Genomic DNA, 72,089 nt, shown 5'->3' with positions numbered 1-72,089 from the left:
GCATATACTAATCTCCTTATCCAGCAACTCAAGGATTCCTATCTTTAACATCTTTTTAATGCGCACTGGACTTTTTATGAATCTCTGTCATGGAGTTATTTTTGGACATAGTGCTGCATGTCTCTATAATTCTTTTCTCAATATCTCACACGGTATATACATTTACGAGACCTTATGTGTCTTTACACTGTTTTATTTCTTCATTATTTATGTTTTAATTTTGCTTTAGGCTGATGATGACCTAATATTAGGTCGAAACTAGTCCCTAATCATTTATGTAATTTAAACTCTGTATATCTTGTATTGAAAATGTGGACCTTAATAATAGATTATTTAACTCTATAGTAATCGCAGTTCAATACAGATCTATCATAATGAAACTTATTTCACTCAATGCTCAACAACTGCACCCCTCCACTGCGCAACGCATAATTATAAAATTTCTTGCTCGTGAAGGAGTTACCGCAGTGGAAATGTGCCAGAGATTGACTGTGCATTTCAGTGATCAAACATTGTCAAGGACGTGTGTGTTAGGAGTGGCGGAGGAAAGAGGAGGCAGCACCAGTCAAAGCCAAGATTCGACTGTCAGCTGGCAAGGTTCTTGCAACAATATTTTTTGATCAGCGAGGCATTATGTTGACTGATATTTTGCATGAGTGACACACAATCAATGCTGCTACTACTGCGAGCTGTTGAACAAGACGAGGGTTGCATATCGCCGCAAAAGAAGAGACCAACTGATTCGACAATGCGCGGCCCCATACTGCAGCTCTAACCGTCTTCAAGCTAAAGGAAATGCATCGGACTACACCTGATCATCCTCCTTATAGGCCAGACTTATCGCCCTGCGATTTCCATTTGTTCAGACCACTTAAAGAAGCTGTAGGAGGGCAACAATTTGAAGATGACGAGAGTGTGGAAGACTTCGTACGCAAATGGCTAGTGACACGACCCTGTTCTTTTTACAATGAGGGCATCAAAAAGCTGCCCATACATTGGGACAAATGCATTTCCAAAGCAGGAAACTATGTGGAAAAATAAATTGTAATTGTCTTGTGTTTTTCTATAAATTAATTTAAATAAAAAATAAAATCCCATTTATATTTGATACCCCCTCGTATATGCACCCTCTAATTGTTTGGCACTATCTTAAGTAACCTTTTTGTTTCATCACTGCCTCAAAATTTAATAATTCATTTTTTAAACTACTCCTGAACAATTTTTTCAAGTGAAACCCATTTTTCTATCTACACTTCCAAAATATTTGCACTGTTCACTCATTCAGTCGTGAATTCTGTCACAGCCCTTGCAGAGGTCGTATTATCCTGTAGTTTAATAAAATGCATTTGGAACATTTCAATTCTTAACTCAATTTGAAATATCTAACGCAGTATATTCACCATTCAGTGTAATTCACTTACAATTGAGTTTAGGTTGCACCAACACAGATATGTCTCATGGCGACGAGGGGATAGGAAAGGCCTAGGAGTGGGAAGGAAGTGGCCGTGGCCTTAAGGTACAGTCCCAGCACATTTGTCTGGTGTGGAAATGGGAAAGCACGCAAAACCATCCTCAGGGGTGCCGACAGTGGGATTCGAGCCCACTATCTCCTGGATGCAAGCTCACAGCTATGCGCGCCTAACTGGACAGCCAACTTGCCCGGTTCAGCGTAATTCATCAACCACAAGTGGTGACTGGTACCATTTATCTATTTTTTCTGTATTTGTAACAAATCTCTGAAATCCTTTACAGTTGGTCTGATCAGAGCATACATTTAAGAAACAAACTTCAAAAACACTTAAGAGACTGCTAAATCTGGTGTTGAATATCATGTTTCTCCCTCCAACATGTCAAATGACTGTAAATCTACTCAAGTAAGTGAGGGAGAAGAAGATCCCTAGCCGTTCAGAATGGACTCCTAGAACATCACGCTGCTTGATTCTACAGGAAAGTCAGTGGAAGTAATTCACAACTCCAGCTCATGTATGAAATGGACTAGAAAGTAGAGATCAAGAAGGAACCTGTCTGGCTTGAAGGAACAGCAAGTACATCATTCGTACAGCAAACGTATGTTCATGATGACTAGGGTTGCAAGTTTGTGTCAATTTGCTGAAGAGCAATATCATACCAGTGCTTAACCTCACTCTTGCAATTTAATACTCAGAAATTGAGCTGGTAGCTTTGAATATACTACGTCATCTGACATAATAGTGTAGTGATACACAAGATTTTTTGTTAAGCCTTGTCATAGTGCAGTTTATAAACTTCATTGCTGAATCCATACTGACCTTCAATCATAGTGTTCTGGATGTTTGGGACATATTTTATTTAATCTATTACGGCAATAGCTGCCCCAAATGGTGTAAGGATAACGTGCCTGCCTCTTACCTGGAGGCCGACCGGGTCAGGGATTTTTACCTGGATCTGAGGGCTGATTTGACGTCCACTCAGCCTACAAGATTAGAATTGAGGAGCTACCTGACGGTGAGATAGCTGCCTCGGTCTAGAAAGCCAAGATTAACGGCAGAGAGGATTTGTCGTGCTGACCACACAACATCTCGTAATCTGCAGGCCTTCAGGCTGAGCAGTGGTTGCTTGGTAGGCCAAGGCCCTTCAGGGTTGTAGTGCCATGGGGTTAGGTTAGGTTATTATGGCAATGGGTATTGACTGTGTTGGGGATTGTTTCATGAACAAGGATGTCTTGGGGGTTTCCTTATGTAAAAGGTACTTGAAGGTAGTGAAGAATGGTACTTGTTGTACAGTCTGTAGTAATTCTTTTCATTTTAAACTGATCCTGCAATTGTAGACCTAACATTCTAAAGGGGCTAAGTGCCAATCTTTCAGATTTCATTTGAATGGACCTGTTGGTAGTACATCCATATGAGCACATCATACCAAAAGGGCTCTGTTGTAGGTCAAATGCAAGTGACTCATTCATATGCCGACAGATTGTGCTTAAGATATCTCCCCACACTCTATTGAGGCCATATGTTGACTGAAGGCTACGACCAGCCAGACATGTTCTCTGCTGCTCAGTTATGTGTAGGTTCAACTGCTTGATAATAATTTGGATATAATGGAGTATAATAGTGAAGGAAGAGCTGTCAGTGAACAGTCATCTGCTTTAGGTTGCACTGACCCAGTGGGATAGGAAATCCCTAGGACTAGGAGTGGGAAGTGGCTGTGGCCTCAATTAAGGTACAGCTACAGCATTTGCCTAGTGTGAAAATGAGAAACCATGGAAAACCATCTTCAGGGCTGCCGACAGTGGGGTTTGAACACACTATCTCCCGGATTCACGCTCAGAACTGTGCACCCCTAATTGCATGGCCAACTTGTCCAGTATACTAATTTGTAATACATATAAAAGTTGCTCTAATGTTGCATAACCTCTCCTCGTTCTCTGTATTTTCAGACTGTGCAGATGCAATGCCAAACAACTGAAATGCTGTTCGGTGTCAAATGAAGAACGTTTGATTCTCTTTAAAGACTTTTACACCCAAACTGCATAGGAACCTTTTTAATGCATGTATTACCTGTTGTCAGGCAACACTGTGACAGAAATGAACAAACTGAAGATAGAACAATTCAGCATGAACATCCCGACGGAAAGGGTGGAAATTTTAGTGTGTTGGAAAAGATTAATGGATATGCTTGGAGTATATAAGAAAAGATTGAACTATTGGTGAAGAAATTCGTAAGACTGCTTATTGTGATGAACATGGTGGAGCACAGAACAAAAAATATACTGATAATGCATTAATAAAACAACATATTTTATAAATTCCAAGAGATGTGAGCCAATACACTCATAAGAATACATCCAAAAAATATTGAAGTCCTGATCTAAACATCAATAGCTTGTACGAAACATCTAAATTAAAATACCGAGATGTGTTCAAGAAATGCAGTACAGATGAGTGTTTCTGACATATTTTCCGAAGTCGTCATTTCGACGACCTAGTGCAGACACGCGCAAAATGTGTGAAAAGTTAAACCTTGCAACCAAAGAGCAGTCACCTCACCACAAGATTGCAAAAACACAACTAGAATTGCATCATAGGAACGCACAATGTGCAATAGACAAAATGAAGAGAGACGTGATTTCATCAACAATGCTAGGCAATAGAGACATGTACAGTTGTAATAGACATGCAACAAGTGGTGTTTGTACCTACTCTTGCTCATGCCGAGAAGTTTTATTTACGTCAGATGTCAGGAGGCTATAACTTTTGTGTACATGTCCATGACACCAGCGAGTCAGTTGTGTGTTTATGGCAAGAAGGTGGCTGAGGGGCAAATCAAATAGCTTCATTTCTGTTTTGTACATTAAATTCCACATCAAATATTGCAGGAGATAATGGTGGTGATTACTGTTTTAAGAGGAAGTACAACTAGAAAACCATCCTCTATTAATACTAATCAGAGGGGAAAAAACTGCAAGGGATCTAACACTTCGAAAAATGAAGGTATTGGCCAAAGAAAGTCAAGGGCCATGAAGGGGATGAAAATGAATGACTCAATAGCCCTTAGAACCTAATAGCGTCGGGGTTGGACAAGAACAAGAGTTGACCAAGGGAGGTCTTATAGGATAGATGAAAGTGAGGAGCCTGGCACAAGTAAGTGGAAGCAATGTCAGGACACAGCTAAGGGCCCCGTGGTCGGCAACCCACTCCCAAGTTAAGAACCAATGGGGAAGCTTTTAGTCGCTTCTTATGATAGGCAGGGGATACTGTGGGTGTTATTCTACTGCCCCCACCCACAGGGGGATTGCAGGAGACAAGAAGAATCCAACAGTGTGGAGTGACAACTGCTGTGCGCCAAACAAGAACCACGATTTGTTTTCATGTACCTGTTTTTTGCACTTACCCCTTTAGAACGTTAGGTCTCCAATTAACAAAATCTTAGATGGTATGAGTCTTTTATGCTGTCGTGTTCTGATTTCACATGATGATAGTGCTATGGTCAATTAAAATGAATCATTGATTGAAAGCTTAAAATCTGAGAAATTGTCATTAAAAGAAGTTATCTGTTGCTTACATGAGAATGTTAAGAGATAGCAGGATGAATTCAGAAGCAAAATGACATATGCTGTGATATAGCAACCATGAGTTACCCCCCTAGGGAAGGTAGGTGAGGAGGACATTGTCAAATATACAGGTAAATGCTACTAAGTGTTTTCAGCTTCCTGTGGCTAATAGATTTGAAGCTCTTAGAGAAATTGGTCTTACAATACAAGTGAAGAAGTGATATCAAATAGTACAGAAGGCACCGAGCTCGATAGCTGCAGTCGCTTAAGTGCGGCCAGTATCCAGTATTCAGGAGATAGTAGGTTCGAACCCCACTGTCGGCAACCCTGAAAATGGTTTTCCGTGGTTTCCCATTTTCACACCAGGTAAATGCTGGGGCTGTACCTTAATTAAGGCCACGGCCACTTCCTTCCCACTCTTAGCCCTTCCCTGTCCCATCGTCGCCATAAGACCTATCTGTGTCGGTGCGACGTAAAGCAACTAGCAAAAAAAAAAAAAGTACGGAAGGCTCAGCACTGCCAAAAGAAGTAAATTGTCAGCCCATGGTAAGGAAGAATTTAAAATCAAAAGTGGTTATTTTCAGTCATAGTCAGGGTCATGAATTCTGAAATATTGTAGTTATAGTCTGATGTCAGTTTATTGGTTTATATATAATCAGGAGCTCCTATTGTTAAGGTAACAGTACTGATTTCCCAATGGCTGCGGAGGCAGAAGAGGATAAAGCCAAACGGACTGGCTATAAAAGCGCTACTCAACTATTTTAAGTCTGCGGCAGTCCATTGCAGTTTAGGAGCTTGCCACTGCTTGTCTCACACTACATGTGCAGCAATGAAAGGCTCTGAAATCATAGTGTGTGAGCCTCTTCCCTGCAAGTTGAGGTCCACCTTAAACAGTCATGCTTGTGGCATTTTCTTCTGCTACTCCTACCAAGTCCAACGGCGTTGGGATAAGGATGGTGGAAGCAGATTTAGGGTGAAATTGGGAGCTTCTAGTCTGGAATTGCACACTGGTGGCAGATGTGTGATTACAATAGAGTAAATTAATGTATTATTTGGGTCCACCTTTTCAATACAAAATTTAAATAGTTTAAATTACATAAATGATTATGGACTAGTTTCGACCTAGTACTAGGTCATCGTCAGGATCCGGTCCTGCATCTGTGTCTGGGCAGGCCTATTTAGGATCACTCCTGACCACACCGAATGGGGAAGGCCCAAGAAAATGTGGGCTAAACAGTGGTAGCCACACTCAGATCCCAGCCGGGAAACTGCACCCCGAGAGACAACCCAATTTTGTGATCGTAACCATGAGAGAACTTTGCTTATAGGATCGTGGAATATAAGAACTTTACTAGACAGTAATACCAGACCTGAAAGACAAACAGCACTTGTCACACGAGCTAGCAGGCCAAACATCGACGTTGCCGCATTAAGTGAAACTAGATTGCTGAATGAGGGAATACTTATTGAATCTAGTTTGGGCTATACCATCTTCTGTAAAGGGAAAAATGAAGGTGAACATCAAAGTCATGGTGTTGGATTTGCAGTGAAAACTAAACTGGTAAACATGCATAGGGTAATGATTCTTTCATTAACTGCAGTAGGACTTAACCACCCTATGGAGATAAATTCATCACTCTCATCTCTGCTTTGAACAGCTCTGAAAATTCTAAGAATCAATTCTACGATCAACTGAATATAATACTTTCCAAAGCGCCCACCATGGATAAATTATTACTACTCGGTGACTTCAACGCTAGAGTGGGTAGAGATAATTGGCTATGGGATAATGGGTGATGTGAATAAAAATGAGTAAGCGAGTGCTCGCTGAGGGACTCCCTGTCGATGAGATTCCACTCTGCATTTGCGGTGAATAAAAATATAGAGCGGAAGCACAGCGTACACTCGAGTGTCTGGAGCAGCCACTCAGTGTCACTGGTCAAGGTCGTGCACGTGCCATGTATATAACACCTTAAGTCTGTGATAACAGTTCGATGACTTCCGGGTAGTTCAATGCTTAACGTGGCAGACGACAGTGTAGAATTCCATTCCGCTTTTATCTCCATTTTAAAGGAACATACAATTATGTTTTCAAAGTCACAGTTACCAGATAAGAAGCACAAGTAAAAAAGTACAATAAATGCAGTTCAGTGTGAACTACTCACTAAATTTAACTTAAACATTTCCGTCCAACAACTGTCTGATTGGCTGAATGGTCAGCATTGAGGCCTTCGGTTCAGAGGGTCCCGGCTGGGTCGGGGATTTTAATCGCCTCTGATTAATTCTTCTGGCCCGGAGACTGGGTGTTTGCGTTTGTCCCAACACTTTCCTCTTCATATTCACACAACACACTACGCTACCAATCATCACAGAAACACGCAATAGTAATTACATCCCTCCATCTAGGGTTGGCATCAGGAAGAGCATCCAACACAATTCACACACAGGACCCCACAGAGGTAGGAAAAGCGGAAGGAGAAGAAGAATTTCCGTCCAACAACTGTTGATAAAAAATTACAAAACATCAAAACAAGACTGAAATATAAAGTAGAATTTACCGAGCTCGATAGCTGCAGTCGCTTAAGTGCGGCCAGTATCCAGTATTCGGGAGATAGTAGGTTCGAACCCCACTGTCGGCAGCCCTGAAGAGGGTTTTCCGTGGTTTCCCATTTTCACGCAGGGGGAGAATAACCCTACCATTGGCTGTCTGAAAGGTAGGAAAGCATAGCCTGAATATTACAACATTAATAAACTGTGGAAAATTGTAGGCCTAGAACGTAAATAACAAACATTAATTATGATGAAAATAATATATTGACAATTGAATGAAATTTTTAAGGAGCCAGATCTACAGGACCGGATGAGTTGGCCGTGCGGTTAAAGGCGCTCAGCTGTGAGCTTGCATCTGGGAGATAGTGGGTTGGATCCCCACTGTCAGCACACTTGAAGATGGTTTTCCGTGGTTTCCCATTTTCACACTAGCCAAATGCTGAGGTTGTACCTTAATTAAGGCCATGGCCACTCCCTTCCTACTCCTACGCCATTCCTATCCCATCGCCGCCGTGACGTAAGCAAGTTCTAAGATCTGCAGAAATTGTAACCCCTTTGACTTCCTACAGAGGTGTCATATCTCTGCAAACATCGGAGCTTCTCCAAATTCGGGAGTCATAGACAGAGTCAGGCCGTGATACATCTACACTGGTTGAATTCTTCCTTTTCATTGCAAGTGGCCTGTACATTCAAGCTAGGGACGCCTTTTCTGTAAATGTAGTCATTCCCATGAACATGTGGCTTCTGAATTTGTACACAAGTACAGTCTACAGTTCCAAAAGCATAAGGGAAGCTCAAACGTTCATGCCACACAGCCCGTGCTTCCTGCATCTAAGCAACATTTGTTGGAATTTTATCTAATAATCTGCTTTCATTCCTGTTCATGTTAAAACCTGCGAAAATGTTTTTGACACACTTCTCCGACATGTCTTCAACTCCACTTTGAAACCCACGGTCACCAACATAATGCAAGAAGATTTACATTTTGTCTTCATTTGTTAGTGCACCACCTCTTGTTTCTTTGGAGTGCCCAAGGAAATGCTCTGCTAACCATTCAGCATGCTCCTTGAAAATCCACAGCCTGTTTCCAGTCATCTGACCGGGTCAGGAATGGAATGAATGAAACGGTGAGGATAGGAATTGTGCCAGCTGCCAAAGCCTGTCGCACTCCTCTGGGGCAAAGATTAATGACTGACAGATGAAATATAATGATATTGGAGAGTGTTGATGGAATGAAAGATGACAGGAAAAACTGGAGTACCCAGAGGAAAACCTGTCCCGCCTCTGCTTTGTCCAGCACAAATCCCTCATGGAGTGGTCGAGATTTGAACAACGGAACCCAAAGGTGAAAGGCCGGCGCGCTGCCGTCTGAGCTACGGAGGCTCTTCAGCATGCTCCTTACTGGACCTTTATAAGACTCTGTAATCAAGTTGAGATGATTCTCTGTGAAGTTTATATAATTTTCTACTGAACTTGACACTATAATTTGGAGTCACGTACTGGGTTAGCTCAAGGAAACATGAGCAGGCGCTTACCGGAAAGAGTGCCTGCTTTATCTTTATTCACCAGAAATCCGGAGCGCCCACTCTGCTACTCGAGCGACTGGAGTGTGTACTCAAGGCCACAGGTCTGCTGTGACTGACTGCTTCCGACAGGTGGTTTTTATTCACCTCATTGTGAGTACCTGCTCTAAATTCGCAAGTAAAGAGTGCGTGCTCATTTTTATTCACACCATCCAATGTCAAGGGCAATCAAGGCATAGGAAACTGTAATGCAAATCGATTACTTCTTCTTGGCCTCCGTGCTGAGCACAAACTCTTCATCAGGTACACCAATTCCGTTTACCAACCAGATACAAGACTACATGGATGCACCCACGTTCAAAACATTGGCAACTCATTGATTATGTCATAACTTGACGTGACAAGAAAAACATCATCACAAAGACAGTTAGAAACATTAATGACTATTGGACGGATCATAGATTTCTTATTACCCAACTCAGAATTTTTGTGCGCCAGAAACCACATACTCGTTTCACAAACCCTTCAAGGAAGAAATTTAATACCTCCAAACTACAAATGAAACTGTTGCTAAATAATTCCAAAATGCCATAACAAAGCAACTGACCTCCAATTCAATCAATACCAAAGATGTAGAGTGGAATGGGCCACACTTCAAACCATCATCAAAGATTTGGCAGGAAAGAAAAACAACTGGCTATGAGAAAAAGGAAGAAAAATGACTGGATTGATGATGATAACTGAAACATTCTGAAACTAATTAGTAAAAAAAAGGAGGGAAGCCTACTTATCCCTTAAACAAGAACCCCCTCCCCTTCATCTAGTGAAGAAAGCACATTTCCAAGAGCTTAAGATGAAATGTCAGGCTGATATAAGACAGATGAAAAACGAATGGTGGCAGCAGAAAGCCAAGGAGCTCCAGAATTTGTCCGATATGGAGACCTTCGGAATTTCTGCGATAAACTAAAGGAACTTTTTGGGCTCTCTCACTCTTCATCAGGTGTGCTGAAAGCTGTTGATAATAACACCATCCTTACAGACAGTCAAGACATATTAAGATGCTGGAAAGAACACTTCAGCCTCTTTTAAATCGAAGCTCAACTGCTGCCAAAGACTTCCTCCAACATGTGCCACAACATCCTCTGCAACTGTGGATGGTAGTACAACCAACCTTCCATGAATTCACCAAAGCCCTCAAAAGTATGAAACCAAGAAAATCTCCCAGACCAGATAACATCCCACTGGAACTTATTCAAAGTGGACTATCTTTGAAGATCAGGATTTTATCCCTAATTCTTGTAATTTGGGAAACATAGAAGGTGCCTGCAGACATGAAAAATGCCACCATAGTTACCATTTTCAAGAAAAGTGATCGAGATATGTGGCAATTACAATGGCATTTCCCTACTATCCATAGCAGGAAAAGTTCTGGCAAGGATTTTGTTGAACCGTCTTCAGACTGTCTCTGAAATGGTACTGCCAGAGTCTCAATGTGGGTTTCATGCCTCAAGAGGTACCATTGACATGATCTTTTGCACTAGGTAAATCCAAAAAAGATGCAGAGAACAACAAATCCTGCTTCCTTTAGTATTTTACTATCTGGAAAAGGTCTTTGATTCTGTTCCTAGAGAAGCTATGTGGATGGTATTACGGCGCTTTGGCTGTCCTGACTGTTTTGTAGGCTTAATCCAGGCTCTTCATGATGGAATGATTGGACAAGTTCTTCACCTGAATGAGCTATCAGAAGAATTCCCATTCATAAATGGGCTTAAGCAAGGCTGTGTGCTTGCCCCCACCCTTTTCACTCTGTACTTGGCAGCCGCGCCTCACAAGACTTCTACTAACGACCATGTGGGTGTGGAAATTAAGTTTTGGTATGATGGCAGACTATTCAACCAAACCAGGCTCCGTTCTCAGAGTGACTTATAATACTCGGATAATGGAGCTTCAATATGCTGATGACAATGCAACACCTGCCATACATCTGAGGAGTTTGAAACATCCATTAACTGTGTTAAGGAACCTTATGAACGATTTGGTTTGACCATCAACACTCGTAAGACTAAAGTACTTGCACAGCCGGCACCAGATGGTACCATCCCTGAACTAAATATCACCATAGCAGAAACACCTCTTGAACAGATGGACCAATTCACCTACCTTCATAATATTATAACTACAACCTGCAACTCTGAAAAGGATGTGGAAAATAGAATATGCTCTGCCCATGCAGCTTCCGGCCACCTGTCCCACAGAGTTTTCTTGAATAAGGATCTCAAAATATATACCAAACTAATGGTGTACCGAGCTGTAGTCATAACATTACTATATGGATATGAAACCTGGACACTCTACCATCGTGACATAAAGAAACTGGAATGCTTCCATCAGCAGAACATCATGAACATCAATGGGATGACTACATAAGCAATGTGGCAGTTCTTGACAAGGGGCATATGAACAGCATAGAAGCCTTCACCACTCATTGGCTTAGTTGGGTTGGTCACATCCAGCGTATGAATGATAGCACACGGCCTAAACAACTTCTCTACGATGAGATTGGTTATGGCAAAAAGCCGCAAGGTGCCGCTTTGAAACGTTATAAAGACCAAAGACTATGAACAGCACCAACATAAATTCTAACATCTGGGCAACAACTGCATAAAACCGTGTTCTTTGGCGCAAAGCTACTGCAGAAGGTGTCTCGCTGTTTGAGCAGGCATGTCACAGACAAAAAATTGAAACCCATGAAAAGTGCAAAATATTGATATTTAGAAATTTCATGATCCGTATTGAAGTGGGATTACAATAATTGAAATTAATTAATAGGGGTTCTCCTATTCAATACACAAACATTTATTAATGTGAATCAATCACATGTCGTTCACATGAGGTACTAGTTTCGGCACTGAACTTGTGCCATTATCAGCCACCGAGTCAAATCAGGCAAACACAATAACTAGAAACAACTTTAAAATACACACTACCCACCTACATAGATTAATATTAAATAAAATATGGTATATGATAATATTGCACTTCAGTATAAAATCCTTTTAAAATGACGATGATGCCGTTGTTTTGTACATATGGTGGTTTGTCCAGCTTGTATATGTCTTTAGTTCTTTGATCTTGTTGAAATTACACTGCAGAGTTTAAAGTCCTATGAAGTTAACACTTTGTTTGATCTGTGGTTTGGTTCAGAAAATGAATGTGCATATGATGAACTTGGTTAGACCCAAAGAATTAATTCTCACTTCAATATGGGTTTTTTGGAACCTGGAGAAGAAATTAAAAGCCGAATTAGGCAAAAGATAGAAAGGAAAGACTAAAAAGAAAAATCTAGAAATGACAAGGCCACAGTGGACACAGGTGTCAGTTTGCAGAGGGTAAAAATAAAGTTTCGGTCCACAGAGAAAAATTACAAAATTACAACATGTTAATGAGGGCAGGGAAAAATTTGTACTTTGCACTGCATGCATTATGTACACAGTTTTATGTTAAGTACCCTGCCCACTTTGTAACTTCTAGCTGATGAGGATGCCACTAAGCTTCAAAACCGGTACTAGCAACAATAAATAACATGTCATAAACATCTTTTACGACAAACTTAGTATTGAATAGGTTGAAACTTTCCTCAATTCTAATTGTGTCACTTTTCTCGCGAAGGGACGATATGATTTATTATTACCTGTATATATGATGTATAATCCACTACAATATTGTGCAACATACCGTAATATCCTGAATGTACAACGAAAACTATGTAGAACCTTCCTTACATTGTAACTATGCTATCGGACACTCTAGAATTCACGAGAATATATGTTATGACATATCCTTCTAGAAGTCTGGTCAAACAACATATATAAGGAGGCAGTCTTGATGGTGGAGGGGAGTTAGTGTTTAACAGGAGTTGTTTTTGTGAACTCCTGTTGTTCTTACGTCGACATGCTTCAGTAGCAGCCAACTCTTTCAAGATGGCAGACTTCTTCTTCTGATTCTTCATGTAGTGTTTTGTTTAATAATGGCTGTGTATTAGTTTGTGTGTAGTACAGAATTTGTGAAAATAATTGTAAATAAAACAGTGTACACAAATGATAGCAATGTGTGTGCATCTTTGTGGATACATCAGAGTACTCGAGTTTCAAACTGTCTTCTTCTGCCATGTGTGGGCCAAACATATAACTTCTTGGCACCAATGAATTCTCTATGCTTCCTACATACAAATGACCTGCACAGCTTGCTAAAATAATGCCTTTTTGTATAGGTTATCTTAGAAAAAAAACAGAGAGCTGAATGAATGTAAACACATCATAGCAACATGGCTGCATATAGCGAGTTGAATGAAGACGATATTCGTGATGAATCGTATCAGTTTGTTGACAATTGCAGTGACAGTGAGTTTGAAATTTGTAGTGAGGATAGTGAAAGTGATACAGAAGCAGTTGGTGTGGAAAATGAACCTGAAGAATCTCAAAATGCATTGGATATGATGGCAGATGCTCATTCAGCTACTGTCTCTACTCAAACTATTAGGCCTACTTGGACAAACAATATTAGTTTCAATCCCCCAGCTAATTTTGTTTCGGACTATGGACCTGTACATAATCCTCCAACTGGTAGCACTGAATTTGAAAATTCTGAGGACATGATTGGTGGCAATTTTTTCTCAAAATTGGCTGAGACTACAAACTTACATGTGATCTATAAGAGAGAAAGTGGTTCATTAATAGAGAAATATTGAGAAAACACTATGCCTGAAGAAATGAAAGCTTTTATAGGTGTTCTTATTTATATGGGGATATACCAGCTGCCTGAAAAAAGAGATTATTTTTCTTCCCAACTCACTCAGTGTAATTTAGTTTGTAATTGTATGTCTGAGAGGCGGTATGACTTGCTCCATAAATATCTTCATCTGACGGACCCCAAAGATGAAAAGAAATTGGGAGATTTAGATTATGATTGTCTTCAGAAGGTAAGGCCTATTCTAGACAGGATATCTAGATTTAGAGAAAAGTTAAGACTAGGATGTGAACTCTCCGTTGATGAAGCTATGATTGGCTTCAAGGGGAGACATTTTTTGAAGCAGTATCTTCCTAAAAAGCACACTAAATGGGAGCTCAAAGTGTAGGTTTTAGCAACACTTGGGGGCTATGTCCTGGAGGATACCGTTTACTTGGGAAAGAAGGAAAATCGTTACAAGGACTTTTTACTTGGGGAGCAAGTTGTGCTAAATCTAATGAAAAACTATCTGCATAAGAATCATCATGTATACTTTGATAGCTATTTCACATCTGTTAGACTCATGAATGAACTTTATATCCTACGCACTTATGCATGTGGTACTGTAAATACCAACAGAAAGGACTGGCCAGTTGAATTCAAATACCCCCAAGAAACTGAAACAAGGGGAGAGTAGAAGTTTGCAGTGTGGAAATGTGTTTGAAACTGTTTGGAAAGATAAGCGAGACGTTACCGTGTTGGCAACAAATACTGACCCCATGGTACAGTTTGGGGTAGAGAGGAAAGTAGGAAAATCAAGGAAAGGGTACAAGTGAAGTGTCTTCTGTCTATACAGAAAAATACACAGTACATGGGAGTTGTTGATCGAGCAGACCAGAAGAGGAGCTACTACACAGTTGGTAGGCCTTGCAAGAAGTGGTGGAAGTATGTATTTAGTTTTGTAATCAATGTCTGCATCATAAATAGCTTTCTATTATTTGATGCAACTAACTCCATCTAGGACAAACCATGGGCATACACAGCTGGAATTCAGGAAGTGTCTCATACAGGATGATTGGAAATTTTCTTCACTGAAACGGCAGGGCAGAAAACAGTCCCTTCCCATATCATACATCCTTTACCAGCAAATAATCACACTCTTATCAAGATTGATGGGAGGGTGAAGTCCCGTGTTCTCGGTATGAACAAGAAAAGAAGAGCCCATCCAGTTAGAGGAATTCAGTCTGCCTTCAAGTGCAAGCAATGTGACATTACCTTGTGCAGTGTTGGATGCTTCTCGATGTTCCTCCTGTTTTTTTTTCTTTCTTACAATTTGTTTTACGTCGCACTGACACAGATAGGTCTTATGGAGACGATAGAATCGGAAAGGGCTGGGAAGGAAGGGGCTATGGCCTTAAGTTACAGCCCCAGCATTTGCATGGTATGAAAATGGGAAACCACGGAAAACCATTTTCAGGGCTACCGACAGTGAGGTTCGAACCCACTATCTCCCAGATGCAAGCTCACAGCTGCGCACCCATAACCGTACGGCCAACTCGCCCAGTTTATTGATGTTCCATACTGATCTGGGGGCTCCTCTGTGCAACTGGGCATCATTTTAGAATTAGTATAGTACATATATTACACTTGCAAAATTTCAAGGAGATAACTTAGCAGTTTTTACAAAATAAATTATTAAGTGAAGGTACCTCTGGTTACTCCTGGTTTCGCCAGATCGTGAGTCAAAGAATATCCATGGGAAAGATCTAATGTGGCTTATTATATTGCAAAGACGAATAAGCTACTTTTAGACTTTGAAGGTCTATTGGATTTAAATGCAAAATTGGGAGTTGAAACAAAGGAAGTACACCAATGAAGAAAGATGCAAAGTCTTAATTTCATACAGCAAAAGTGCTCCAGGTTGAGTTCATTTGTGAAATCAAGGATGTCCAATATGTCAGTTTAGTATTTGATGGATCCACAGACAAGGAAAGTGATGAAGAAGTGATTTCATGTGGCAAATATTTACAGGGCAGTGGAGTGCAAGAAGCATTTCTTTCACTTGTACCACTTGTTGGTTATTTAAATGCCATGAACAAAGAACTTGAAAATTGTGGACTTTCAGAAAGACTGTCATCTAATGTTAACTGGCATTTCTACTGATAGTGCAGCAAGTATGATTGGCAATGATTGTAGTCTTGTACAGAAAATAAGACAGAATGTGAATCATATCATAGCTGCAGATTGCGTACCACACGGATTTAAGTGAAGAGTTCTAAGTTCTCTGCTGAACAGGAAGTACATCGACGATCTTGATTCAGTTTTAACAAGTTCATATAAATTTTATCATCATTCTCCTAAAAGACTGCAAGAGCTGAAACAAGTAGTAGAGTCTTCATTGCAGTGTACGGAAGTTTCAGTACCTGAACACGGTAAGATGGGAAGCTACCAAAGTTTGCGCTGTTTCAGCTCTAGTGAAGGACTAGAAATGTACCATAGTGCATCTAGAAAGCACTGCTGCAGAAAAATGAAATGGTTCTGAGGCAAGGATTTTATTGAAACAGCTTACCAAATTTGAGTTTGTGCACTGTCATTTTCTGGACTACCTGAGCATCCGTAAAATCATGTCTCTTCTGTTTCAAAGAACTCTGTGCAATGCAATGTGAAAAGTTTCATTAAAATGATTAAGGAATGTTCCAGGAGAAAATGAAGCAAGATTCATTTCAATTACATCTTTAACCCGGGAACGCCGGAGTTTTCAATTTTCGTTTTTTTATTATTTTTGTTTAATATTCCCAGCATTCACATATCAGAGAACATTTAAAAGTCATTTTTCTAAAAATTGAATCGTTGGTTTTTAAATGAGGGCCTGGTACCATACGGTACCGCATGGCGCTTGACATAGCTTTTGGTTGGAACATAAAAATTGTTACCTCTTTAGAATACCATGGAACTGAATGCTTAATATTGTTACAGAATATCACTTACAAATTACTGAGCAATAAACAAAAGAAGAAACGGTGTTTATAGGTTTATTTGTGATATCCCTTTGGAATTCCAAAATATAACATTAGCTCAGACGTGACATATCTTTAGGAAATACGAGTAATATTACTTCAGCTTTTCTTATTTAGTCACCTATTTCCACTCTTCACTAGTTTAGAATGGCAAAATGCTGTTTACACAAACGCCCACACTACACGTGACGCATTCGTTCACCGCACAGCTCCTGCTTTGGTTTGTCGGAGCGATATAGTGATGTACGCCATTGAATCTCAAGGTGTCAGATACACTAAGAAGTGTAAACAACTGCATTTATTTACCTTAAAATACCACTCAAATATATATGTCGTAATAAATATTTTGCACCTACCCTTTTCTGATTGTGATACTTACACATAGCCACTTAGAAGGAAAATGCCGATGAAATTTTCATTTCTTCGGGGTTATTTTTCGTTTGTAAAAAGCATATATCGGTAGTTGTTGACTTCAGAGCACAAGAAATTCATAATTTCATCGTAAAGAAAACCCTCATATTTCGGTCGGCATCATATATCGAAAAGTGGAAAATTTCGCACTAGGGAATTGGAGTGAAATTGGGCCATACGCCATCCAGGTACCTGGTGGACGAGGTGATGATTTCGCTCTCTTCCCGGGCCATGAATCATTATCGGACATGGATTATCTGCTCCTGTGCGGAATTTGTTGCTGTAGCACTATTTCTGCTGGTACCCGTGATTGACCTCCCGTAAGGTTATCTGCGAGACCCCCTTCATCTTCCTCGGATAATACCTTAGATTCCAGTGGTTCAGTATGTCATGCCGTTTAATTTTTAAAAGTAAAATATACAATTATAGAGTTTTATGACACACATAAATCATTATTTGCAACTACAGTATGAATTGTTACCCTTAGAAGTGAGGAGGAGAAAGTAAACAGAGAGGCATGGTAAGTGCTGAGCGGTACCATACGGTACCAATGGAATAATTTGTTTCATAACAGCTGACACAGGAATGCTGACCAATTGCTTGTTATTTCAATTCATGGACTTATATTTCAAGACAATAAATCACATGATACAAAATCGTATTGTCAATATTTATAAACAAAGTAAAGCAACTTACTTTAGACAGGTAGTCATTTTTATTCCTCTCGACACGATCTCAAATTACAAGCAGTTGTTGCCGCAAACAAATACTCAAATAAAACCTTTGTTGATTTTAGGCATTGTAGAGAGTATCTCCTTGACAATGTAAAGCGAAGTTGCCAGATTATTGGCGCGAGTAAGGATCAGTATGAGAAAATCAGAAGTAAGGCGCACTGGTACTATACGGTACCGCACGGCGTTGCCGGGTTAAATGGCATTAGCTTATTTCAGGAAGTTGAACTGCATGGGCTCCATGCCACTGCAAGAGTTTCTGTTGAAAATGAAAAGGACCACCTTATCCATCATGCAGTGGAGTACAGTATTTAGAAATGAAATTTTTAAATCAGGAAGGCATTGAAAGGTTCACCCCAGTATTTGACACTTTTGCTTGGCCAACTGGAGGCACTCTAGAAGATTTTGGATTCAGTGAAGTAGCATCTCTAGCCCAACACTTCAAGAAACAAATTTGTCCCTTGAATGATTATGATGAATATAGACAGAATATTCTCAATGAGTGGTATACATTTAAAGTATTTGGAAAGGGGAAGAAACTCTGAGCTTCTTGGCTTAGCACTAGCAAACAAAGAAAAATTATCCGTATTAGGAACATCTGTCGTTCCAGTGTCAACTGTGTGTTGTGAAAGATAATCCAATGAAATGAACCCAGTGAAAAAATAATTTCAAGTCATCACTGAAAGTTGAAAATGTAAATAACTTAATGAATGCCCCATTGGTGAAGGAATTTGACCCTACGAAGACTGTGGACAGATGGTATTTCAGTGCAAAAGCTCCTAGGCATGTGCACGGACACGAAAGTCACAATAAGAATGTTTTGTAAAGTTTGTGTTGTTTCTTGTATCATAATTTTTTTAGGTAGGTAGATAAATAATGTTTAAGTTATTAATAGTTTAACAGGTCAGACTCGTATATACAATGTAATTGTACAATTTGGTGTTGCTGATAACACTATTCACTTTGCTACTTACATTTTACAATTTACAAGTTTCTTAGAAGAGAATCCCAATATAATTATGTAACAATTGGCTAGTTTCATAAATTTGTATACACAGTGGCCTGTTTTATTTTGTTCAGTGTTATCAGAATATAGTTCTTGGAATCACCTACCATGTCTTCTTATAGACATTCCATAAAAATTGTTGTAATATCCTTTGAAAGATTGGTAGACTGGGTTCTAACTGTACATTTTGTGGTAATCTATTTTAAGTAATGTACAGTATAAAGCTATAAAAGCACTATAACTACTGCCATTACTAACATTTTTTATTTTCAAAAGGTCAGATATGCCAGTAATGTTAACAACGCAAGTACTAGAAAAATAAATTTTTTTTTGCTATTTTGTTTTACGTCGCACCGACACAGATATGTCTTATGGCAACGATGCGAGAGGAAAGGCCTAGGAAGTGGAAGGAAGCAGCCGTGGCCTTAATTAAGGTACAGCCCCGGCATTTGCCTGGTGTGAAAATGGGAAACCACGGAAAACCATCTTCAGGGCTGCCGACAGTGGGGCTCGAACCCACTATCTCCCAGTTACTGGATACTGGCCGCACTTAAGCGACTGCAGCTATCGAGCTCGGTGAAAAATAACCTGGCTCCTAGGTTTATAAATCATCTGTCATGGCCTGCCTAAGGATATTTGCATAATTCAAGGTGCAGATTGCAATATGAAAAAAAAAAATCCTGTAGGTTATAATGTTAGGGCCTTGGTTCAAATATTTTAATGATACTGACTGGACTGGAGGGAAGCAGGATCACACATGTAACACCAGAAGCATATCACTGAAAAAATACTGAATAATAAATGAAAATTGAATTCTTCAAGCGCAAAGCAAAATGCTTTTGTACATGCTCCAGTTTCACAGTTTCCTCACTTTTGTTCATTTAAAGAATTAAAAATACTTATTAAGTTCCACCTTATGGCTTGACAAGCTCAATAATTAAACAAGTATTTTTTTAAATATTGAAGATCATAAGCAGTGATTATTGCAGTTGTACTCGTGCTCATTACAGCATGTTGCAATTCTCTAAATAATATCAGCAATGGAAAGGAACACAACAGGTGTCAAATCAAGTTTTTAAATCATAGCTAATCTGGGAAAAATCTTCAGTTAAAATTCGATGACTGAAAACGAAAGGGTTACAACTAAAAAAATGCATATTTGGGACTTCATCATCTACAACCTCCAAAAGTGTTACAGCACAAAATCTAATCTATTCATGCCAGGAAGCACTTCTAACGGTTTTCAATGTTCGACATTAGTTGCCTTTCTTAATTCAAAGGGGTTAGATTTTGAGTTGTAACTCTTCACCAGATTAACAATAAATGACGTAGTAAGTAAGTAACAAAGTTGGCAGCCCTGAAGATGGTTTCCCATTTTCACACCAGGCAAATGCTGGGGCTGTACCTTAAGACCACGGCCACTTCATTCCAACTTCTAGCTATTTCCTATAACATCGTCGCCATAAGACCTATCTGTGCCGGTGCGATATAAAGAAACGTATAAAAAGGTAAGTAAGTACGTAAGTACAGTCGAAACTGGTTAAGACGTCCCTCTCTAGCGTGTTTTCCTGTTATTACGTCATTATATCAAACTCCCAGTCCATGTCATATTAAATACATGTTAAAGAAACCTGGATAGCACATTTATGTCACTCTTTAGTAGTTTCTTATTATTCCCACCATAAATTTAAATCATCGTTCCCAGCCATATTGCACGTATGATGCGGCAGCGGGGACTGGCCTGGGTGAGGATTTGATAGAGAACTTAATTTCACAGCCCTAGCAGGTTGGCCTACAGCTGCAGGGAGCGTCAGTCTCAAGCCAGTCTTTGATGTGGGCATGTGTTTGTTTGGATCGCACAACAGGAGCTCGTGTGACATGTTGGTGCTTAATTTTACAATCGTAAGTGCATTGTGTAACAACGGACGTAAATTAGGCCTACTGTGCGTACATACACAGCTGACTTGTTGGTGCTTAATTTATGTCCTATTAAATACACGCGAAAGAAACCTGGATGGCACATTTATGTCGCTCTTTAGTATGTTCGTAATATTCCCACCATAAGAAATTTAAATTAGCGTTCCTGGCCACGTTGTGCGCACGATGCACCAGCGACAATTGGCCTGGGTGAGGATTTGGCAGACAACTTAATTTCAGGCCCTAGTGTTTCGGCCGACAACTGCAGCGAGCGTCAGTCACGAATGAAGAGGTGTTTTATGACACAAAAAGCGGCAGGATCATCTAATAGGCCATATACATAGACATGATGGGTTATTGAAGAAAATAATACGACGGTTCCATAGAGGAAAAAAATTATAGACGTCGATCGAGATTAGAGTGCATGACGCAAATATTAGATGACACGAGATGTGACTCCCACAACGAACTGAAACATGAAGAATGGAGAGCTGCTGCCAACCAGCCTCATAGCTGATGACTAAGAGAGAGAGAGAGAGAGAGAGAGAGAGAGAGAGAGAGAGAGAGAGAGAGAGAGAGAGAAGTTAATTGTGTAACAATGTACATAAATTAGGCATACTGTACTTCTGCATAGTGGTTTGCACCAGTGATGGGCGATATTTCACGAACTGTGATTTTTTCACTGATATCAATAAATCACGAGTAACGACTGTTACTTTCTACGCTATCACTGTGATCAGCCGTGATTTCAAGATTTCACTTCAAGTGATCACCGTACGCCCTCTTAACTCCATATACCGAACTAGAATGTTGCTACCTAAACTGTGACTGTGATCGATGTTGTGATCAGTCGTGATATCACGACATGTGCTGCCGCAACGGTATCCACGCGAAGCGATGCGTTCAAGGAAGCAGCATCGCCATGATTACCAACAGTATGGACATTTGTTGATTTCATTTTTTAAGGACGTCAACATATTGTTCAGTATATAATGTATTTGTAGGAATTGAGCACATTCCTCCCGAATATATTAACAACTGAAACACTTATAATCCTCGGCATCGCTTGCAATATCAGTTTTAGGAAATTGTCAGTTGACTCGCAGTGTGGTGGTATTTTTAAGCGCGCGTTCAAAAAAATCGTGGTATACTGTACTCTCCTAGAATAGTAACAAACATGTATTTCTCCTGTATTTTGGAATGCCCGGGGCATATTGTCACTGGAGCTCAGTATTAGGAGGCAAGCTGACTGAAATGGCGTTTTCTAGAAAAAGGAAGAACAGTGACCTGTAGCAGTCCTTTAAAGAAGTGGATGAAAACTTCACATTATGTAATATGTGCAAACAGAAATTGTCTTAAAAAGAAGTACTTCAAATCTGAATAAATATTTGGAATGCAAGCACCTCTCACTTGCTTTGCCAGAAAGCAGTAGTCAACAATTGGCATGTATCTGATGATACAGAATTGGGATTTTAGACTCTAAAAAAATGTTTTAGGCACTTAAAATGGCCTTTTATAGGTTTTTAAAAGAGAATATAGGCACTTCAAATATGCTTTAAAAATAGGCAGAAAATAGACTTTAAAATATGACAATATAGACCTACACTGTAATGTGATATACTTTTTTTTTTATGTTAAGTACAGTAATGTGGCTACCCTTTCTAAATAGGAATAGTTGCAAAATGAAGGCATAATTAAACAGGTGTTTATTACAAACAGCTATGGATTAGGAAACAAAAAATTTTCATCAGTACTGTAATAAAATTAAATTAAATGCGGAGTACTGGTATGCGTATTTATTTGTGAGGAACATTCCTACTGCACTTTTCAGTCATAGTTTGCTTTACAGTACATAACAATTATTTTCTCCTAATTTTCCACAGTCAGGCTGCGTCTTTTGTCTGTTAAAACAATTTTGAAAGCAGAAAAAATGTGCTCTACACCTACAGATGTTGGAGGGGCATAGAAAATTTACCTACATTTTTCAGTTCAATTTCACTAGGTAGGTCTACTTTTCCCCATCCATTACCTAATGTACCCTTTCCTGCACTGAATTACCTAGATTCTACTGCAATACACTAGCCCACCCGTCTTTTATATTATCCTTTACTTTACCCCTAGTACTTTGTATAATATTCTCAGCTTCCTCAATTACAAAATATATCTGTTTGAGACTCTACTTTTATTTTTATTTTTGTAATGATTGACTGGAAGAAATGAAAAATTTGCCTGAATATATGCAATGTCTCTCTGAACACTGGAATAATCCTTCAGCAGATCTTTGCACATACGACACACATGCAGAGTTGTCTGTTAAAGGCATATTGTCTATAACAGATGTTCCATATAATACAGGGCAGCTTCTATTGAGGAATCCCAACGGCTGATGATTGGCTGTGGTGGAAAAGAATAGAGGGGAATTTCTCTCAGAAGATGGCTATTCTTGATGGAAGCTTACAGAACACTCTCTTCATTGTTGAAATCAGATTATTTACTGCAGGCAACTTGGCCCTAACTATTTCTGTGAGTCTGTGCAAGGCATGGGCCATGCAAGTAACATGAACATTAAAGAAGGGTAGAAAGTTTTAACGAGAGGTAGAGTAGCAATCATGTAGGAAGCAGCATTGGAGACAAGGAGAAGGTCTTTATAATCATAAACACTCCCAGGATACAACTGGAACCCCTTGTTGATGATGTACACAATGTTTTGCTCTATTTTCTGAAGCTGCTTAGAACAAAGGAGAGCAGTAAATGCCAATTGGGTTCCAGTTTTCCTACTATAAGATTAGCAATGTACCTGCCCGCAGAGTTGCTGGTTTTGTCCACATGCAACCCTATGTAAGGACTCCCAAATATCCTCTGTGGCTGGCAAAATTACCTCCTATATCTAAGTAGTTTTTCTTTAATGTAGATGTTGAAAGTATGTGTTGTTGGTGTATTTCTGTAAACAAATCTCTGAAAACATGACTATGCACAGAATTCCAGGGGATATTTTCAGCAACTATAGGGCTCTAAACATATGAGCATAGAAACTACTGTGGATTGTGGGAGGTATACTTTGTGTGAGCAGAGTCTGTCCAATGTTACTTTTCATGGTTGATTTTGCTTTGTGACTCGTACTACCAGCATGCTCTTGTGAAATCTAAAACACAATAATGTGATGAAAATTACAGACTAAGATAAGGAATAGCTAATGAATAAATTTTGTAATTTCGAATTATTTCATTTAAACCACTATTACTCTAAAGTTAATTAAGAACAAGAACACTCCAGGCCTCGAAAGGTCTTGGCTTTCATTTACAGCTGCTGCGCAGCTCTAGGCTTGCAGATATTAGATAGCTGTGTGGTCAGCACATCACATCCCTCAAGTGTATTGCCGTGCCTCTGAGACCGCTGCTCATTGTAGCTTCCCAATTGCCCTCACACAGCTGGGTCAACGCCTTTCCATACCTTACATTTTTCTAAATTACTGCCGGTACTATTATCTAGGGAAAGGTGCACTGGTATCGTTAACCTTACATTAGGTGGCTGAGAATAGTCATTCATCATTATAATTTTCACTTGTGCCAGATAAATGTGTAGAATTTCATTTCCTAGCACATACCAAATAATCGGTTACAGTATAAAACACGACTGTTGCCAATATTGATCCTATTTTTTCCTTGACATATTGGTTGAACTTCGGCATGTCTACAAAAAAAAGAATGTAAATAATAAAATGATTATGTTTGTACGCCTAGAAGTAAATTGGCAACGACCGTGTCTGTAATGCAACCAAAATGTAGGCTGTTTATTAAATGCAAAACCTTAGGTGGCTGATTTTCTTATAAATGTTTACACAGAGATAGCCTAGTCACAATAACAAGGCATTCTCTTGATCACAAGCTGCAAATAACAAGCAGCACGGACGATGCGGTGATTGTGATCACGTCACGACTAAAAATCACTGATATCAGAAAATCACGATATCAAATCACGCTGTGACTCACAAATCACGGTATCGCTCATCACTAGTTTGCACGACATTCAGTTACGGAGAAGAAAGCTAGACATTTTACAAATGACGATTCTAATCCACACAAGAAACATGTGCAAACAGCCCAGATATTAGACATTCCTACGATAACTTTAATAATAATTGTAAGCAACATAGTATAGTTCACATCTCTAAAAACGCTCTTCCTTGAATTGCTATGTTGGTGTTCTTAAAATGTATTATTTCATTATTTATTTTATTAATTATAATTGTAAACGCTTGTTTATTTGTTTACATCGTAATTATTTTTACATTCAAACCTAACCTTGAATTAAACAGCGTAATTGTTTTTCACTTTGTAGCATGTTCCCTCTTTAGGACATTTTTTTCGGTCCCCACAAAAATGTCCTAACCAGTTCTGAGTGTAAGTAATGTTTATTTTAACTGGCCTTCTCTTCCATCTTACTAGGCACTGAGATATATGTATATTACCTTGTATTACATTACAATAATTAAATTAAATGAATAATAATACAAATAAGTGATATTTTTGAGAGGCAATAATGTAAACTGCTAAAACTTTTTAATCTCTTCTCCTGAAAAATAAGGGATTTTGAATCGCAACCCTTTCATTCTCAGCCATCGAATTATTTACACAATAGGGAACATGCATAATTTTCAAAAATATTTTTTTTGAAAACTACACCAATGAAATAGTTCGTAAACGTATTACAATGTGGTAAGCTGCCTTGTTTTCTACCATTAAAAAAATGTTCAAAAGTGTCTTTCCGCAAGGCGAGTGAAACGGCCTCTGACGTAAGCGGCGCGCTGTGACGTCACGATCCAGTACCGCATGCAGCCCTACCAGCCCATTGTGCATCAGCTGTTACTAAAAACCGATTGTTTATTATTCGTGATCGCGAATAACTTCAAAATGACAGAAGAAAGGTTCAAAACAGCACAGTCAGACAATCTACCCTGTGTAGATGTAATCATTCTTGAAAAATAGTGACTTTTGTGGCCGCAGAAATTCGCGGATAAAAAACAAGTTTGTAAGTGGCATCTTTTATATGCGTGCAATGTACTGTAACTCATAGTATTAGGATAACAACGAACCTGGATAGAAACGACATCACTTTCAACATTTCCTTCTAGACTGATTCCTACATTAAAGAATAAAATTACATTTTCGGACTTTCAGCATTAGTAAAGTAAGAAATCGGATTTCAGCACTCACATAAACATATAGGTAGCCTAGTCCGCCTCTGTGGTGTAGTGGTTAATGTGATTAGCTGCCACCCCTGGAGGCCCGGTTTCGATTCCCGGCTCTGCCATGAAAGTTGAAAACAAATAGTACGAGAGCTGGAACGGTGTCTACTCAGCCTCGGGAGGTCAACTGAGTAGAGAGGTTTCGAATCCCACCTCAGCCATCCTCAAAGTGGTTTCTCGTATTTTCCCACTTCTCCTCCAGGCACCTAAGGCCACAGCCGTTTCCTTCCCTCTTCCTGGCTGGGAGTCGTGGCTGCTCCTGTAATCCAGCTACTTGGAGGCCGGGTTTAGAGGATGATATGAGGTCGGGAGTTCTGTTCTCAGTGGCCTACGTAGACTTGGTATCCGCACTAAGCTTCCCTCTTCCTTGTCTATCCCTTCTGATCTTCCCATCCTCCAGCAAGGCCCCTGTTGAGCATAGCAGGTGAGGCCGCCTGGGCGAGGTAATGGCCCTCCTCACCAGTTGTATCATCATACCCAAAGTCTCACGCTCCAGTACACTGCCCTTGAAGCGGTAGAGGTGAAATCCCTCGCTGAGTGCGAGGGAAAAACCAAACCTGAAGGATAAACTGATTAAGAAAGAAAGAAAGAAAGAAGGATCATAGTACTATAGGTCTATAATCTACCATTCCCAAAAAAATATATATTTATGGTTGGAGCAATTAGCCCCCGCGCTTCTGGGGCCCAGGAAAGAGAAACATTAAATATCTTGGTGGAGGGAAAAGTTAAACATGATAAAGATAAAGATATATACGACTTCATCTAGTTTTCACAAGTCGGGCTGAGTGGTTCAGACGGTTGAGTTGCTGGCCTTCTGACCCCAACTTGGCAGGTTCGATCCTGGTTCAGTCCGGTGGTAGTTGAAGGTGCTCAAATACGTCAACCTCGTGTCGGTAGATTTACTGGCACGTAAAAGAACTCTTGCAGGACTAAATTCCTGCACATCGGCGTCTCCAAAATCTGTAGAAGTAATTAGCGGTGGAAAGCCAATAACATTAATTACATTTGGCTTTTAACAAGCTGAGCATATCACGCAAGAAAAGTGTCTTGGTGACATTTTAGTCGTTCAATGCAGGAATGTCTTTGAGTACTGTGACTTTTACTTTTTTTCTTTCTTTCTTTTTCTATTTGCTTTACATCGCACCGTCACAGATAGGTCTTATGGTGACGATGGGACAGGAAAGGCTTAGGAATGGGAAGGAAGCGGCCGTGGCCTTAATTAAGGTACAGCCCCAGCATTTGCATGATGGGAAACCACGGAAAACCATCTTCAGGGCTGCCGACAGTGGGGTTCGAACCCACTATCTCCCGGATGCAAGCTCACAGCTGCGTGCTCCTAACCGCACAACCAACTCGCTAGGTATTTTTACCCTTCGGTTTATTGACTTGGCTTGTATAACATAATACTTAGGCTAAGTTGGATAATATTTTAAACACCAACATCACTATTTTCACATGTGTACAATAATTTTTTTATTTCACTAATATTATGATAATTATTATAATTGAGCATTGTTAAGTTATAAGACCTCATCAGACAAGCATTGGTTTTGTGCAGAGATATGCATTTGTTAAATTCACGTTTTCTTTCATGACGTACACGCCTATTTTTTTTTTTTTTTTGTTATATTATGGAGTATTTAGCTATAGTATACATTTCTTTACAAACGTAAGCTCTTCAATAAATACATAAATAACTGTTGCATGCCAGGATAAATTGGTATAATTAGAGCTATCAATATGGTTCATAATCCCTTGACATGGATCACCTAAAACATAGGTTAGGTTTGGAGAATACTTTGATAATCAGCATTAATTATTGGACTGTTTATTACTTTCATATTCCAAGATGTAATTGAAGCTTTAATTAAAGCATCATGCATTAAAATTCAAAGTGTTACCAATAGAACAGCTGACATGGAAAAGTGATTAAAAATTCAAACGAATTCAACTTACATTAAAATGATCTTTAAAAAAGTAAACTGTAGACTTTTCCGATATATCGCCAGCATTTCTGCGGATCGCCATAATCCATTTCTCCCTAGTTTTAGTGTCTTTGGAACATTTATAAACAATTTGTTTGGGATGGTATGCGATGTGCTATTGCACATCGGAAGTATGCACCATTTATAAGTTTTCTGCCTCACTGTCTGTGCAGGATTCATTTTAAGCCTAAAATATACCTCTCAGATTATTATCCAATGTATATACTTCAAATTTAACTATACCAGACACTAACATAAAGTAGAAATACGCCAAGTTTATCCTTCTTCTCACAGCACACTATGTGTTATTTTGTCTGCTAATTCAGCCAACCTGTACGATGACGTCAGACCAATGAGATCGCGTACTTGCGTGACGTGACATTTTCGTACTTTAATTTAGATTTTTATCATGTTTGGAGTTATTATTTGTACATTATTATCACATTTTTGAATTCTGCATGAAATTTTGAATCAGATTAGCATATTTTTAATTAAAACCCCGGATCATGCATGTTCCCTATTTAGCAATTCCTCACTTTACTTCTACAGTCAAAGACAAAGAGAGAAGGCAATGGTAATCTATCACAATTCTCCTACAAGCAAAATAACTCGAAACAGGTTCAAATTATTACGAGGATGGTTTGAAAAGTTCTCGGAATCGCCGCTAGATGTCAGTGCTAGAGCAACGAGGTTCCCGTGCAATAATCACACATCATTTGTGAGTGAACGCGTGGCACGTCAGTGCTCTAGCTGCAGGAGTGTGGTAGTGACGACTCTTTGTTGTTCCTGCGTAGTGATTTGTAACAATGGAAAAAAACTGAGATTCGAGCAGTGATTAAATACTTTGTAAAGAAAGGTATGAAAGCAAAGGAAGTTCATGCCAACTTTCAGAACACACTGGGGGACTCTGCTCCTTCATTTTCAACTGTTGCCAAGTGGACCAGCGAGTTTAAATTTGGTCGGGAGAGCTTAGATGATGATCCGCGTAGTGGACGGCCAAAAAGTGTTACGACACCAGAATTTATCGCAAAAGTGCATAAAATGGTCATGGAGGATCGTCGACTGAAAGTGCGGGAGATTGCTGAAGCTGTAGGGATGTCTTCTGAACGGGTATATTATATTTTAACCGAAGAATTGGGTATGAAAAAATTATCCGCAAGATGGGTGCCGCGGCTCTTGACATTGGACAATAAATGCACCAGATTGGAAATGTCCTAACAAAGTCTGGCCCGTTTTCAGTGCAACCAACAAGATTTTTTGCGCCGGTTTGTGACTACAGATGAAACTTGGGTCCACTACTATACCCCAGAGACAAAATAGCAGTCAAAGCAGTGGAAACATGCTGATTCACCACCACCAAAGAAAGCAAAGGCAGTGCGTTTGGCCGGAAAGGTCATGGCCTCAGTTTTCTGGGATGCAAAAGGCATTCTGCTGATAGATTATCTTCCTACTGGCCAAACAATTACGGGGCAATACTATGCAAACCACCTAGACCAACTACAGGAAAAGATACGCGGAACAAGGCCCGGTTTGGCAAGGAAAAAGGTCATCTTTCATCAGGACAACCCTCCGCCGCACACAAGTGTTACTGCCATGGCAAAATTTCAATGAACTGGGGTACGAATTGTTGCCACATCCACCTTATCGACCTGATTTGGCACCATCAGACTTTCATCTATTCCCCAAGCTGAAAATTTTCCTCGGTGGACAGAGATTTTCTACAAGGGAAGAACTGACAGCCGAATTGGAGAGGTATTTTGCAGGCCTGGAGGAATCTCATTTTCGAGTTGGGATCAAGGCATTGGATCATCGCTGGACCAAATGCATTCGTCTACAGGGAGACTATGTTGAAAAATAAAAGCAGTTCCACTGAGGTAAGATACTTAATTCTAGTACATTCCGAGAACTTTTCAAAGCACCTACGTATTAAATGGCCCAAGAAAAATACTGTAAACCCTTCAGGGACTTGATCTGCAATTATTTTCCTATGATTTTTCCATCTTTCAAAAACTTGAAATTCAAAGATGTTAAATCACTGCCATATAGCAGGGCAACTCTGAAATGCATTTTGCACAAGTGTATAAAAAATGTTATTTGTCTGTCGTTTAAATCTTTTGCATCCTAATTTTCTTCAAACTGCAAGAGTCAAATTTAATGAAGCGATAGACACTCACAATTTCTGAGGGAAAAGAGAGAGAAAGAAAGAAAGTTACCTTCATATGTAGTCCTACAAGGAGGAAGAAATTGGTGCTGTATAGAATTGCCCCTTCAAGGAAATAATACAGATCCCCATTTCTACCTTTTCAATTATATGATTAATAATAATAATAATAATAATAATAATAATAATAATAATAATAATGGTTTTTATGTCTGAACTAGTTTTGATGGTTTTGGAGTCGCTGAAGTGCCAGAATTTTGTCCCGCACGAGTTCTTTTACGTGCCAGTAAATCTACCGATATGAGGTTGACTTATTTGAGCACCTTCAAATATCACTGGACTTTACCAGGATCAAACCTACCAAGTTGGGCTGAGAAGGCCAGAACTCTACTTCCAAGCTAAACAGCCCGGCACCAATTGTATGAAGTAAGCAAATGCCATATATCGACAATTACGAGAAGGGAAAGACCAGGGGAACCACATTACCCAATATTATACTATGGTACATATTCAGCAGTATCAAGAAAAATCTGAAGTTCAGGTAATTTTTTATAGTGGAAGCCATTTCTTTTCAGTTTTGACTAAGTTAATTTATAGCTGTTAAGCTCTTCAGTATGTTGAAACTAATTTATGAATAAATTATTTTCTTCAGATTCATAAATTAGTTTTGATAGACTGAAGAACCTAACAGTTATAAATTCGGCAAATCATCACGAAATACATGAAGTGACTTCAGTTTAGCTCTGCTGGCCAGGCCAGGGCACCTCTTCCACTCCTAAAGGTGAACTGCTGCTTTCCTTCTAGTTATTCACCTTCTACTGATCAATAAACAATTAATGTATCATTCATTTCATCTAGTCATAAGATTCACCGTGTACACTGCACTGCCATTCTGGATGACCACAATCACACATTTTTCCTGCAGATTTCACTTGAAACACTGTTACAGTATGCTGGGAGTCATCAAATTTGCAACTAACATGAAGACTGCAGATAAGAAAGGTATAAAATTGATTACCCCACCTTTCACGAAGATACACTGACCGTGGATCTTCGCGCAGTACGCTCCTGATTGCATTAAGTTGGCCTTCCATGGCATCACTATTATCTGCAAGACTTTCCAGTTGTGCTTTAGCTCGATCACTGAAGGTCACAAGCAATTTGGAAACCGGAGGCTGTGCAATCCATGCTGGTACACGAACTTTAGAAGACAATGTTGGTCTCAATTCAGGGCTCTGTTGAGCTGTAGCACCAACAGGTGGATGATTACCTTCTTCTCCATCTGGAGCTTCTCTTTCTCCAAATCTACTTTCAGATTTCCCACACAGTCCACCTGCATTCGCGTTAGGAGCTAATGGATACACAGGATTTTGTTGCGTGCCTAATGACGAGTCCTGCTCAGCCTCCTGACCGTCCATGCATCTCAATGGTGGGAGAGAAGACCCAACGACATCCGAAGAATCACAGTGCAATGGGTTGTCGTACTGAGGTATATACGGCTTGATGTCAAGAACGGGAGTTCCATCTAGCATATCGACACCCGAGAAATACACAGTGGATTCTGGGGAAAGAAGATACACAAGTTAATAGAACAAAGATATATTAATTAAAACTACTTTCTTTTTCCACAAATGCGGAAGGAAGTAATAACAATGCTAATTACATTACTGTATATTATTTAAGAAACAGAAGAAGATATTATTTAGTAATGATACAATAGTGAAACTCCAACTGCAACAAAAAGACAAATAAAAGTTTATTCAGCCATAATAGTTTGAGACCTATGGAATGAATGAATGATTAAATAAATAAATAAATAAATAAATAAATAAATAAATAAATAAATAAATAAATAAATGCACATAGTAAAACAGAATATAGAAGAGCCTATTAGAATACAATACTCCTATCCCCTAATTCCAGATCACCTGAAACTGGGGGGGGGAGAGAGCATTCATTTATTGCAATTCTGTATATGAATTTGATTTTCCTTATTACAAATTTCTTACCAATTACTACATTCAATAATACTTAAACCCACTGCTTGCTTTTTGTGGCAGTACGCAGTACTGCCAACTTGTTTAAAAGAAACAAGAATAATGAATCGGGTATTATTTGGAAAACCGCTATCACAAGATTCCTAGGAAGTGTTCGCACTGGGCTTAAAATCAAGCTTGTTTTTCTGCTATTGTACGTTTTTATACATATAATGCGTATGTGCACATGATTGAAGTTTCTGTTAAACTCACATTCTAAAATAATCATTAGAATACAATCTAATGGTATCCGAATGGCACCAAGTGCATTTAATACTAACGTAACAGTAAACAAGTAGCAAATAGTTAAGCATCACAGTTTATCTGTAGTTAATGTACGTTCAAAATTAACTGTATTTGTTGTTTTCATATATCTGAAGAGCATAACACACTTGGTTTGTGCTGCTGAGCCAAGTGAGTTCACATAGGTTTTTTAATAGGGTCAGAAGTTGCACGTGGTTCACAAGTTAGAGAAGTAAACTGAATAAAATAACTATTTTGTACCGGAGTACAACATGATGATGCTTCTGAAGAATCTCCTGAACCTGCAAACAGTGAATTAAGCGAATGTGAAGAAACCATCGCAACTACCGGTAGACTTACTGCAGTTCAAGAGGGAAACAATTCTGACCATGACTGTTAAACATTAACTTAGAAAAGTGGCTTCTTTCAGAAAAATGACTTTCATTATGCACATATTTAATGACTTAATTAAATAATTAATGACTTTCATTATGTAAATAAATAACATTCTCCGTACCGCATAGTAGGGGAAATAATAGTAATCCATGAGCGGTAAAAATCATATAACCACATTTCAGATGAGAATTGTAGTGTAGATACGGTATATTTAGACAGTACTGTATCTTGCCTGCTATATTTGTGTGTATCTTTCAGGTGTATCTGTTAGAGCATAGTACTAATAATAATCTAAGAATTTAGCTTTGTTGGTAATCTTTGAGTAGAGTAGTTCTTGCAAATTTCAAACTTGCAACATTCATTTCTGATTGTGCTTATTAGTGGCATACGGTACTGGTATTGTAATTAGATTACGTCTGAAGGTACTTTAAAATTATTGTAGTGTACTGCACAATAACATACGAGTAATACCTTATTAGAAATTAGCGCGCTTATTTTATTACTGTAAAATATTTGTGTAGTATAGTAGAGGTATCCGTACAAACACTCTTACTAGAATTCTATTGTAATTAGGATAGGCTTAACTGCAGTTTAGAATAGTGTAATTCTTGTGTATTCCTTTCGGTATTCAGTAATTAAACAGCAGTTCTTATCCTGTTAGGGTGCTGTAGGATAAAAATAGAGTACAACTAAGTAGTATTGTTGTGTAATAGTAGCCTATATTAATTACCTTATTGTCGTGTGATCTTTGTGTACTATCCTAGACAATATTTCTTTCCTTTCATTTTCTTTTGCACATAATAATTATTTTATATTTTCTTTTCTTTTCATTTTTCCACAAAGAATGGCAAAGGAGTGAAGTGTAGGAACTGTGGGTGTAGCTAGCATTAAGAAGTATGAGGGAGATAATTAGGATTTTCACAGAAGACAGGAAGGAAGGTAGGGCTCCCTCAAACAATGTACAGGTTACAGTAGGTATAAAAGAGGGATGGGAATGAAAGAAGGACTTTTAGAAGACAGGTGGTCTAATGTGCTAAGGGGAAAGAGATTGCAAGCTAAGGGCTCTATTCAGGATCAGAATTCAGGACAGGTGTCTATGAGAAATTCGTACGAGTCACTCCAGGTAGAACAACAGAGGGAAGATGAGGAACAGGGAACTGATGCTGAGACGTGTGGAAGTAGGAGGAAGGGAATAGGTAGGAAAGGGAAATGTAGAGTAGAATATAGGAAAAGACAAGTGGAACAGGGTCATGGGAGGGAGAAAAGGGAGGAGGAAGTAGCTTCTGCAGCTATCACGAAAGAGAGGGCTGACCTGGAGGGGAGGGGAGCAAATGAGGTGGGTAGGGTTGAGGCTCTGGTCATGGGGGATTCCATCGTTAGACAAGTGGGGAAAGTGTGTGGAGGAAAGGGAACCGGGGTAGAGTGTTATCCAGGAATTAGGTTGAGGCAGATGTTGAGGAAAGTAGAAGAGAAGGAGGAGGGGAAGGAGAAGGTGGTAGTGTTTCACATTGGTACCAACAATGTAAGGCAAGCTGGTATAAGTACCAACAAAGTTGGGGTTGTGTGGGATCTGGTAAATCCAGCACTGGTAAAGTTTAAGGAAGCAGAGATTGTTATCAGTGGAATACTGTGTAGAAGGGATACTGACTGGAGGGTGATTGGGGATTTAAATGACACTATGGAGTGGGTTTGTGGGAAACTGGGAGTGAAATTTCTAGATCCTAATGGGTGGTTTGGAGACAGGGATCTGCGCTCAGATGGCCTTCACTTAAACCACAGTGGTATGTATAAGTTAAGGAATTTGTTTGGAAGGGTAATAGGGAGGTACATTCATGGAAATGGGGTTCTCTAGGGAGCGGTGTTCAGGGTACAGAGATCTGGAAGTCAAGTAGGGATGACATAACAATGTTAGTGTTGAACTGTAGAAGTATTGTAAAGAAAGGAATAGAATTATGTAATTTAATAGATACAGTAGAAGTCCATTATAGCGAGAATTCATAACACCAAAAAATTTACTCGCTATAACGGATTGCCGTTATATCCGATTTTTGTAAAGAAAAGTCGGAAAACCCTTCGTGCACTTTAAAATCGGTATGAAACGGCAATCAGTTTGTTCAACACTTGCGTTTCTGCAGATGATATACACACTACGGCTTACTTGTTTGTTATTTTTCGTAATCCGATTTTACGTGAAAGTGTATGTTTAATACAATTCTGAAAAAAAATATAGTACCGGTACCGTATTTCTCCGAATCCAAGACGAACCCCACTTTTTCCTTCAAAAAATTTAAATCAGGCTCAAAAAGAAGTTTGTAAAATCATATGAATGCCTTCTTGTACATTTTTTCCGGCTGCACAATTATTCTTTATTTCCGCGGGTTTAAGGACCATTAACTTAACATTGGCATCATAATACCGAAGAGAACTCGTTGAAAATTTTCCGGAAATACCTATTCCATGCGTCTCTACAATACGATCCATCAGAAAATTATTCTTGCTGTCTGTAAAACTGTTACTTTTAGGCAGCGTCAGATATAACCGGCTACCGCTAAACACACGTCTCGCTTGTCGGGTTCGGCCAAATTCAGCGGCTAGCGATGTATATGCCTAATTGCGAACGTTGATAGTCAACGAACGAGTTTATTGCGCCACGGTATGGCCATTCCGCCCTTGCATTTTTCGTGCTCATACCTCACAATTTCATCTTCGACTTCTTTAAAGCGTCCTTGTTGCGGACCAATGAATGCATTTTTTGTACAGTAGGCCTACGCATTTTTTTAGATCTTTGTCTTCACGCTAACGCCAAATATTGGCTTTAGTTAGGCCTATGCCGTATTTCCTTGCGGCTGCACAATTGTTCTACATTTCCGAGTGTGTAATTAACATTAACATAAAATAGGCATCATAATATCGACTAGAACCCGTTGAAAATTTGCCGGCAATACCTTTTCCACTTATCCTTACAATACGACTATCCGTCACGAAAATATTCCTGCTGTCTATAAACCTTAATTTTACTAAGCGTCAAGTACAATAGACGCGTTATGACTCTGAAACTGAGTAGCTATGGCTTTTCTAAGAATGTTTTGATGCCATTCTGCAGATTTGAGAAACACACAGGCACTGTACAATCATTGTCGCGGCTAGCGATGTGTAGTCGTTTATTGTCAATGAGTTCTGTGCGCGTGTGAAAAGAAGCAGGGTGGTTACCGCGGTAGTTGCCAGTGAGTGGTATCCATTAACTTACAGTTAGGCCGCGAATGCAAGACAACCCTTGAGTTTTCACATGAGATTCCGAGGAAAAAAGTATTGGATTCGGAGAAATACGGTATCACTCAAGAGATTTCTGTTGCAAACACCTCAGCTTTCTTCTTCAAACAGCGTCACCTAACCTAACCGTATATGTAGCCTATCATGAAAACATATTTGAAACGCATGTAGAGAAATAAACTCCTCGCAAAAAATTTACACGTAAATAGCTGTAACTAGACGCGAGAAGATATGAAATATCCTCTGAAATCAGTGATGTACTCTGCCATATCTTGAGGTGTATCACATTCTTACTTAATTTCCGTATATAACATTAAAATAAAGATAACGTTTACTTCGGTTTTTATTTTTAACGAGTTAACAACTGGTATCGCCATGTTATTTATGCATTTATTACGAAAACGTGTTATCCTCTTTCATTTCAAATGTGTATTACTAATTAACTCCAACATCGCCTTTGAATGTCAACGAGAGAACTCGCAAATGCACAAAGTGAGAAAACTATACCGTACCGAAGATGATCAATCGCATTTTGTTGCAAACGTTTCAGTTTTCTTATTCAAACAGCGTCACGTATCCCAACTTAACGTACGATGAAAACACACTTCAAGCGCCAGTAGAGAAATTACACCTTTCTCGCTATGAATTTCCATAATAGTCTTTCCGTAATTTAACCAGACGCGACAAAATATAAACTAACCTCTGAAATCAATTAAGCACTCTGCGATATCTCGAGGTGTATCCCATTCTTATTTAATTGCAGTATTTAGCCTCAAAATTAAGCGGTTGTTTTATCAGCCTTAATTTTTAACGAGTTAACAACCGTTATCGGACAGGTTATTTACGCATTTATTATGAAAAAATTTCTCTTTCATTTCGAATTTTCTTTACGGAACAGCTGTCGACGGATATTACTAATCGACTCCGACATCACCTCCGAATGTCGACGAAAGAAATCGCTAGCGCACATACCGAGGAAATGATGCTGAAGGTAATCGATCACATGCAATATAATCGCTGGGGTGCATAAATATCGGTAACGGAAAAAATCGCGCGCGCTTAATCGCTCGTAATAACGGATGCGCCAGTGATAGGGTTTTCGCTGTAACAGAAGGACAATACACAGTTTAATATAGGAATTTTGAAGGGACAGAAAAAAGTCGTCGCTATAATGGATTTCTCGTTATATGCTGTAGTCGCTATAGCGGACTTCTACTGTATATACTTATTGGATATTGTAATAGGAGTTGAACCATGGCTGAGAAATGATATAATGAATGCAGAACATTTCTCACGGAACTTGAGTGTGTTGCAAGGAATGGTGGGATGGGGAGTGTTCAATCTGGTGAAAGAAGAATGTGTAAGCAACGATAAAGTTGAAGATGACAAACATGAAATTCTAGGTGTAAGGCTCATTTCTAAAGATAATAGGCTACCTGATGTCTTTGGAGTGTACAGACCAGGAAAGGGTAGCGCTCACACAGATTCAGAATTATTTTGTAAGATAATCAGCAATGTGGGAAACGATATGGAAAGGAATGGGACTGTAGCAGGAGATTTGAATTTGTTGCATAAGACCAATTTCATGTTTTTACCCGTATTGAACTTTTTACTAGTATTTACAATTCTCATTTTTATTATTCAGTCAATTCAATACATAAAATGTTTATTGTCTCTAAAGGTACATTACAATACAAGCATTAAATGGGACATCTTTGCTCACTGTATCGAGCATCTTCAGCCATCTTTTATATGATTTTCTCAAGGTTGAGTCATACATTAAAAACCTTATTTATAATAATTTTGTTCATTGAAAATGTTTTATACAATAAAAAAATTTTTTTGTCACTGCTTAAAAAGTTAACAAGTAAAATTGACAATTTAATTGTACCATTAATGGACTAGACGTTAATGACATAATATTGATGTCCAAGTAATATTAAAAATGCCAATTAAATTGAAAGATCTGGCTAATTCTCGTTCCTGCCTCTCCAGCTCCATTTAAGAATCAGCTTGCAGAGGGATAAGTGACAGCACAAACATATGAACAGCATATTTATAAAAAACAACTAAATCAAACACAAATTAAATATAATACAAGTATAATACAGTATTCAGGTACAATGTTCAGCATTTTCAAACCTGAAATTATCTCAGACAGTCACTTTTTGTCTGTAACAGTGCATTGTGTGGAACTTCCCAAAACACTTGCCAGGATGTAATCCAGGCTTTTTTCTACAAGTATTGCTGAAAAACAGTCTCACATCGTAATTCTAGCTTACTGTCCACTGCCATATTTAGGATTATGCCTAAAAAAGCTTTGAATTCAGAAAGATTAACATCTATCCACGACCTTCTAATAGACTCACGTGTGAGGGGTGTAACCTTTTGAAAGTTTACACTATCATAACAGTTACTCTCTCGCGAAATTTCTGACAAAAACTTGCGAGTCATGAATAATTGGAAAAACTCATGTTCACTGAACCTTGCGGTGGTTTATAACTTGACGTACCTGTGAATGGGCTTTTGAAGTCCAAGTCAGTGTCACGGTATTTCCTCCAGCCATCAGTAGAGGCACCAGCGCTGCCATTTAGCATAATTTTCTCATTATTGGGATTTTCATCACTCAACTCACCAACACAATATCGTTCCGCAATATCTTACTCACCACTTAATAGAAAATCACACTCACTATCGCTGAAATCAATGTCACTTTAACCTAAAAGTCCGGCTATTTCTTTCTCATGCTGCTCGAAGGTCGCCATGTTGCTAAGCAACGTCAGTTTGCAAACTCACATGGTCTACAAAGAATGTGCACAAAGCCTGATTTCAAAGAGATACATGGCTTCAAATTGTTGTCGAAGGATGGCAGTAGCTTACTGTATCTGTAATTCATGCACGCGTAACCTGACAAAGGAGTTATATAGGGAAGAAAATCATGTCAGGCATTGCCCGACATAGGATCTATGTGGGATATTCTCGTAGTCGGGTATGACCCGCCGCATGAGTGTTAAGGGTTAAAGGATTAAACTTGCAGTATTTTTTCCGTTGTGTTTTTGTTAATTGAGAACCACATCATTATTAAGGGATGGATCACTCGAGGTTTATACTCTGTTGTGCGCATCGTACTTGTAGTCCTCACAATCTTCAACTGATTTAAGTTGGCCTATATTCACTGGTCAGTTTTTTGTTATGCGCAGTTTAAAAGGACACCAACAATTGTTACACAGATGTGTTGTATACTGCAAACGGACACAATCATCCATAACGTTGCACAACACAACAGAAAAAACACTGCAAGTTTAATCCTTTAACTTTCACAAATTTCACTTGAAACTCTGATAAATACACTAACAGTATTTGAAAAATCAAGAAACAAATGAGAATTAGCCAAATCTTTCAATTTAATTGGCATATTTAATATGACTTGGACATCAATATTATGACATTAACGTCTAGTCCATTAACGATACATTTTAATTGTCAAAAATTTTTTTTTTGATTACAATTTGAGTAGTGGCGACATTTTATCAATATTATGTAATTAACGCCTAGCCATTAATGATACAATTTAATTGTCAATTTTACTTGTTTACTTTTTAAGCAGTGACAAAGAAAATGTTATTGTGTAAAACATTTTCAATGAACAAAATTATTATAAATAAGGTTTAATGTATAACTCAACATTGAGAAAATAGTATAAAAGATGGCTGAAGATGCTCGATACAGCAAGCGAAATGTCCCAATTAACGTTTGTATTGTTTGGCCCTTTAGAGACAGTGAACATTTTATGTATTGAATTGAGTGGATAATAAAAATAAGAATTGTAAATACTAGATTTGAATTTACCAAAGGACACATTGGAAGGAAATTCGAACGACAGGAAGTATGACCAACAAATGCCAAATAAGCTAATATGGGAAGGACAGCTGATTCAGAAAGTGATGGAACCAACTAGAGATAAAAATATCCTGGACGTGGTGCAGGTAAACCCCAATGAGCTCTATAGAGAAACCAAAGTAATAGATGGTACTAGTGATCATGAAGCTGTTTTTGTTGCAGTTAAAAATAAATGTGATAATAAAGTCTTAAAAAGTAGGACTATTAGGCAGTATCATATGGCTGATAAAGCAGGCATGAGGCAGTTTTTAAAAAGTAACTATGATCAGTTGAAAACGCTAAATAAAAATGTAAACAGACTCTTGGAAGGGTTTAAAGCCATAAATTGTTGAGGAATTTGAAAACAGGTTTGTACCTTTAAAGGCAGTAAGGAATGGTAAAGATCCACCTTATTATAATAGAGAAATAAAGAGACTAAAAAAAAGGTGCAGAATGGAAAGAAAGAGAGTTAGAAATGGCTGTGGAAGTAAGGAGAAATAGAAGGAACTTACTAGGAAATTGAATCTAGCAAAGAAGGCAGCTAAGGATAACATGATGGTAAGCATAATTAGCAGTCATACAAATTTTAGTGAAAAACGGATGGGTATGTATAGATACTTTAAGGCAGAAACAGGTCCCAAGAAGGACATTCCAGGAATAATTATGATAAAAGGGAAGTATGTATATATGTGAGGATCTTCAAAAGGCAGAAGTATTCAGTCAGCAGTATGTAAAGACTGTTGGTTACAAGGATAATGTCCAGATAGAGGAGGTGACTAATGCTAAAGAAGTATTAAAATTTAAATATGATAATGACATTTACAATAAGATACAAAAGTTGAAAACTAGAAAAGCGGCTGGAATTGATAAGATTTCTAGGGATATGCTAAAGACAATGGGTTGGGATATAGTACCATATCTGAAGTACTTATATGATTACTGTTTGGTTGAAGGAGCTATACCATATGATTGGAGAGTTGCTATAGTAGCCCCTGTGTATAAAGGAAAGGGTGATAGACAAAGCTGAAAATTACAGGCCACTAAGTTTGACATGCGTTGCATTTAGGCTTTGGAGAGACATTCTTTCTTGATTATATGAGACATGTTTGCAAAATTAATAACTGGTCCAATAGAAAGCAGTTTTTTTTTTTTTTGCTAGTTTCTTTACGTCACATCGCATTGAAACAGATAGGTCTTATGGCAATGATGGGAGAGGAAAGGTCTAGGAATGGGAAGGAAGCAGCCGTGGCCTTAATTAAGGTACAGCCCCAGCATTTGCCCGGTGTGAAAATGGAAAACCACGGAAAACCATCTTCAGGGCTGCCGACAGTTGGGTTCGAACCCACTATCTCCCGGATGCGAGTTCACAGCTGTGCGCTCCTAACCGCATGGCCAACTCGCCCGGTGGTTCAATTTTAGGAAAGGTTATTCCACTGAAGCTTGAATGGTAGGATTCCAGTAAGATATAGCAGATATCTTGGCTTCAGGAGGTCAAATGGACTGTATCACGATTGACCTGTCTAAGGCATTTGTTAGGGTGGATCCAGGGAGACTGCTGGCAAAAATTGGTGCAACTGGACTATACAAAAGACACTGAATGGGTTGCTATATTTCTAGAAAATAGATCTCAGAGAAGTAGAGTAGGCAAATAATAATTAAGAGGGGAATTTCTCAAGGCAGTATTATTGGACCTTTATGTTTTCTGATATACATGATATGAGTAAAGAAGTGGAATCAGAGGTAAGTCTTTTTGCGGATGATGTTATTCTGTATGGAGTAATAAATAAGTTACAAGATTGTGAGCAACTGCAACATGACCTCGATAATGTTGTGAGATGTACAGCAGGCAATGGTATGATGTTAAACAGCGTTAAAAGTCAGTTTTTGAGTTTCACAAATTGGAAAAATCCTCTTCATTTTAATTACTGCGTTGATGGGGTGAAAGTTCCTTTTGGGGACCATTGTAAGTCTCTAGGCATTAATATAAGGAAAGATCTTCATTGGGGTAATCACATAAATGGGACTGTAAATAAAGGGTACAGTTCTCTGCACATGGTTATGAGGGTGTTTAAGGGTTGTAGTAAGGATGTAAAGGAGAAGGCATATAAGTCTCTGGTAAGACCGCAGCTAGAGTATGGATCCAGTGTATGGGACCCTCACCAAGATTACTTGATTCAAGAACTGGAAAAAATCCAATTGATTGATAATAAAATGCTAGTTTGTAAGGTGTTCAAGATTTTACAGTTTAGGCCTAGAAAAACATATGGGAGAGAAATTTTCTTCAGAGTGGGCCAGTTGTAAAATCAGTATTTTGGGAGGTCAATTAAATGTCATTGAGGAAAGAGATTTACAACCATAAGGAAAGTGTAGCGCACAGAGTACTGCAGCTATGAAAATTAAACAACAAGTTAAACACGAAACTTTGGGAAAAGTCATTTGAATGCTCTGTCTCGTGAAAAAGAAGTTACTGTTAAGCTGTTTTGAACGGTTTATGAAGTGGCAAAAGTGAACCAATCATTCAACCACTTTGAAGATGAAATAAACCTTCAGGAGCTTGAGTGTGTAGATTTGGGCCACATTCTTCATTCCAGTGCCTTTGCTGGCAGAACCTAGTGTTTACAGTGCACTATGTCTTCTGGTATGGGCTAGAGCAATTTTGTTTACTTTCATTGATCTGTCTCTGTCTTGTCCTTGGCTTCGCAAATATGAAAGTGACTGAGGTATGAGTGATGCTAGTAATGCCATTACTTATGCAGCTAGTCACTGCTATGAATGGTGTGAAAACATTGCTCATAGGGTCGGTTGGTGCATGCATTTCAGTGGGCTTGGCAGACTGATATGTAACAGCAACGTCTGGCTCGGTGAGGAAAGCAATGGGAAACTACCTCACTCCTCATTTTCCTAGTACGCCTCTTCAGTGATGCCTTTGCCTTCTATAACAGCTGATGGCGGAGCTGTTGAGGATCCAACCAGCCTTAGGGCTGAAGACTGAACATACATACATACATTAATATAAGGAAAGATCTTCATTGGGGTTATCACATAAATGGGGCTGTAAATAAAGGGTACAGTTCTCTGCACATGGTTATGAGGGTGTTTAAGGGTTGTAGTACAGATGTAAAGGAGAAGGCATATAAGTCTCTGGTAAGACATTACATACATTCATTCCACCAATGCCTGCAGTTATACAATTAATCACATTGGCAATGGGATCAGGAAAATTGTAGTCGATCAAATTCTCGTTTGAAAAAACAAAATTACCTTAACTATCAACGAATCAACCACTTTTATTACCAAAAGTACTTTACTATCTTAAGTCCGTGTGGTATTACCTGAATTGCTGTTCGAATGAATTTCTTCTCTGATTTCATCGAACTCAATGAAGTAACAGCCAAACGGATTTTCTGTTCATTAATAGTTGACTTGAAAGCCTTGTAATGTCAGAAGACTATTTAAATGATATACCATCTGTCTATTATTTGTGATGGAGGTGCAGTGATGTTCTGGTGCAAGTAGTGGTGTTAGAAAATAAGAGAGATTTTCGAATACTACTGTGTGGTACTGTGATAATCATCGTTTGGAATTACCTATCCATTACTGGTACAATATGTTGTATGGCTGCAGTGAACAGATAAGAGTTGCACGGGCAAACTATATGTAACGTACGATGCTTATCCAAAAAGTGCAAGGCAACTGCAGGAGTGTGCAGCAGCATTAGATTTGCAGCTCTTGAAAATCGGAAGGGTCTTGAGTACACAATGGGTAGCATCAAGCTACTGTACAGTCCATGCAAAGTGACAACATTACCCAACACTTGTTTTTCATTTCCAAGAAGCACAGAAGGATGTTGCAAGAAGAACAGAGCTGGGTATTTATGAGAGTCTGTTGAAGAAAATTATATCCTGTAATTTTATTTTGGATTAGAGCTGATGTGTGATGCTCCTCAAGAGCTGAGCAATGCAAGTTTAGAATTGCAAGAAAGATATATGAACTTCAACCAATCTGACAAGAAGTAAAGAGCACAATACAAGCATTTATAGAAAGAATTGTTCATGTTTGCCCATATTATAGTGTCTCTCTCCAAAGCGAAGAGAACATAATGTTCAAAGAGATTGAACTTCCCAACAAAACAGACAAGCAGCACAGCTGTTCAGTGAATTCAGGCACCTTTTATTAGAGCCTGAAGGAATCTTTAGAAAGAACACTACTGGAGAGGGCAGATACTGATTTGCCTGATTAGGATAAAGTTTTAGACTCTCATTACTGGGCAGAAAAGACAAAGGCAAGTAATCTTTAGAGAAGCAAACATTCTTGCAAGTGAGTTTGGAAACAAAATATAACAAGGTCATCAGACCATTAAAATAGGGGAGAATACATCATTAAAAGCAATAGTAAAGAACAATGAAAGGCAAATGAGAAAAACAAAACAGAACAGAACTGAGATGGGGATGAAGGGAGAACATTATGTTTCCCTCCATAATGCTTTATTTTACATGTTTATGACGTGTATTATTCAGGACTGTGAAGGCAACAATCGATACAAATTTTCTCTTGGTTGGAGAAATAAATGTCCTGTTACGTGCCAGCCTTGTGGTAGCCTCTCTCCATACTTACAGGAAGTCAGCAGTGAGTCACACAATCGGGGGAGCTTCCTGCTGGCCTTTCTGTGTATTACTCTCTTTGTTTGGTTTCCCCGTGCATTTCTGCGAGGTGCAGTGAGAATGATCTCTCTCTAGACACATCACGAATATTTCTGCACACATCATGCAAGCTATAAAACTGAGGTTAGCTACGAGCAGTCACTCAGTGTAGGACTCAGAGTTGGACTCTGTGTGTTGGGGCGATAGAGGTGTTTGTTGTCACTACCAGAGGTCTGAGCAAAGGGTGGTTGTTGCGTTGGAGTGTCGAGTGAGTAGCTGGACTGAAGACGGCTGTTGGCTGCCATCAATGTCCCACCGGAGTCAAACAATCATAGCATATGGAACGGAAGATTGTGTACTGCCTTAGAGTACTGTGTGCGTGCGCCCGTGGACTGAGGAATGTTGTAAGTCAGCGAATTGGAACTGCTATCGTGAGTGTAATTGGAACAGTGTTAATGGTGGTTGTTGTGAGGAGTATTGACCAGCTGTTTAACACTGTTGAACTGTTGCTGTTTAGTTCACTGCGTTTGATTACTGTATATGAATTACTGGACTGTCTCTGGAGTCGAACCAAGGAACAGTCATCGTATGTTGTGTGGCCAGTAGCACTGTGTTCAAAACTAGCAGTCTGCATGCAGCTGCTGTGTGGGATGACTGGACTTTTGAGCGCAAGTGAAAGGCCTGTCAATCTGGATTACTGTCTCCCAGGTAATACCAACAAAAGAAAAGAACAGAGACTTGTAAATAGACAGCAATTAGTAAGATTGATCAGTCATGGTCGAATAGAATTATATGCATGTGCATTTATTGAGTAATCCTGAAATAAATTAAAGCGATAAAACAGACTGTGTTCTATTCGTAACAGTACTACAAGGTTAGATAAAGCATGCTATTAAGTTTCTGCTTAATGTCTATGTAACAGGACAGCGACAGAGACTAAAGAAAAGTTATATACTAAGCAGCAAAATGCACTGTCTGGCAACTGGGCTGAATTCTCAGCATAGTGGTCTTTGGTCAGAGGGCCTCTAGTTTGAGTCCTGGCTGTAAATTTTAGCCACGAATGATTAATTTCTCTGGCTCGAGGCTGTGTTCGGTTTTGTCTAAATACACATCTTCATTAACATACTACCAACACACAAAACAAGCAACAATGAATACATCCCTCCACATAGGGTTAACATTAGGAAAGACACCTGGACCTAAATATGGGCTTAATCCACATCTAGTGCTGACTCTAATAATGGAAGAAGCAAGAAAATTCACTAATGAGGAATATACACTTCCTGCACAAAAACTAAACGGTTTCCTTTAGGAATGAATCTACATCAAATTCTGTATAACTCACTTTTCATAGTAAAATATTTGTCTTTCACTCAATATCCTGTAACAAATAGGGCCGAGGGTACAGGCGCCTTGGGAAGTGACAAAGCTGATGGAATAGCAACAATGTGGGTAAGGCCAGTGGTGAGCAAAATAACAGCCATAGTGAATTGTTGAGGCATGTAATAAGGAAACTGGTCAAGCTCCCTCAAAGACACTGGAAGCAGGCTAATGAAGAAGACGCATCCAGAATGATCTGAAGGCGGAAACTGTGAGATGTTTTATATGGAATCTTCTCATGGCCTATAAAGAGCAAAGCTGGCGTCTCAAGCGAGTCACAAGTCATTCAGGGAGTGTGTTGGCAATGAATGAGTCAATCAGTTGTGGATCATTCTGCGATCCCCTTCATTGTTTTGCTCACTGCTGGTCTTACCCATAATATCGCCTCCCACCAGTTCCTACACCCACAATGTGTTTGACAATTTACATTTTTCCAATAAACTTATCATGTTGGAAATATGACAAGCATTGTTTAATACAACTTGTAGCAAATGTTATCATTTAAACTCATTCTTGAACAGAGATCTATCCTTTTATTGGCAATGTGAAGATAAATATCTGTGCTCTAATAGCCCAGGAAATACCCACAATGATGTGCTCCTTCCTTCTGGCCGTGTTTGTACTCTGTGATTTAGCAATTTCCAGCTGATCATTTTTTGTGTCAGGCAGTGTGTCTAACACTGAATACAGGTAAATTTAGAGTTCTGTTCACAGAGTTTATGCAGATGCTGAATCACTCATGTCAACTGTTCTGAATTAAGTTAATGGTTTTAGTTGACTAATGATGAACAAGTTTAAAGGAAAATATGAACACACATTCAAGAGAATTTTGGTAGTTTCAATACCTAATTTGAAAATGTTAGACTAATTTGAATTTACCTAGTAACTAGTCAGGTGTGTTTCATAAAGCTATACAGAAACAGTGAGAAAGCCAGGTTTCAATTCATTAGAGTCAAGAATTTGAAATAATATATAAGCAAATTGTATACAGCTTTTAAATATTATGAATAAAAATTTGGTAGCTTTGGCCAGGGAGGAAAAATAAAACAAAACAATGGTATATATCATATAAAAGAACTCCCTAGTCACAAACTCACATGTAGAACTAAAAAAAAATTAACATCCCAGTAACTGTTATAGATTTTTTCTTTTTACTCAGTAATGAAGCTACTAATAAGGGGCCCCTCACATTTAAGCGCCCTTCAAGGCTGACCAGTTACATCAGAATATGATCCTTGAGTTAAGCAGCTATGTTACGCAGCTGATCGACTGAATGTAAACTGCTAGATTTGTACTTTACATAGAATCATCAAAACAAGATACTTACCAACCACTCTATCAATGCTCACAAGAGAGAGTCCAATGGGTGATGGTCTGTGTGGAGACCGAGTGCCAAATACACCAGTGCGAACTCCATTGAGACGTGGTGGGGATACTTTTGCTCTCACATGTGTTGTTTCATTCTTGTGAAAATGAAACAAAATCCTGCAAGAGTGATCAATACAAAGGTATCATCAGCAAGAAACCCAAACAATATAGAGGAGAGTACAAGAGACAAGGGATGATGCAGGAACAATATCACTATTTTAATATGACTCTTTGAATAAACTTAATGTTCTTGACTTCAATCTGCTGTCATTCGGAATCCTCATGTTTTGACAGTAATTATACCCATCTACAACAGGCATCAGTTTCTTTGAAAGCTAGTGGCTTTACGTCGCACCGACACAGATAGGTCTTATGGTGGCGATGGAATAGCAAAGGCTTAGGAGTAGTCGGAAGGAATCGGCCATGGCCTTAATTAAGGAACAGCCCCAGCATTTGCCTGGTGTGAAAATGGAAAACCACGGAAAAACCATCTTCAGGGCTGCCGACAGTGGGGTTCAAACCCAATATCTCCTGATGACTGGATACTGGCCGCACTTAAGCGACTGCAGCTATCGAGCTCGGCAATACCTATCAACTTTGCTGCTATCTAATAAGATGATGCCCTAACAAACTAATATTCACCAATTCAGCAGAGGATCTACATAAAAATGATACAGGAAACACACCACACCTAGTTATTCATATTCTCAATGCTTAAGTTTCATGAAGGACTTATCTGGAACCACCGAAACCCAATTGCTGGTTTTAGTAAATTGAGAAATTGTCTTAAAATATAGATATAATATATCTTGTAGACATAATGAGACATGCTTCAAAATGGAACAGTTGAAATACGAGCAGTTGAGAAAATGTAATATTGTAAAATAATATTGTAAAATAACGTAGTAAAAACTTTTTGTAAAATATTATTAGTCAAAATTAGTAAAATTTTATTAGATCCTGCTGAATATTTTTAAACATTGTCAAATATTGTCACAGTCAGTAAAGCAACAGATTCATTCAATTAAGATCTTAAATTTATTTTTTATTTATGATAGATTGGAAATACGTTCCAACTTAAGAAAATTAAGAATGGGATGCCGTAAACAAGACATAGTCGTACTGTATTTCATTATAAGGATGATCAAATATGATTATCTGGAAATAACTTATGTTAATAAAAGATATTAACATTGTTTTATGATTTTAAGTGAAGCATTCACGAGTGAAAAACCAAGATAGTTATAGGATATTCATTTATTTTTTGGACAAGATCTGATATGGAACTAAGTCGTTTCTTTTGATATTTGTTTCAAAATTTGATGAAGTGGTTATTGAGGCCAGATCAAGTACCATTATTATTTTTAAATTTATTTAGTGTTTTTTCGACAAGAAGATAGCTGAACTTTTAATTTATTTGTTATTTATTTGTGGCCATATTGTCAAGTCTCAGTTTAAATTGTTGGCAATAAATTGAGGTTTCATTTTATGGTAGTTTTTACTTTACCAAATTACCTATCCTTGAAATGCCATGGTATGTGACATGCGCTGCATGACCACAATATCAGAGGCTTAATACTTATGAATATTCCTTTTTAAAAAGACAAGGTATGGAAAGAAAGAGATATATAAAATTAGTGGGTTTAAAACTCTCGGAAATTTAAGAAATGAGTTTCCTGAGCTCTGACTTGCTTCTCGCCACGCTACTGTGCATGTTATAATTATGTTTCCTCTCGCCCGGCGGAACTTGGCTAGGGGCGGTAGGGAGGGGGAACAGTGCTATTAGTAGGGGAAGGGGAAAATAGCTCAGAGTATATATAGAACAGGAGGGTGGGATGTTTAGGGGAGGTAACTTCAAATTATTTTTCGTGATGATAAAAGCGATGGTATCTGTTCATATAACAGACTTTTGTTCTCTTGTACATCATTCAAATTTCTGTGTGCGTTAATACTCTGGTCCAAACCTACATAAATATCGTAATTGCTCATAATAGAAAAGCGTTATAACAATATCTTACAATTTTTAAATTCATTAGATGAAAGAATAAAATTACACTTGAAAATGAGAAGGACAATACTTTAAATTTCTTGGATGTGACCGTTAAGAAGGAACCCGGTAAGTTCTCTTATAAAGTATATAGAAAGCATACGTTTACTCCGGTGACCATTAAAAATGTTTCTTTACATCCAGGGAATCATACGAGGGCTGCTTATTTCAGTATGCTTTATCAAGCCTTCAATTTACATTTTCCTCATGCAGAAAGAGAAAAAGAATTATGGTACATACAGAAGAGAACCATTATGAACGAGTTCACGTTGATACCATTGGGATGTGTCAGACCCTACCCACTGACGCTGGGGTGTATGCCGGTGAACTTACAGTCTGATAACTGCATACGGGAGATAAGAGATGAGTCTATTGTAAGACCTAAGACGAAACGCTGGTTGATAGAGCAAATGCCTGAAAAGTCTTACATCTGATCTGTTTTTGACATGTTCTATTGGTGAAAAATATCTAATTCCCTCCATGGGAACTCAGAATTTTCCATTCAGAATTGCTAGGCGGGCAATAATTCCATTGTGGAGATTATCTCCCGTATGCAGTTATCAGACTGTGCCTCTTATAATGGGCTTCTGATCCCAGCGTCAGTGGGTAGGGTCTCTCAGCGGGAGTGGAAAGGGGATGAAGTATAAAAGTAATAGGAAACAACCAATATTTAAGTAGAACATAGTTTTCTTTTTTTTTTTGCTAGTTGTTTTACGTCGCACCGACACAGGCAATCATTGTATCGACTAGGTGGAAAATAAATAAATACTTCATTGTGAACAGATAGGTCTTACGACGACGATGGGACAGGAAAGGGCTAGGAGTGGGAAGGAAGCGGCCGTGGCCTTAATTAAGGTACAACCCCAGCATTTGCCTGGTGTGAAAATGGGAAACCACGGAAAACCATTTTCAGGGCTGCCGACAGTGGGATTCGAACCTACTATCTCCCGAATACTGGATACGGGCCGCACCTAAGCGACTGCAGCTATCGAGCTCGGTAACATAGTTTTCAGCACCGCTGAGATGAATATTGACACCCCAGATGTCGTTTAAGACCAAGTTCACCTGCATCGGCACCGGGGTGTAAAGGGGTGAAAAAGAAAATAACCAAGATTATGGATGAATGTATGTTCCAGCATAGCTTTCAAACAAACAAAAAAATGACTGTGGGAGCCAGACTCCCCTAACACCGTGACTCTTTGGATGCCATTTAACTCGTACTTCAGGCCCAGTTGGAATGGAGGTTAAGAAGGGGTGAAAAAAGAATGACCAAAATGACCGAGATTATGGATGTATGTGTTATATTCCAGCATAGCTCTCAACTAAAACTGATGCACACATGACTTACTGTACTATCTGGAAAAAAATGATGTAGGGTAAGACACCCCTAGCACCCCTGGTGGAGGGGATGATACTAACAAATAATCTAGAACGACGAGTATTACTGTCGAATCCATAGTTTTCGGGGTCGCTTAGATGAATACTTACACTCCGGATGCCTTTAAGTTGAAAGTCTTACCCCATCATAGCTCTCAACCAAACTCAGTACGGATATGAGTTACTATCTCGAAAAGATACTGTAGGGATAAGATACCCCTGAGGAAGGAGGTGACATGTAAAATAATTCAAACAGCCGATATTAGTGTCAAATCCATAGCTTCCAGAGTCACTGAGATGAATAGTGACACTCCAGATGTCGTTCAAGTCCAAGTTCAGCACCCACCAGCATGGTGATTTAGAAGGGGTGATAGAGAAATGTCCGAATTCACTAAGATTAATGTTGTTTACACAGTTTTCAGTGTCGCTCGGCTGATTGGTGACAGTCCCAGTGACAGTTGGAATTGTGTACATCATGTCTATAATGCGACGTATAAATGCATTACGTTATTACTTATTTTTATTATTGTTTGAAAGGATCAACTACTTCCCAGACAATCTGGGCTGCCTCGAGGAAATACTTTAAGGCAAAACAAAATCATTTCAATTTCAATTTAAAAATTAACAAAAGAGTTCATAAATAATAATCGTCACAATTGAGAAAACTTAAAGAAAAATAACACTTGAAATACACTCAACTCACTCACTCCGTAGGCTTCTGAGGGACGTGAAGTTCCCGTGCCGATATCACAATCCTCTCCAACCTTTTTGATCTTGAGCCTGCTCTTCCCAGTTATCAATTTGGAGGGTCCGGCATACCTTGTTGATCTCGTTCTTCCAGGTGCTTTGGGGTCTTTCTGAAGGTCTTTTCCCATTAAGAGATCCCCTGTATAGATCTACTGATGGTCTGTTATCCAGCATCCTTAGTACATGTCCAGCCCAATGCAGTCCATTGGATTCTATCACATCCATTTTAGCGTGTTGTTGAGAGATGATGTAAATTTGATATTTAGATCTTTTCTGCCAGCTTTGAGAGACAGAATCGAACCATGGGCCAAATATTTTTCTATAAACTTTATTCTCAAAGACTTGCAACTGCTGCTGCTCTTTCTTGGTTATACTCTATGTCTGTACGACCATGTAATGCGTCTTTTTATCATTTACTCGTAAGCCAATTCCCCCCCACCCCTCTAGTTCCACAAATAACTGCCTAATTTCTAATTCACTGCGGCCAATAAAAACATCATGGGTGGTGTGCTAAGTCCCAACTGACGAGCCTAACTTAGCACACGAGGGCGAAACGCAGGCAACCAAGAATGAGTTAGCTGGAAAATTTATAATGTCCAATAATGGACCATTATATTGGTATTATAAATTTACTCATTCGGGACAAATATTTTAGGTTTCCTATGGGAATCAATATCTACATCATTTGATGGCCAGGGAGGCATCAATTTTTGAAAATGAGACATAGCTCTCATAGTGCATTGGCACTGCTGGTGGCTTCAAGTAGCCTATGCAGTGGCCTCCACGGTATGCACTAGCCTTGCGTCTTGGGTGGTGTGCTAAGTCCCAACTGACGAGCCTAACTTAGCACACGAGGGCGAAACGCAGGCAACCAAGAATGAGTTAGCTGGAAAATTTATAATGTCCAATAATGGACCATTATACGGTATTATAAATTTACTCATTCGGGACAAATATTTTAGGTTTCCTATGGGAATCAATATCTACATCATCATCCACATATGCAAGGACTTTATGTTGTCTCCCCAATATGATGCCAGCAGGAACAAGAGCTACTTTCCTGATAATCTTCTCCAATGCAATGTTGAATATAAGAGGAGATAGTGCATCCCCTTGTCTCAGACCAGTTTTATTCTGGAAGGACCTTAATTTTCTGCCTTTGAGCAAAACACAGCTAACATTACCATCCATATACAGTTTGCACATGTTAATTAATTTTATGGGAAAGCCAAACTTAATCATGATGTTCCACAGCCCTTCTCTATGGATTCCATCATATGCCTTGAAGAAATCTATAAAGAGATAATGAACCGACTACTAGTGTTGAAATAGGTAATACAAATCCTAAAAGTAAACGGTGTGAAAGAGAAAATTACCAAAATTATAGATGTACATGTGTACAGTATCTTCCAGAATACCTCCCAACCAAACTTCGTACAAATACAAATTACTATCTCGAACAGATACTGAAGGAGTAAAACACATAGTAAACCTAAGGGAGGGAATGACGTACACGAATAATCAAAAACGACCAATATTAGCATCGAATCAGTAGTTTCCGTGGTCGCTGAGTTGTATTGGGGCAGTCTGGATGCCGTTTAAGTACCAGTTCAGCTGCGTAGGCATGGTGAAAAGTGGTGATGAAGAAAATGTCCAAATTTACCAAGATTAGTTTGATTAACGAGAAAGAAAATCTATAAGACTTGAAATTAAACACAAACAGTAACTTCTAAACTACAAAACTTCTCTTCACACATAATTAACAGGTAATAAACTTCTGTACCTAAAGAAAACAATAAAATGCTGGGTAATATAGCTAGTAGACAGATATTTCTACACAGCTGACCTTTGATAACAATCTCATAACAGTATCACACTACAATAGGCTAGGTTTGCTTGTTGACTGATCAATGATCAAAGGAGCACTACTATACTCACCACATGTGTGAAAACTCTTCCAAACCCTCCAGTGCATGTTCAGGATTCGTGAATACACTGCTGAAGAGAGTTAGCTTGCCATGACTGCTGACACAAACACCTGCTTGGCGAGGAGTACCCCTTTTCTCTGGAAACCACGTTGATACCACCCCAATGGGTCGTAATGATACACCCTCTTCTGAGAGAGACTCGGCCTTGGAAGATGAGTGGTGACAATTCTCACACTGCCATGCATCCAGTGCATGTTGTATTCTGTCAACTTCTTTCTGCTGATGATATCCTAAAGATTTTATTTGTTGTCTGAAGGAAAAAAATGAAATGACATAAAATTGTGCAGAGACCCCTTTGCTTACAAATACCAAAAATCAGTTAACACAATTATATGAGAACTGTTCACCCCAAGAATCAATCATGGGACAGACAAGGCAAGGAAACAATGAAATTCTCTATCCACTGTAATATTCAAAGCTGATATTCCCTGTTTCAGTTACTTTCTTTTCCTTTGACCCAGGATCTTAGGAGTGAGAAAATTTGAATCATGACAAAAAAAAAAAAAAGTGAAAATCCGCAACCTGTTTCCAGTCATTTGACCAGGTCAGGGATGGAGTGTGTTGCTGGAATGAAAGATGACAGGGAAAACCAGATTACCCAGAGATAAACCTGTCCCGTCTTCGCTTTATCTATCACAAATCTAACATGGGGTGAGTGGGATTTGAACCACGGTACCCAGTGGTGAGAGGCCGGCATGCTCCTGCCTGAGCCACGGAGGCTCCTGAATCATTACTACTGACCAAACTTATTTCTTAATGATAATTGGTTTAATGTCAATACAACTTAAAACATGACTGGATAGATAAGTTGGATTTATCTGCAAATATGACAAGTGCAAGTAACAAAACCTTGGATTTAAATGAACTAATTTTTTTCCTTTTTTTTTACAATTTGTTTTATGTCACGCCGACAAAGATAGGCCATATGGTGACAATGGGATGGGAAAGGCTTAGGATTGAGAAGGAAGCGGCCATGGCCGTAATTAAGGTACAGTCCTAGCATTTGCCTGGTGTAAAAATACAAAACCACAGAAAACCATATTCAGGGCTGCCAACGGTTGGACTCAAACTCATCTCCCAAATGCAAGCTCACAGCTATGAGACCGTAACCGCAAGGCCAGCTCTCTTTTCATGACTGATCTTCCTGGTGTCTTGTTGCAAGGTCTCCACATTTTCTTTAAGAAACGCAGGATTCTTCCTCAGTGCTACCACATTGTTAGCAAAGAGTTTTGCTCAAGACTGCTGTACTGGGGTTTTGTGCAAAACAGCTTCCAGACAGTCATTGAACATCTGCCTGTGAATGGAAGCAGTAGAATACATCCACAGTATCCCCTGCCTACTGTTCGAGGTGACTAGTGGGGGACCCTAGCGGCTCGCAGCTTGGGAGTGTGAGTTTGCAGCTAGTCACTGCGGGGTCTGGTATTCTTTCCCCTTACTTGCACCTAGCTCTTCACTTTCATCTTCCCTTTCAAACTTCTCTCGGTCGACTCTTGTTCCCTTCTGATCCTGACGCTATTAAGTTAAGCGAGGCCTAGGGAGTCTGTCATTTCCATGACCTTCATGGCCCTTCCCTTTCTTTTCTTTTGCTGCTAGCTTAATTCTTGAAAGTGTTGGACCTGTTCTTTTCTTTTTGCTGATTAATGATACAAAGGATGGTTTCCCAGTTGTACTTTTAAATCGGTGATCTCTTCTAGACATTGAACAACAGATTAGACAGAACTATGTCCGCATAAGGAGAAGTCTCAGGAGTTTGTTCAATCAATCAATACTGATCTGCGTTTAGATCAGTCGCCCAGGTGGCAGATTCCCTATCTGTTGTTATTGTAACCTTTTCTTAAATGATTAAAAAAAAAAAAAAAAATTGGAAATTTATTGAACATCTCCATTGGTAAGTTATTCCAATCCCTAACTCCCCTCCCTATAAACTAATATTTGCCCCAATTTTTCCTCTTGAATTCTAGCTTTATCATCATATTGTGATCTTCCCAACTTTTAAAGACACCACTCGAACTTATTTGTCTATTGATGTCATTCCACGCCATCTCTCCACTGACAGCTCGGAACATACCACTCAATTTTCCAGCTAATTCATTCCTGGTTGCCAGTGTTTCGCCCCAGTGTGTTAATTTGGGCTCACACTGGGGCGAAACGCTGGCAACCAGGAATGACATTTAAATTATAAACAGGAGTTTTCCACCTATTCAATATTTATTATGTTATCTCAGTTCAATACGGACCAACAACATGAAGTTCACAACCCTTGAGAACCAGGAATGAGTTACTTGAAAATTTATAATGTCCAATAACAGACCAACTATATTGATATCACAAATTTACTAATTCGGGACAAATATTTCAGGTTCCCTATGTGAATCAACATCTATATCACATACCACGGCCGCTACCTTCCCAATCTTGGCCCTTTCCAAACCTCCCGTGCTGAAAACCTTTGACGTGTTAGTGTGATGTTAAACCACTAGGATAAAATAAGAAATGAAAAGACCACATATGCAATCCAGAATAGAAACGTACAAGATCTCAATGAAAGTAAACTAGTGAAGCACTTTAGGTACCTTGGTGGTGTGACCACTGTGGAAAATAAGGTGTTGAAAGAAATAAAACATTAATCATGGCTGACAATTGCTGTTATTTCAACTTTCAAAAAACTCCATCAGTATGTCAATGACATATACCATAATCAAATATGTATGATAAAATGTATTTTCTTAAGAAAGAACTTCCTGGCTTGTGCTACATTGCATTATGTCCTCCTTACTTCTGTCATCATTACTATAGTTTAGTTTGTACTACCTAACCTTCATTTTTTCATAAACAATTACAAATTAAAATATCTACTACATCCAATTTTTGACAGTAGCACAGTAGGTGTTACCATACATTCTAGTAACAAGTGTAACTTAAATCCTGAAGTAACTATTATGTTACAATAACACAATATAAATTATTGTACACATACCTATCTAATTGTTCATGTGAAGGTATAATACTATGGCTTTTTAGGGTCCAGGACAAGTTGCTCGTGCATGCATAAAATACACTGGAAGAATATAATTTCACGCTTTCATATTCTTATTCTCATATTCATCAGTATAATTTCACATACCCGGTACGACGAAGACATATACCGTAATCAATAGCCCACAACTCTGCCTCGGAGATAATAGTCTAATATCTAACCTCAAAAGTATATGTTGGTACATTTATGGAAATAAATTCCAACTGTTAGTTTTTTGAACAACGACATTTAAAATGAAATACCTAATTATATACCTGTCAACATACAATCACCAGCAGTTCTTCCACACGTTACTTCAACATAACTAAAGAAAAAACGCCTCAAATAAGTGTGAAACTGGGAAATGTGATTTACCTTAAATTATGAATTTCATTCCTAGCTACCGTCAACTGACTGCGGAGGTTAGAAAGCTCTTCCTTACTGTCAATGATTTCATTCGCTGCCATATTGCATCCTTCAGCGTCGCCGTGCATTTGTTTTTGTTAGCTTTCTTCGAGCCACCGCCGTCTCGATCCTTCTATACTTGCTTGCTTGCTTGCTGATGCTTATGGGCTGTGTCTACGACATTTCACCCAGTCAATACTCGCTTACTTATGTAAAAACACTAGTATAATGAAAACTTCAGTTCAATAATTGATGCTGGAGCTTGCAAGTAGAAAACACAAAACACTGATCTTCACTATATCACATAATAACCCTAGTTTGCTTTAGCAGACGGTTCACAGACAGGAAATTTCCAAGCTTGCAATCACACTGCGTCTAAAGCTTAATCCACACGAAGAAACCAAAATAGCACTCACAAGTAATACACTATTGCTATGAGGAATCACTCAAATGGAACCTTCAAAAGCATGATCAATTCTCACCCAGTATGACAGACAGAATTATAACACGATATTGGCTTCATCTAGAAACGAATTTAGCACTCGAATAATCTCGACTGTAGGATTACTGAGCAAACAAGAAACACTGGTTGGAAAAACCTGCTTGAGTCGCTGAAGATTAGTTAAAAGTTTTTTACGAGGGTTAGCATATTCAGGACATTCAAAGAGAATATGGTTAGCGTCGCCATTACTAATATTGGTACCGCACAAACAGTTTGTATCCTGCGTTAAATGGAAACGTGATCTATATTGTGGTGTAAGGGCATGATTAAACCTTAACCGGATGATATTAATAATATGTCGTCTAGTATAAGATCCTCGTAGAAACCAAGGTTTAACTAAAAGTGTTGGTTGTAAATGATAATAGAAGTTACCTTTGACTTGTGCAGTCTGTCGAAAAACATGCTGCCATTCTTGGCGTGCCTCCTGTCGGATAACAACTACATAATCAGAAGCGGGAACAATATTGTTGGTATTCGGAACAGGAAAACGAGAAGCTTGTTTTGCAAGACAATCTACTTTTTCATTGCCCTCAATACCGACATGACCTGGTACCCATACTAAAGTTAAGTAAATACCGACGTTATCAAGCATATAAAGGAGACTCTTGACATTGTATACATACCAATTATAGGATAACTCATACGAAACCAAAGATTGCAATGCACTCAGCGAATCCGTATAGATTGTAACTCTCGTATATCCCTGTCTCTGAACAAGAAGTAAGGCTTGCTGTATAGCGAATAACTCCGCTGTAAAAATTGAACAGTCACTAGGCAAGCCATATTGCTCTTTAACATTTTGAGAAGGTATATAATAAGCGGAACCAACTCCATTAATGTTCTTTGCCCCATCTGTAAAAATGTTTATGCTTCGTGAAATATTAGAAAATTTCACTCTTTTAACAGGACAAATCTCGGTCCCCTGCAGACAAGTAACGTTAGTAGAGCCATTACGGATAGGCCATATTATGTGAGGCTTATAATAAGAAACCTGATAGGGTAAGGTATAGGGCATTAAATTAACACTGTGTATTAAGGTACACTGTTTCGACTTCAATGTATTAAAAGCATGAAACAGTACAGGCAATCTGCGTAAACCCTGCCGCCGTACAGAATAATACTCCGAAAGTAACTGTAACTTCGGGAGTAAAGGATGACTTGTTAAAGAAAACTTTTTAAGTAAATATGTCGTCGCAAGGATTTTTCTACGTACTTGTAAGGGAGCTTCGCAGGATTCGACTAAAAGTGCATTGGTAGGTGTGGACTTTAAAGCTCCAATACAGGAGCGAAGTGCTTTATATTGGCAAGTGTTAAGAATATTCAAGTTAGTATTCGATGCCAAGTCAAAATTATGCGATCCGTAGTCCAATATCGAGCGAATAGTGGCTTTGTACAAAGATAGCGCCACAACGGGATCTGCCCCCCAATGCCTACGGGTTACAGCTTGTATTACCTGAATATACCTTTCACTCTTCGAACGCAAATATAAAAAATGATGCTTCCATGTAAGTTTTTGATCGAGAAATAACCCAAGATATTTATGGTGACTAACCACTGGTATTTCATACTGATCAAAAACAAGTGGTGAACGGTCATAGGTTCGGTGATGTGTAAATATCATCGCTCGACATTTCGCTATGGAAAGATTTAACCCATGGGCCTCTAACCATATTCGAGCTTCATGAAGCGTATAACTAATACGTTGTCTGCAGAGCTGTAAATCTTCATTTGTATAATAGAGCAAGAAATCATCAGCATACGCCTGTAGTCGAGCATGACGTAAAATGACCGTTTCGAAGTCTTTCATGAAAAGAGCGAAAAGAATACCACTCAGAATATCGCCCTGTGGCAACCCATTACTTACCTGTCGTGGTGGGATGGTATAAGGGGTCGATTTAAATCGGAGGGTTCGATAAGTCAGTAGTCGTCTGAGAATGATAATAAATCCCTCAGGAATCTGAAGAGTTGCAAGTTTTTCCCATAAGATGTTCAAAGGCACGGAATCATAGGCTCGTTGAATATCAAGGAAAACCGCTATAGTACTATGTTTTCTATGACGAGCTAATAGTAAATCGATAACAAAACTATTAAATGCATCAGCTGTACTGCGTCCCTTAAAAAAGGCATATTGATATCGAGGCGTCAAGTTGTAGTATTCTAAGACCCATATGATTCTTCGAGGTAAAATCTTTAGAAAGACTTTACGGAGGCACGAACCAAGGACGATACCGCGATAATTACTAACCTCAGTGGGTAACTGCTTATTTTTAAGAATGGGAATTAGAAAAAAGTCATTCCAACTAACAGGTGTATTATGATCGCGAAAAATATCATTATACCTGTCTAATAAGGCCTGCTTTGCTCTAATAGGTAATAATTTGAGCATTTGATATGATACATTATCTGGACCTGGGGAGGAATTTGAGCACGAATGGAGTACTGCCTCGAATTCCTGATAATCGCATGGTTGTAGCAATACGGAAAAACGTGCGGCTATTGGGTCTTGGGAATGAACATACTGTGGAACAACAAAATCGGGCGTCTCTTTAAGAAGAAACTCAGATAATACCTGACCTGGGATGGTCTTGGCAGGGGAATGCTGCGTAACTCGTGTGATTGCCCTGATAGCATTCCACAAATCTGCAAGGGGAACCTGACGCGTGAAGGACGATATAAACTCCCTCCAAGCGACACGACGTTTTTGATGAAAAATGCGACGAGTGTGTGCTATGTGTCGTTTGAGCCGGAAATAATTTTCAGGTGTTGCGTGCTGCCTATACTGTCGAAAAAGTACTTTGCGGGTTTGAATCAGCAAATGACAGTCCTCGTCCCACCATTTAACAAGCGCAGGTTTCCTAGAAGATAAAGGGGGTGAAACGATGATGGGGTGGTGAATAGTAATATAATCTGTTAAAATCTGCAGTAAAGTGTGATAGGAAAAATCATTTTCCGGAATTTTTTGCAACGCATCTTCAATGTAAGCGGTATATATTTGCGGTTTAAATCTCCTCAAAGATCGAATCATGGTATTTTGTAATGTGTGCTGCGGTGGAGGAAAGGGTCTGCCGACACCATAAGAAATAACAATAGGGAAATGATCACTGGAATAAGTATCACTCAAAGTATGCCATGTAGTGATAGACGCCATATTTCGCATACACAGTGTTAAATCTACTGCACTAGGAGGGGCAGAAGGCGCAGTCAAACGCGTCGGAGAGCCATCATTCAAAATAACAAGAGCATGGTTATTTACTGCATTAAGGAACTGTGTACCGTGAGGGGTATCCAAATTTCCCCCCCACAGTGTGTGATGCAGATTAAAGTCCCCAAAGATAAACACATATGGTTCGGCAGTAAATTGTTGAAAGAATTGGTTCCATTGTCTCTCAGTAATGGAAATGTCAGGAGGACAGTAGATATTGACAAGTAAAATATGCATATAATATAATCCCATAACATATGTATGGGGTATGGCCTGAATATTCGAGTGAGTTCGATATGTCATAGACGAGTGGACCAAAAAGGCAACTCCACCGTAACCTGGGCCATCATTACGTAAAACTTTGTAATTAGGATACTTAATGCGAGTCTCAAGGTTAAACCAAGTTTCTTGTATAGCTAAAAAGTGAGGTACTGTTTCCTGAATTAATTTAAATAGCTCATGACGTTTGTTCATGAGACTTCTAGCGTTCCATTGAGTGATTCTGATCATAGAATTGAATAAAACTACAAACCCTGTCTCTTAACTGGAATACATTATGAGCTAACTCGGGGTGATCACCCAGTAATTGTACTAATTGCTGAAGAGATTGATAAAGACCACTTTGTAGATATTCTCGTTGCCTATGAAATGACGAAAGTGGTTGCGCCATTGAGGCGCTACTCGTGGCAACAGGTTCGTCCAAAGGTGCCGCCATCCGCAGGCTTGCGCCATTGGAAACGGGTGTAACTCTTGAAGCTGCCATCTCCATGCGGGGAATCTCCCGAACCAAATTTTGATAACCTTCCTTATCATATCCTGGGGCTGGTACTGGTCTCGGTGATTTTAAAATTACTTGTGTGAATTTTCTCTTACGGGGATTCGACTGTGTAGGAGTCTGCTCCTCCTCTGTTAAAGGGGGAAAATTTTGAGAATTGTCTACTACATGATATTCACTAGGTTGGACTTTTTGTACAGCGTCCTTGAACGATAAGTTCTGCTGGCTCATTATCTTTTTAATGTGAACTTGCTGTTGGTGAGTTGGACAGGCAACATCCCCAGTTGAATGGGTACCGCGACAATGCACGCATTGAAGGAAAGTTTCCGTACAGTTCGCTGTAGTATGGTGTAATGCACATTTCCCACACCGGGGACCTGTCGCTCTGCAATGCTTATCAACGTGACCGTACCGCTGGCATTTCTTACAGATGATGGGAGCAAAAACATATGGCTCCACCTCTAAATGCACTTGATATAAGGACACATACTGGGGAAGTTTCTGAGCTCGAAAAACCACTTTTATAGATCCAGTAGGGACATACTGTGTTCCGTCGTCATTAACAATTCGACGATTCAAACGCTTTACAGATTTGATAGTAGCAGAAGACTTTAAGTGCTTTAAAATAGCATCCTCTGTCAAGGTCTTCTCTACTCCCCTTATAACTCCTACCCGCAATACATTAGAACTAGGTATGTATGCACGTAACTTAAGCTCAACCAATAGAGGGTGTTTCAAAAATGAATTTGCCTCTACGGCATATACAAATTCTATTTGTACCCTATTGCGTCCCTTGCGGGCCACTGATTTTATGCCGGGAATATTTTTCTCATAGAAAATTCTTCCCAAGGTCATAGGATGAATGTTACCAACATTGCCTGTTGCTGTGGACTCCACAAAAATAATGAAAGGTCCATAATGAGTACTAGGATAAAGTTCCTGCGACTCAGTCTTCGAAATCGAAGCACCAGTCTCGTTATGTACCACCTCATTGGGTGTATTCGATTTATTCACTGTACTACGATTCTCACTGGAACTATCATCCTCATCCTGATCCATTTGAACTGTCTCTTCCCTAGCAACTGTAAGGGTTGAAGGATCAGGAGACTCCTCGCCACCACTCTGCTCCCCCATTACGTACAAATTACACTCGTAGAATAACTACTCAATACCGTCCACGCGACCTCTTCACAGCGACTGTCCACTCAACTGCACACTATCACTGCTAAGAGAGAACGTGATCCTTCTATACTGCCTGCTCTATGCGAGCCTTTTTGCGACCACGCTGCGACAAAATTTCTCCGCTAGATGGCAGACATAGACGCACAATGTTCTAAACTTATTCTAATGACGACAGCCTACAAAACACTATGCAGTATGGTCATATGTTTACTTAATATCGTAAATTACATCAGTAATATCAAATATCGGCAATATTACGTGTATGAAGTCGCAGTTGGCCTCTTTATGCACAATTTAAAGATTTTCCTGGACGAAGGTTTGGAGTGGTACCGTAATCAAATACAGTAGAGACAATACACGACACTGAGCGAGATATCGAGGGACAGCTATTGGAGCTCGCTCTAGCGGATAGACCTGAACGGTACTGATTCTGTCATAAGAGCACGTGTATTTTTTTGTGAAGTTTTTGGTGTTATTTATGCGTTTTCAGTGAGTTGACATAATTAAATAGTAGCGTGTGTCATTCCTTGATATCTCCTCTCAACATGAGGGGAAAGGTATGTGCTGTGTTTGGCTGCAGTAATTACGAAGTAGAGAAAAATGCGCGCTCGTTCTTCAGGTTCCCTCGTGACAAGAACACGTAAGTAATATTGTGTTTGCATATATATTCTTCCAGTGAGAGAGATTTTTATAGTACTTCATAATCTTCTGACCTGCTCGACCCATGTTTTAACGGGCTTAAAATATAATACGCATATTTTATTGTATAGTGCAGCAGTTAACCTTCAATACCGATGTGTTGTTGTAGGTGTGATCTGTGGGTTTTGAAATGTCACAGAAGCGATTTGGATAAAGTGTACAAGAAAGAAGGGACGTTACGCTTGTATAAGAATTATAAGATCTGTTCAGATTATTTCCAGGCCAGCGACTTTAAAAATCCTCGACTATACAGCCAAGGGTATGTTATATTTTTACTCTAATTGTACGTAAATATTCCTCAAAGCATCACTATCGACAACATTTTCAAACTTTTCTTTCTTTTATCCCTCTTCTCAGATTAAAGCCGGGATTTTATATATTTTCATTCTGTTAGTAGGCTTCATGTTTAAGAGGAAAATTGTCCAGCTATTAAATGTTAATTCATTGCATCATATGTGTAAGGAATGTGCCGATATTTTTATTGACAAATGTCTTAATGTGATGATACATTGTTTTTAAATGAGGAAAAAAGACAAATCCAACCGTAAGATTTCAGGCAGGTATGCTAAAGCTAAAAAAGTAATGCATAAATGAAAGATCAAGCCATTTCACAGCAGTGCATTTCACACCTTGTCTATATGTCTAATTTCAGTCTTTGAATAATAACCTTTTAAATAATTCTTCATTCATTTATCCAGAATTGCTTTAGCAACTTCGAAGTTAATATCTCAATACCACTTTCTTTCTAGACGTAATTTATTTATCCATTTCCGTATATACACTTCCATTGATATTTGAATTTAGCGCGATTTGTTCAGGTCAAGTCACTAGGAGCGCCACCGTCGAATTGTCTCCCATTTTAGCAAGGCGAAATCCGTAAGTGTCGTGTATTGTCTCTACTGTATTTGCCGTAATTTTGTGTTCTTGCCAAAGCAATAACAAATAATAGACGTCTTACGAACTTGGTTAGGATAATATCACTAACAGTTTGCTGATGTTCTTTGACCTCACACGGTAACAAAACACATTCTGAAAGGATTTTTTCTTGCTATTTGTTTTACGTCACAACGACACAGATAGGTCTTATGGCGAAGATGGGATAGGAAAGGCCTAGGAATGGGAAGGAAGCGGCCGTGGCCTTAATTAAGGTACAGCCCCAGCATTTGCCTGGTGTGAAAATGGGAAACCACGGAAAACCATCTTCAGGGCTGCCAACAGTATGCAAGCTCACAGTTGCGCGCTCCTAAACTCACGGCCAATTCGCCCGGTATTCTGAACGGGAAGACGTCGCAAGTCCTCGTATTACGCAAGTACGTTTGAAGAACTTCGACAATAGGGTACAGCAGCTTAAACGAACTCCAGCAGATGTTTCACCAGAGCAACAAAACAAGGTTTTGGGTATCGAACTCCTCCTCTGTCCTGATGCACAATCAGTTCCATTTAGCGGTGTCGAAGCTCTAGGCAGTGAGATGTTGCTGACACAAATGTCACACTCCATCCTCTCTTCAACAACACGAACCTAGAACCCACAAATTAGGATTTGATTTCCTGTTTCTAGTATGATTGGAAAGTTATCGTCTGGATATCTGAGGTTGTCCAAAATGTCTGAACATTAAGACGTTTGTTTTGTGATTGTCCGTCACAATTCATACCACAAGGAATCCAATATCCTCCACGGCTTTCATCATCTTCTGAAAAAAATCCGCAGCCTGTTTCCAGTTATTCGACCGGGTCAGGAATGGACTGAATGAAGCCCCCATCTAGCAGCGAGTATAGAAATTGTGTCGGCTGCCGAAGCCTGTCGCACTCCTCTGGAGCAATGAGTGATGAATGACAGATGAAATGAAATGATATTCGAGAGTGTTGCTGGAATGAAATATGACAGGGAAAACCGGAGTATCCGGAGAAAAACCTGTCCCGCCTCCGCTTGGTCCAGCACAAATCTCACATGGAGTGACCAGGATTTGAAACACAGAACCCAGCGGTGAGAGGCCGGCGCGCTGCCGCCTGAGCCGCGGAGGCTCCATCACCTTCTGTAATAAGGTGTAAAGGAACAGATGCGAGAGTAATCTGAGGATATCCGATTACTTCCTTTATTAGATCATTGCCTAGATAAAGCCGATAGACGCTTTTCTCTTAATCCCTGCTAGACGGTATTTCATGGAGTCGTATCTTTTCTGGCCGCGAACCACCTTGCCGAGATTGGCAAAATGGTACACAACAGTTGAATATTTCGGCGAAAGAATCTGAAGTTTCAGTTCTACGAAAAATATACCTTGCACAAACGAAAAAAAAACCAGGTACCAACACCTTAAAATCATTTTTGAAATATCTATAAGCATAGCATGATTAATTCATTTGACAGTTCTATACAAAATATCTCTTGTACAAACGGAAGTGACCTCACACGTTTACTCATTGTACGAAATAACTCAGGTTTTCACACACATTCATGCACCAATAACACAGTGCTATACCCACACTGACAGCGAAGATCGTGCGTCTACTGCTGCACTCTTACGGCGACTTGGAGAAATATTGGTAGTCGTGACTTCCTGAGTTAAACTAGTGGCATAGAGCAGGCAGTATAAGAAGATCAAGACGGCGGTGCTTCAAGCATACAAATCAAGGGGGTGACACTTCATAGGGAGCGTCCGAAGCAGTTCCCAGATGGGCCCCTCAATCTCCGCCAACTAGTGAAAACTAAAATTCTCTTATAGAGGGTTAATTTAGAAGGCAGTGGTTGGCATTACACATTCAGTTGCGCGGTACAGCAAATTCAAAACACAACACTGTTATCGTTGCGCGTGAAGGGAACTTGGTCGTACGGTAAGTAATAGTGCTCGTTACACGAAAATTTGTTGAGATTCTTTCGCATTGAACGAGATTTTTGATCCAGTTCTTTGAGAGTATGGAGTGAAATTACAACTATACGCGTTCTTAGTGTGAAGAAATAGTATTATGATCATGAACGTATTTCACATTGAACTACCTAGCTGTTGCGAGTAAACGTGTGTGTGATTGTGCTTCTTACCTGCTGTTTGGAATAAAATTCAAAATATAAACTGTGTGCATTATGCTGTGTTTTACTTCTTCCTTTCCTTCTCCTGTTTTCCATTCCCATGAATAAAACTCGTGGGAAGGGTTTAACGAACGAGCGAAAGAATGAGGTTGCGTTAGATCGTGATTTAGGCAAATACGGTATGGGCGTTTTGGGGTTTTATATGAACTGCATTAACATTTTCAGTAATCAATGTTGCATTTATTATTTAATAGATGTAAATGTACATTAAAATGCGAACGGTGAAACAACGATACAAGCTAGCATTACAGCAGTATTGCCAACATACAAATACGGTAATTGCAATTTGCTTCTCAAGTAAAAGACACGAGAGAATCTTTAGATACAACTTTCCTACCGAAATGCAATCATTATCTCTATCACAATTAAAATTTTAACAAAGTAACAACTGTTATTATCAAGTTTATTACGAGGTATTATCGTGGTATTTATTTCCATATGTTGGCGTTGATACAGGGGCCACTATAGCTTAGTTTTAACTCCGTACCCAATAACTACACCGTTTGGTAACATTAAAGCCCCATTCACAAAGCAAACGTAACGTAACGTAAACTTAAAATTAAGGTTAACTTAGAAGTTAGCGGCCATCTTATCTAACGGAACCATTCACAATGCGCCGACGTAAACTTAACTGCGAGTCCGTAAAATTAAGGGATTGCAAACTCCAAGCTCTTGCGGTTAATTTTACGTTAACTTTAAGAACCAGCCAATCAGAGCAGAGGTAAACATTGTGGTTTGTGCACGATATAATGACTTCTTTCGACAAAACGCTTGTACTGTACTTCTCTTTCAAAATAATCGTTGTGTGTATGTATGATAGAAGGAAAAAGAATTACAAATACGCTGTACCGAAAAAGTAATAGGTGGAAATAAATATCTTCTGGCAATGAAATCTGACGGTAAATGGGGGGAGACAAGCTCGCAGCTCTGGCGAACGGACGAGACAATCCCTGTCATAAATAAAACAGTGTCCCTGTATATTTCTTAACATTATGACAGACTACTAGTTTACGAAAACGGTATCATCCAAACAAATAGATCCAAACATCTCATCGGGGTGTGATAGATAGGGGCATAGATGTCGACAAAGGAGACCTTACATTTCTTTTTATTAGAAAAGGGGAAGCAAATCGTAAGAAATGCGAACAGTTCAGGTTTCATCCGCATGTCCAAAACGAACTGATGAGGGTCATTTCTTACAGTAGATTACCGAAATCGCCTTGAGATAACCTCCTTTGATTCAAGGGATGAACCCATTTTCTGCATCGTTGTTAGATCGCCTTTTCAGGTACCGTAGGCCTGCACAGCTCCCAGGAGCAAAGCAATATAGGTTTGAAGTAATATGAATTCCGCTACCACGTTGTTTGATTCCGTCGAGGTATTGAAATATAAAACTGCGAGATAGGCTAGCCCAAAACCCGACTTCCGTGCTAAATAACATGGCAGTGTTTTGATTGGCTGCTGTGTACTCTTTACGTTAATGTTACGTTCCTCCATTGTGAATACCACAAATGTTACGTTAATTTTACGATTGCGTTACGTCGTTAAGTTAACGGTTACGTTTGCATTGTGAATGAGGCTTGAAAAAAAGGAACGCAGTGCAATGCTTCTTCTTCTTCTTCTACTTATTGATATTTGGTTGGGCTCTGTATTTAACTAACACCCAGTTCAATACTTTATAAATGAAACACTTTCGAACACTCAGAAACATTTAGGTATGGTGACTAATAAATACTTTATCTCACAGGTGTTAAAACTGGGGAATCTGGGAACCACTTATTTATGATCATGTATGGATTGAACCGTAGGACTATTCACAAAGTACTTTAGTACAAAGATCACGGGTATGGGTGAAAATCTACATCTTGTGGGTATAAGGGTAATGGACGTAGGAGTAAGCACGTGGACACAAGGTACTATATCTTCAAGCCGAAGTGACCCATCTTGGCGTCTTCTACTTTGACATGCGGAACGGGTCTACAATTGGGAAGGACAGAGAATAGAACACAACAACTAAAGGATCTAGTATTAAGGATGGGATAACACAAATAGAGGGTTGTAATGTAGATATTGCGCAAAGTGTAATGAAAGCTTACCAATGACGTGTGATATGACGAACGACATGTTACCCTAAACCGTACCTACCAAAGAGCATCTTACCTACCAAAGAGAATTTACCTACTGAATCTGGATCTTTCTAACAAAAGAACAACGCAGTATTACATATATATGTGCTAGAGTCGACAAATGACAATAGTAATGCGAACATTGTGCTCAGTTTCTGCTAGAGTTGTATAATAACAAAACTTAAAGAAATCCTAAGTAGGCATAGTCGAGAGTGTTATGAAGACTTTGTAAGTGACACAACTATTAATGAAACGTTAACCTTATGGAATGTTTATAATATGATGTCCGTATCATCTAAAAATCTGTTTAATATGTATATTACCTCCATGGACGGATTGTAAACAAGACAAGCAACACTTGTTGGAAGCGGTATTCGTAAACGGATTAGACTTGCAATTAATCGTGTTCGAGCCTGAGTATATAACTGACACTGGAGAATGAGGTGATTTGCATCCGCCTCATTTGAACCACACTGACATGTCGGTTGGCTGACAATATTGAAACGATACTTTAACATGGGCGTAAGCGAATGGTTGAAACGTAGCCTAATAATAGTTATTATATGACGCCGTGTGTAAGTTGATCGTTGATACGAGTGTTGGATTGGCAGAGAGGTTTGGATACTGTAATAGAAGTTCCCTTTTATTCTTGCAGTGTCATTCCAGAAATGTTGCCATGTTGCTTTTTGATGTTTCTTGAGTAGTGGAATTAGATCGGTAACTGGAGTCATAAATGTCATTGGAGGGGTGTTGAGCAGTGATGCTTGTTTGGCAGCTTTATCCACTTTTTCATTACCGGGAATATTTTTATGAGCTGGAATCCATATAATTGTAATCTGAGTACCAGTAGTATGTAGGTCATATAATAGTTGCTTAACATTATAAACATACCAGTTCATCGTGAATTTAGAAGACTGGATCGATTGTAATGCTGATAGAGAATCTGTGAAGATATTAGCATTCGGGATTGCTTCGTTTTTTATATACAGGAGTGTTTGTCTGATCGCTATGAGTTCTGCAGTAAATATAGAGAAATCCGGATGGAGTTTATATAGTTCAATGTGGTGTATTCGTTCATAATAAAATGCTGCTTCTACCCCGCATGAATTCTTAGATCCGTCGGTATAGAAATTATGTCCAATTTTAGAGTACGATCAACGAAGTTTTTTCGAGGGTGTTGAACACATAGAGGATTTATACTGTAGGAATGCAAAAGTAGTAGGTAGTTGTAGCTTGACTAGTATCTGTGTAGTATTGTACTACCTCCTACAGTACCGTATAATGGGGAAGTTTGGCGCATCTTATGATATTGTTTGTTAATGTCGATACATATTGGAATACGGTTATTAGAGCAGGGGTTCTTTTGTCTCGTATATTATATGAATTGTATCTTTCATACAGTAGTTGGAGTTTCGGTACAATAGGATGAGAAGCTGTTAGGAAACTTCGTAGTAGGTACTTGGAAGTAAGGAACTGCCGACGTATATGGAGTGGCGGTTCTCCCGTTTCCACTTGCAGAGCATTCGTTGGTGTAGATTTTAATGCACCAAAACAAATACGTAATGCATGGTGTTGTATAGTATTTAGCTTATTCAGTGTTGCGGGATTAGCAATATCAGTGATATGAGCGCAATAATCTAATCTGGAGCGAATTGTAGCACAGTATACTGTCTTGGCTGTTGTAGCGTCTGCCTCCCATGATCGTCTTGTTATAGCTTTGAGGAGTTTTGTATAATTATCCGCCATATTTCTGAGGTACTGGATATGTCTAGTAAAGTTTAGTTTATTATCTAGGATGATGCCTAGATATTTATGATATGTATGTATCGGTATCTCATAGGAAGCCACTCTTAATGGTTCAGTGTTGTAGATCCGTTTCTGCGTAAAAATGAGTGTTGAACACTTAGTTGGAGATATTGATAAACCATGGACACTTAACCAGTTCTGTACTTCAAGCACGACTTTAGTAATAGTATTATGGGCACCATTAATATCCTTCCCTGATGTATATATGACTATCAATCAATCAATCAATCAATCAATCAATCAATCAATCAATCAATCAATCAATCAATCAATCAATCAATACTGATCTGCATTTAGAGTAAGATACGTGCATGTTGGAGTACAGGTTGTTCGAGGTTTGAGAGATATGAGGCAAATAATATGCCACTAAAAATATCGCCCTGTGGAATTCCATCTGTAGCCTGACGTGACATAGGTGGTGCATCAGGGTGTTTTATTATAAGCGTTCTATATGTATGGAGGTTTCGGAGTAGTGTGATGAACGGAGTAGGAATTCCTTTGGATGATAATGCGGCCCATAACATATGCAATGGGACGGAGTCAAACGCTCCCCGTATGTCCAGAAAGATGGCAATTGTGTGATATTTTCTTGTTTTAGCAAGTAATATGTCAGTTATTAGTATATTAATGGCATCTTGTGAACTGCAACCTTTAAAATAGGCATATTGGCATTTGGGAACTAATTCATGGTATTCTAGGTACCATAAAAAACGTTGTAGTATTATTTTTAAAAATGCTTTGCGTATACAAGAGGCTAATACAATTCCACGAATATTTTTGTGATTAGTCAACGGTAGCCGTGGTTTTGGAATAGGTATTAAGAAAAATTTATTCCAGTCGTCCGAAGGGATAGAGGTTTGTAGTATGTGATTGTAGTGATTAACAAGTGCTTGTAATGCCGGTTTGGGGAGTGCTTTTATCATCGTGTAATTAATGTAGTCCGGACAAGGTGTGGATGTGTTACATATTTGTAGCGTTGCTGTAAGTTCACGTAGGGTGATGTTCTGTAGCAAAACTGAAGATGATTGTGGAGAATCGTTACAATTAGGGACAAACTGTGGGACCACCGTATTGGGAGTTAATGAGTAAAGGAATTGTTCATAAATATCTGTCTGAACTAAAGGTCTAGTAATTTGTGTGGAGACACGCGCTAGTGCTCTAACCGCGTTCCATAATCTTGTTACGGATATATATTTATGGAAAGAAATGATAAATGCTTTCCAAGCTTTGCGTCCTTTTTGATGAAATATGCGACGTATTGTAGCAGTATGGCGTTTCAGGCGAATATAATTCACTAAGTTTAGTGTTTTCCGATAGATTTTAAAAAGGCGTTTTCTTTTAAGAATGAGGTGGTGACATTCATCATCCCACCATTTGAGGCCACCAATATTGTGGGAGTGTGCATTGGTGTTGGTTTAAATGGGTGATAACATTCGAGATATTGATATATAATGTGATAGAGCGTATTGTAATTAAACTCATCGACTGTATATTTTTCAATCTGTTTAGTATAAATACCTTGAACGTCTCGGGATCAAACTTATGTAAAGAGCGTGTTGTACTCATTACTTGACTGGACCATGGGGTTTCATTATAAATCCGGAACCTTGAGTTATAAATATT

At 39.0% G+C, this 72,089-nt stretch overlaps 1 protein-coding gene across 1 annotated transcript; it reads right to left on the bottom strand.

Moving 5' to 3' along the window:
- Positions 1-30,842: 30,842 nt before the first annotated feature.
- Positions 30,843-57,170, bottom strand: LOC136873732 (tRNA (adenine(37)-N6)-methyltransferase). The gene is made up of 4 exons (XM_067146887.2): positions 57,063-57,170; positions 53,622-53,921; positions 47,472-47,629; positions 30,843-31,861 (listed from the first exon to the last, which is right to left on the bottom strand). The coding sequence occupies exons 1-4, from the start codon at positions 57,152-57,154 to the stop codon at positions 31,155-31,157; spliced, it is 1,257 nt and encodes a 418-aa protein (XP_067002988.1). The 5' UTR covers positions 57,155-57,170; the 3' UTR covers positions 30,843-31,154.
- Between the last annotated feature and the right edge of the window lie 14,919 nt (positions 57,171-72,089).

Source organism: Anabrus simplex, chromosome 5 (assembly GCF_040414725.1).
Source record: "Anabrus simplex isolate iqAnaSimp1 chromosome 5, ASM4041472v1, whole genome shotgun sequence".
In the NCBI taxonomy this organism is placed as follows: Eukaryota; Metazoa; Arthropoda; class Insecta; order Orthoptera; family Tettigoniidae; genus Anabrus; species Anabrus simplex.
Note: the sequence above shows the minus strand (reverse complement) of the source record. Positions and strands in the feature narration are given on the sequence as shown.

What these genes read in the sequence shown, in the direction of transcription:
- LOC136873732 (XM_067146887.2), bottom strand. Translation starts at nt 57,154, where the DNA reads ATGGCAGCGAATGAAATCATTGACAGTAAGGAAGAGCTTTCTAACCTC. An exon ending in AATGAAATTCATAATTTAAG is followed by an intron (nt 53,922 to 57,062) that starts GTAAATCACATT and finishes TTTTTCCTTCAG; the next exon opens with ACAACAAATAAAATCTTTAG. An exon ending in GAGCATTGATAGAGTGGTTG is followed by an intron (nt 31,862 to 47,471) that starts GTAAGTATCTTG and finishes TTCTTTCCCCAG; the next exon opens with AATCCACTGTGTATTTCTCG.